This window comes from Gigantopelta aegis, chromosome 10 (genome assembly GCF_016097555.1).
Source record: "Gigantopelta aegis isolate Gae_Host chromosome 10, Gae_host_genome, whole genome shotgun sequence".
In the NCBI taxonomy this organism is placed as follows: Eukaryota; Metazoa; Mollusca; class Gastropoda; order Neomphalida; family Peltospiridae; genus Gigantopelta; species Gigantopelta aegis.
In genome coordinates, this window is record NC_054708.1 from 59,414,409 (window position 1) to 59,475,356 (window position 60,948).

Consider the following 60,948-nt stretch of genomic DNA (forward strand, 5'->3'; position numbering starts at 1 on the left):
TTTTATTATTGTCATAACTGGTAGGGACGGATGCAGTATTTTTAAGGTATTGGTTTTACTCTTAATCTACAGAATTCAAAAGTAAACTAGCATCTATTATCTGAATAGTATTCAGAGCTGAACATTATAAACACGTTCCCCGCTAAAAACGAAAGAAACGCTGTATGTTTTGCTAGAATCGAATTTTGGACGGGTGAACCCATCCAACACCCTCCTCGTGGATCCTCGTTTGCAGTCCTTGGAGAGCAGTTCTTATGCTTAAATTGGTGCAGCAAACTGAAATGAACTGAAATGATTTAACCTAATCTGAATTGAACCGAATTAAACTAATATGTATAGGTGTATCCGGGGGCTATGGGGGTAATGGCCACATCTGTTATATGTACCTGTCGCCCCATACACGACTCATTGACAGTATGGGTTACGCCTCTCAATGTGGGTGCCCCCCACCCCCAGTATAAAATACTGGCTACCCCCAATGCTTATGCACCCCACCTCCTACTCCATCGGTCCTGATAAAGAAACAGTTAAACAAACAAACAAACAAATAGATAAACAAACAATCGCTTACCTCTATTGATATGTCCACTCAACATTTGCAGGAAATATCGGAACAGAACAGCACAGAAGTTGGATGTCATCATTAGGTAGTATTAGATCCACGCACAGATATTTTATATTTATAGGCTACACATTTAAAATAAATATGATTATAAATGTCAAACAGCGATCTTTTCGCACATTTCTGAAGTCAAACTATATTCAGACGAATGTGTGTAGTATCGCTTTGATATCAATACGCATATTAAAACGCCAAGCATTGTTGACGTCACGTCAAAGGAACGTTTTTATGGTAACGTCTTCGGCATTTTCGTAACTTAAGATGAAATGTCGAAATACCATTGGCGTACGAGACAACTCCCCCCTCCCCACCGTGCTGGAAAAAAATCATCAAATTCGTGCAAAAACGATAGATAAATTCGGTCAAAATTAACTCACTTGAACCATTCTCAGCATATATTGCCATCACGTTACCCACAATATTGGTTGTAATCCATGTAAAATGTGTAGCGATTCGTTTGAAAGCCTTTTTAGCTGTTTGGCAGTATTGTTAACACAAATAAATCTTGTTATTCGGGCATTCTCGTTGAATTCGGGCAAAAATCGGCCTGTCCCCCTACAAAAATGGGAGCCCGTACGCCTGTGGTGGAAATACCATTGAAATGTGTACCTCATCACCCACCCGCTGGATCCGCGCCTGACAGGGAATAAAAGTAGCGCAGAACAGTTACTATATACAGTAATAACCCATTGTCCATCACAGGAAGGACTGCTGATGCAAAAAATTGTTAAGTACATAAAAAGTATTCTTGCACTGAAATATGAGCCAGTTCTTTTGTCACTTTCAAAATATATCTTCACGTCAGTCATCCTTATTGGATGTTTTAATAATAAAAAAGAGTAAATAAATTTATTTTTATTTTGGGGTGGGATAGGGTTATTTAACTGAAGGTTAAATCGTTACATTTCACAAGAAAAAATAATATTTTGGTTATTATGCAGCTCTAAGTGACTGTATCTTAAAGCTGCAATATCGGGGTTTATATATTATTTAACCATTTAGAACAGACCAAGCTTTTAGTCTACATCAACGAGTGAATGAATGAATGTTTAACGACACCCCAGCACGAAAAATATATCGGCTATTGGGTGTCAAACTATGGTAATGCAAACAAATAAGGTGATGATCAACATCACTATAAAAATTCAAGATTTAAACAAAAACAGTGTAAAGAACTGTGCAAAAATATAAATATCACCTAGATAGATACTGACTTTTACTAAAAATTTCAATTTGTGCTGTATTGGCCATTCTCAAAGAGAATGTTACACCCACCACGGTGAGGTTACAGCACGCGCTGAGGAAATCGACGAGAGTCTGTGATTTGTTATAGAATATACAAGGGAAAAACGTAAATTCAGCATAATTTTAAGGGAATTCCTAATTTAGGAGTTTGTTCTATTTGTTGATCTTTGAATAACGTGTATTTGTTTTAATGCAATATAATATGTAGTTACTGCACAACATGAATGAAAAATATTTAGGGGTTACAGCAGGCTTGTGACCCTAAACTTTCTCCAAAGAAGGGGTCACGGAACCTCTGTGAACCCCCTTGGATCGGTACCGGTCTTAAGTCATAAGCATATTGGCCAACATATACATGTTATGATTTTAAATGTATGTGTTATGCCGTTATGCCTTATGTGTTATGCCTTTACACACTTTAAGAATATACTATGATATATACATGATATCGTTTAAATAGAGAATAATACGTGAGTGGCCGTTAGATACCATTTATCTCACAACGAGTTAAGTGATATCTAACGGACATGAATGTATTATTCTATTTCTTACATATCCTCAAAAACCAGGTTTTAAGCAAATTTTAACATCTTTTTCGACTACATGTTATTTACAGCCGTTGCACTTGTAGCTGGCTTACGCGTCAGAGACACATGATTGTCAGGTTAACTATACATCACAGTGTAGTCGATTTCCATCGTGTAGTTTTTCATTGGTCAGTCGTATGTCTTGAAATTGTTAACACACGTACACGTGTAAACAACTGTGTTATCAAAAATAACGTATGATGTTCTCACCAATGGGTGTGTAAGAAAATGTAATAATTTGTTTCACAGTTAAGGGCGTTACTATGAAACATTCATGAGATCGTTGGGTCAACAAGCGCGAATGCTGCCGAGCCCTGCTGTAACCTTTCTTATTCTTACTCGTGGTTTCTCGGAAACTTTCATTTCATAGTTCTCAAGTTAATGGAGCTGACAGGTTTTCAAGTGAACATAGGAAAACAATTGACGAAACATTTATAGGTCAAATGGTCGGGCGACCATATTGGATTTTTTTTTTAAATTGGTAATGGATGAATAGTTAAATTTGTTTTGTTTAACAACACCACTAAAGCACGTTGATTTATTAATTATCGGCTACTGGATGTAAAATATTCTGACATATAGTGTTAGAGGAAAACCACAATATTTCCCCATTTGCAGCGAGGGATCCTTTATATATGCACTTTCCTGCATACAAAAATATCACATACCATGGCCTTTCATATGCCAGTCGTGGGACATGCAACACTGATTGGTATGGGTAAAAGCAATCAGATAATATAATGGGACCACTATGTGGGTTCGATCCTGCGATCCAAGCATCTCAGGTGAGAACTATACCACCTGAGCTAGATCAAAAGTTAAAGTTTGTTCTGTTTAACGACAACCCTAGAGCACATTGATTTATTAATAATCGGCTACTGGATGTCAAACATTTGGTAATTTTGATATATAGTCATAGAGAGGAAACCCGCTATATTTTTCCTTTAGTAGCAAGGGATCATCTATATGCACCATGCCACATACCAGTCGTGGTGCACTGGCTGGAACGAGAAATAGCCCAAATGGACCCACTGACGGGGATCGATTCTATCCCATAAGCGTACGAGCAAATCCTCAAATTCTGATAAAAACATAGAGGTGTTCGAACAAAATGAGCTGGTCTGAAGCCTTATCACCATGTATTTCCATCATTGTACCTACAATATTAGTTGTAATCCAATTCTTGTATTAGCAACCCTCTATAGACTCCCCACCACCCTACAAACATGGGAGCCAGGGCCCGTATTTTCGAAGACGTCTTAGCTACGATATGTCGTAAATCCGTCGTAAGTGACTGCGGCAAATGTTGTAGCGTATTTTTGAAATTGTAATGGCGTCTTACTTTTTATTTCATAACAATGACGAAGATACAGCTTCTCAGTTTTGTAAACTCGAAATATTTTGCCGTCAAAACTTTAAAGCAGTGTATTCCAACCGTAACCATTGACTGTTACGCCACCTATTTCAGAAATTTACCAATCGATATAATGAGGATTGATCAGGGTTGTTGAAGAAGACACAAGTGAGCCTGTTCAGTGTGAAATACACCTAAATAATGTATTGGAAAATCAAATAAAAGAATTACTGAAATTAACCAAATTGACAAAATTTCACTACTTACAGTAATAAAAAATAGACATGAAACTTTTCCAAAATTAATATTTGGAATGTCTTACTGGTAGGCCTACGTGAAAAATGTAATTAATTTTTTCTTAAATAAAATATTATTTTAATAAATAATATTTATACTGCATTATTAAGATAGTAAAATATGTTGTGTCACAACCTTGGGGCCATTCAAATATTACGTAACGCTTGAGGGGGTGGGTGGATGTATATCCAAACGTTATGCTGCGTTACATGGAATGGTTGGGGGTACTGAACAGCATTACGTAACGCACTATTTATTACTAAAATATATATATATATATTTTTTTAATTTCTCATAAACACTGTCACGGCGGTGTTTAACGTATGTAGTTATAGTTATAATTCTTCCCACAGGGAACGCCTTTTTTATACTATGAAATTTACTACAGATGATTTATTTATAAGCGATTGTTTTCTAAACTGCATACGAAATAGTAAAAAAAAAAAAAAAAAAAAAAATTAACAATTAAAAAAAAAAAAAAAACACCATTAAAGGATGCCTGGGGCCTACAAGCTACACGATCTATCCCGCTTACGTGCATGAAACAGTGGGCAAACCTGGCACTGGTATGTATGTATGTATGTATGTATGTATTGATGTATGAATATCTATATATTGTATGTATGTCGAGGTTGACTATTACATACATAGATATTAACGCACTGGCGCAGGGGATAATTAAATCCTTTCTGGCCTCACAAATTGTCCCATGCCGTTGCTGGGACTCGAACCTGTGGCACCGATTCGCCCGCAAATTGCAAGACTAACCACGATACGCTCTGAGCTATCGAAGCTTATGTATGTATGTATGTATGTATGTATGTATGTATGTATGTATGTATGTATGTATGTATGTATGTATGTATGTATGTATGTATGTATGATTTTATAAAATGTTATAGTTTTAAAAAAGGAATGATTGGGGGGCCGTACGCCATCGATCTGCGCTTTCCCAAATCGCAAAACAAACCAAATCAAATCAAGTTTATTGAAATGGGGGCGGGGTCTCCAAGCTTCACCTAATAAAAAAAAAAGTGTGTGGGATGAATGGTTTAGCGTTACAGGGGGAGGGAGGGTGTCTAATTTGTACAAAAATATTTGAAGTGCCTCTTAGGCTGTATCCATATTCCTTCATGGATTTGTGATTTGTTTTTGTTTTTAAAGTATAAAGTTAAAGTTGGTGTTGTTTAACGACACTACTAGAGCACATTGATTTATTAATCATCGGTTATTGGATGTCAAACATTTGGTAATTTCGACATATAGTCTTAGTGAGAAACCCGCTATATTTTTCCATCAGTAGCAAGAGATTTTGTAAATGCATCACCCACAGGCAGGATAACACATATTACGACCTTTGATATACCAATCGTGGTGCACTGGCTGGGATGAGAAATAGCCCAATGGGCCCACCGACGGGGATCGATCCCAGACCGACCGCGCATCACGCGAGGGCTTTACCACTGGTCTAAAATATTTAAAATAAAAGAAGAAAAGATTTATGTATATATATATATATAGAATGTTTTATTCTTGGAATAATGTAGCCTAATCACTGTTAACCAGCCGAAAGAAGAGAAAAGAATGTGTGGAACATTAGTTTCCCTTACGGGGCTTCTTTGACGCTGGTTCGGACTCTTGCGTAGTGTCCATTCTGGCAAGTCAGCTGTACCGAGATGACGTCACCGAGAAATACTCCCCATCTTTTCTATCTCCACTTAATGAGAGTTCCCATTTTTGTTTACGACAAATGTCGTAAATCATGACACACTAAGAGAACTTTACGATACCTTCGAAAATAAATCTGTCGTATCGTAAATCTACGACATTTGTATTTCGCTCTTAACTAGTTACGATATGTCGTAGCTAAGATGGCTTCGAAAATACGGGCCCTGTAGGGTGTATACTACCAAATTAAATCCCATAGACGACAATAGTAACATATGTGGCTAAAACTCCTACCTGCAGCATATCAATCAACATAAACGCCACGGATATAAATACTACCACCCCTCACACTTAATGTGAATCAGAAAAAATTGGAGGTCAAGCTGCTCGTTTCTGAGATAACGGGTAGTGTCTATGACTACTATAGTTCCGCACAAAATTCGAGTACTTTTTTTTTACAGGTTCCCCATACATGTTTCAAGCACAAGGCTAATTGACACATTGGTACTAGATGAAATAAAATTGCATATTTTTTTTTGACCCAGAAGAAACTATTATTTTTTACAACCAACACACTCACATTTATAACCAATCACAGGACCTATGGTGTTCACTTCTCTATCGAACTTTGACCCAGCCGGAAGTTATTTGGTTTAGTACTACCTGTAAGCCTATGGTCATTGGTATTTGGGATTTGTATCTCAAACTAAACCATTAACCTATCTTCGAGGCAATCACTTTAGTCACCTGAGTTTGTGTGTTCAGTACAGCCTTCTTGAACTTTTATAAACAGGATAACAATTCCAGATGTCCGAGGTAACATTCAGAAACTCTTAAATCATCGAAGATGTTTCCAATTAATCGAAAGACAATTTCCGTGTTTCTTTGATTTTCGTAAATCAATTTCCGTTGGTGCTAACAACACAGCTAACATTAATTATTACAGTGAAATCCCGCCTAACGACCATCACGGTTCTAAGACTGGAATATTTCCAAATTATTTTATAATTAAAAAAAACCTCCGTTATTAAAGGCATATTGTCACAGACCATTGACTTATTAAATGGCCTAACAAAGTATTACCTAAAAATATATAAATTTGATTTGTCCCTAAATGTACTTTATTCAACCATCATATTAATGATATTTCATAAAAATAATTGAAATATGGCAATGGTCTACAATTCAAAAACTAATATTGTCAACAGGGTTGACATGGATTTCATTCCATCGTGGTTCAGTAGCTAGATTTGCTTTCCAAATATTAATGTAATTTTCATTTATTATCCATTTTTGGAGAAATAAGGTTCTCAAAATCTGTGACAGTATGCCTTTAAGACCACCCCGCTACTATGGATTACGCCCAGTAAACTCAGACCCAATAGTCGTTTTCAGTACATTTGTAACCCCCCCCCCCTCCCCCCCAAAAAAAAAATAAATAAATAAATAAATAATAATAATAATAATAATAATAATAATAAATAAATAATGTGATCACAGAATGTAACACAGCGACAAATAAACAATAAATAATGTGGTAAAATATTTTCTAGTTATCCTCGCCATTGTGTTAAAATTAATGTGTTTCCCAAACAATAGACGAACAATAGACTAATGTTTATGTAGCTAAAAAGACAGATATGTTTGTACAAGCAAACAATTGATCTACAAATTAGCACGTCATGGTACATTTGTAGACTATGACACAAACGTCGCGCGTTTTTATTATTTTTGGGGCAGTGGATACCCTATCAAGTCGGGAGGGTGTTATTTATCCAGACAACTGTTAATCTCCTTTGTGTAATAATTAAGAAAAAATAACGCACCCAAAGTTATAAATAACTCAAGTAGGCTTGACACTTGATTATTCTTGCAGTTCAATGCAAATGCCAATACACCTATTTATTTTATCAGCTGAGAAATTGTTGACGACATTCGGGAAGAAGGGTGGGACGTAAAATGCACAATCAGTATATTTACCAACAATCATCATTCTGAATATTTGTAATTCGGTATAATCTTTTATCAGTGCCATATTATTTAGCATGTTATTTGTTATCATATTTTATTTATAAACATTGATAAAGATAGGAGGTTTTTTTCTACAGCATCTGATTCACTTTATCTTAGGTCAGGTCAGATCATAGGTTTTAACGTGCACATTCAGAACAAGATGTTGTAGCACATGCCTGTCATTGGCGCAAGTGTAGACTTTCGCCGGTTCCTCTGTCCAGGACAGGAACTTTATCTTAATTTGTCAAGTTTTATATATTCACCTCGACGACTATAATAATACTGCAGGCGTAGTATTGCTACACCAAACGTCTGTTTTGAGGTATAGTCCGTTTTCGTCAAAAGTGAACCGAATAGGCTCATAATTCCATAAGGAATAAAGTTGAAATTCATATAAAAACTATATTAGGTCTATTCTGTTTTAAACCCATACCAACTCAAATTTAAAAATAAATAAAATGAAAAGGTAAATCATTGGAAATAAAAAGGGTTTTTTTACAAATTATCATCAATATTAACTTCTTTGATACAGTTATGAAGACAACTGATGGAACAGCCAAGGAAAACAACGTGCAGTTCTACCTTTAGACTCTTTATACTGCATTATCGTTTAACTGGCTGTTCTAACATTTTACGTCACCCCTGTATTAAAATGAGATTTAATCTATATAATTTTATGGTAATTTGTTAAGAAACTTTTTATTTATTTATATAGAAATTTCTACTAAAAATTGTTATTTGAGTTGTTATTGGTTTAAAACTACACAATATGTTGTAATATTATGTTTAACATTATTCATTATAGAGTTAAACATGTATATGCCAATTCATTGGTTCCATTATGGCACAAACGGGCTTATAGTGTGGTCTTTTCCGAAATTTCCAGCCGGTAATTGCGAATTAACTGAAGATGGAAAGTTTCAGCTGACTTAAATGTAGACACCAATGATCTATTGCTCGTCGCACTACAACACCAGGCCAGAATGACCACATCATTAATAAAACTGACCTTTACGGACAAAGACTATTTATAGAAGTTAAAATAAACGCATTCGTATATATATGAAGTGATCGGTGCGATTTTCCATCGGTTTGAACCACACCGGTAGGATTAATCATGGGTTATTAAATATCTTATGCAGTGGCGTCTGTAGCCCAAATAGGGAATACTTTAAGGGCTGGGGGGCCATTTGATCGATCATTCGGTTAATTTATTTTGGCAAGATTCATGACGCACACAGTGTAAGATGAGACGTCGGCTTTAGTCTTGAACTAAAGGACTGATTTTTAAAATCCCGTTTCACTAAATATCTAAAAGGGCTGGCTATTTCATATTAGTAAAATAAAATTTGTTTTGTTTAACAACACCACTTGAGCACATTGATTAATTAATCATCGGCTATTGGATGTTAAATATACGGTAGTTTTCACATGTAGTCTTAGAGAGGAAACTCGCTACATTTTTCCATTAATAACAAAGGATGTTTTATATGCACCGTCCCAGAGACAGAATAGCACATACCACGGCCTCTGATATACCAGTTGTGGTGCACTGGCTGGAACGAGAAATAGCCCAATGGGCCCACCGACGGGGATCGATCCCAGACCGACCGCGCATCGAGCGAGCGCTTTACTATTGGGCTACGTGCCATCTCGGCGAGATGAGTTACACAGTGTGAGCTGAGACGTCTGCTTTAGTCTTTAACTAAATGACTGATGTTTTAAAATCCTGTTTGACTAAATATCTAAAAGGGCTGGCTGTTTCATATAAGAGTCTCATCACACACTCTTTTTATTTATAATTATTTTAAAACTGAATCCTTAGGCACGGGGGGGGGGGGGGGGGGTGGTTGGGAGATGGGGGTGATGTGCAAAAGTATATGGGGTTTATTCTTACTCTGTACAATTAAAGATAATGAAAAAAAAAGGTTTGTGCACCCGAGGTTGTGACCCCTCCCATTGCAGATTGTGCCCCCGCCCCATTCCAGATTTCGGTCCTAAACCCAATGCTGTACATATACATTTGTTTTGGCGGATTTTTGGGGTGGTTTTTGTGGGGGTTTTGTTGTTTTTTGTGTTGTTGTTTTTGTTTGGGGTGTTTTGGGGGTTTTTTGTCTCAATAAACTGAGTGTTCCGGACTGAGAGGAGACATGTATTCTCGACGTTGCGAGTGTCATATTTGACTGTTTTTGCATAAATAACTACAAATTAAAAATCGATCCCACACACAAACTCTACATAAATAAATCGAGAATATGGAAACTATAACGTGATTGCAGTTGTACGACATCTAAACAGAGTTGCGTTCATTACGACTATAGTTCGTCCCACAAAGAATGCCTTTTTTATATTATGGAATTTACTACAAGCTATTTATTTTTGAGCCGATTGTTTTTTAAATTGCACATTAAAAAAAAAGTATTTTGTTGTTATTTCCAAAACACGTTAACTTTTCTTCTTACTTCAAACCAAACTGAAATTATTTACAAAAAACAAAATTGTAGGCGGATTGGATTCGTGTTTTATCGCCTAACAAATCTAATGAAAACGACGAATCAAATAAATTTGGTAGAGTGACGAGCTGCACAAAGAGCAAAAATGGCAATAACACCCTACTGACAATATTAGTGTTCGACTCAATAAAAACAAAACATTTCTGTTAGTAAATTGAATTATGTAGCTGTAATTTTTATGAGCATATAGATTAGGGTATAATTATCGTTATACTTCTAAGTAAAGGTTAATAAATGATTTTGGCTGAAAGAAGCCAATGTACCTTTAACGTTAACCATTGCCTTTCAAGTTAATTGTATTACCGTATCGTACTAAAAGTGTCGTTTATCTTAATCTAGGACTGTTGTCTGCATGATAAACAATAGGCCTAGCATATAAAATTACAGTATACACAAGGTGGTCTATTTGATCTGTTTATGCTAATCCCAGATGAAGGCTTTACATACCCCAGGGTTCCTGCCAGAGGGTAAAATGGGTATGGCGCTATACCCAAATTGTTTGGCAGATTTTATTATCTTTAAGTTGACCTTTTGACAAAATCAATGACTCTTTTCATTACTGTGTGATTTTCTTTACCCAAACTCTACACCTAACCCATAATCTTTCTGCCCCCCCCCCCCCCCCCCCCCCACCCAACCGCGGTTGCATTCAGCACACACATTGTAAATATTCAATTTCATGGTGCCATACCCAAAAAATTCTTTCTGGTAGAAACACTGGCCATTTCCGAATCGGCGTCTGGTGCTTCATTGGTAAAACTCATGGACCAACACTTGAAACGTCAACGCAGTAAACATGATATTTAAAAACACAAAGTCTTAGGCCGGAAACACACCGAGTCTGGGTCTGGATCTGGGTCTGGCGAGTATGGCACAGACGCCATGTCTGGTGTATTTTGACGTCTGTTACTGTAACGTGTTATCAATATAATTATATTAATGCGTTTATATATTTAGATAAATTTACTTCTATAAACATCAACAGCAAGTATGAGAAATCAACATTGATTAATATATACCTTTCCTGTTGGTTATTAAGAAAAAAATAACGAGTAAGGTTCGAACATTGTGCAGCTGCCAGTCTGGCAGTGTGAAAATATAGCGTATGTTCTGTGACGTCTGTTGCCAGATCTGTAATTGACGTCGACACAGACGCGGTGTGTTTTGTCACATTCCATTCAATGCGGGGTTTTGTGGGGTTTTTTTTGACTGGCACCATACTCGCCAGATCCAGACCCAAACCCGGTGTGTTTTGGGCCTTAATTGGCAATTGCTATCAAGTTCTTTAAACAAGCCTTGGAATAAAGTACTTAAAATATAGCCAACTATAAAGTCTGTGGTATCAGACATTTTGTGTTATTTAAAATTAGATTACCACTTGATGACCGTATGGTTTTCGAAAATTTAACATTTTTAACACGCAGCACGTTGTCCCCCTGAGGGTAACGCTGATGCTATGACGCGACGTCTGTCACTTCCTGTATATAAGTGTCAGTCGGGTAGTACAATCAATGTGATTCAAACTGCGATGTTAACGTAATTGTGGCACGTATTATTTACTAGAGTGTCTGCTGGCCGCAAGGAATGAACTAATGGACAGTAACCTGCCAAACCTATGCGCTAAATGGTCAGGGCCATTTGAGACAAGATTCTACCGCTCCGAGTGATATTGGCCAACATCCGGTGACGGAACTATTTCTGATATCCGACTGGTAATCAGACCTTGTAACTATCGTAATTTTGAAAATACATACATATTAAAGCTTCACGTGAAATGGTTTATTGTTGATGGGAAGGAGAAGTGACGGGGTATAGGTGATAAATTTTCCAAAGGGACAAAATGTAACTTTACCCAACGCCACTCATGTCCCCCAATTTCTGGGTGTTTATATAATGCATATATCATTGCTGATTACATATCAGGACGCTGCACCAAATGTTGACCCTGTGGATGTACTTATTTGGGGTCATATCCAATATGGCCGCCAAAACTGTCCAGTTTTGTACACATTATTGTCCCACATTACTAATTAAGACACGATTTAAGTACAAATTGTTTCACAATACGTTTAAGGAGATTGTCCTTCCAATAACATAATATGAGATGTCCTAAATATTTATTTTTAAAATAATAATTTATTTGAATAATAAATATGACAAAATAACATAAATCGAAGTTTTTTCACACATTTTCTTTTTTAAGTAGGACAACATAGGCCTATCATAAAAGAAAGGATATTATCTCATAAACAAAATGAAAGGGTTATACTTCCACAAAGTTGTCATGATTGCAGGATGAAAATATAATCCATTGTTTTGAATTTTAAATGTAGTGTCTCACGGCGGTTGATATGCTAAATTTCGTGAATTAAGCGATTTGTAAACAATATATCCAGGGTTTCTGCCAGAGGGTAAAACGGGTATGGCGTCATACCCAAATTCGTTTTGCATATTTTTTGTTTTAAGTTAATCTTTTGACAAAATCAATTACTCTTATCATTACTGTATGATTTTCCTAACCCTAACTCTAAACTTATTCCCACCCCCATACCCCCTGTTGACTGTGGTTGCATTCAGCTACACAGGGGGCGGGACGTAGCCCAGTGGTAAAGCGCTCGCTCGATGCGCGGTCGTTCTGGGATCGATCCCCGTCGGTGGACCCATTGGGCTATTTCTCGTTCCAGCCAGTGCACCACGACTGGTATATCAAAGGCCGTAGTACGTACTACCCGATGGTGCATATAAAAGATCCCTCGCTGCTAGTCGAAAAGAGTAGCCCATGAAGTGGCGACAGCGGGTTTCCTTTCAATATGTGTTCCTTAACCATATAACCGGAAATAAAATGTGTTGAGTGCGTCGTTAAATAAAACATTTCCTTCCTTCTTCCTTCAATTACACAGCGCCATATCCAAAAATTTCTTTCCGGCAGAAACCTCTTTAGTTAACACTCATTACCATAAGCCGTTCAACAACGCATAAACGAAAAATAAATCTTACTTTTGCAGGTGCAGATCCAAAGGCGAGTCACAGGGGTTCAGTGTCACGGGTCACAAGCCTACTGTGACCACTAAATTGTTTTCATTCATGTTGCACAGTATCTACATAATATTATAAACTCCTAAATTAGGAATTCCGTTAAAATTATGTTATATTCTATAATAAAGCATAGACTGTCGTCGATGTAGACGAAAAGCGTGGTTCACAATGCAACAAAGATTTTATTATGTTGACATTTTTGCATTTTCCATTCATTTTTGTTAGATTAAGCGTACATTTGACATTAATTTGTACTGTATGTCAGGTTTTAGAAAAATATTCCACATTCTTGAAATTCGAAGCACCGAATATTCCAGTACCTTTTAGGAGCTGATGCTTTCTAGAATGTGTTGGTACATTCAATGATACAAATACATTTCCAACATGTTTCCACATCTGTCAAAAGCAAAAATCGAAGGTGGTATTTTCACCGGATCAGTTGTTCGCAAGATGCTTCAGTCACAAGAATTTGAAGGAAAAAATTGACATCAAAGGAACGAAACGCCTGGAGGTCGTTTAGAGAAGTGGTTGGAAAAATTCCTTGGGAATAACAAAAGTGGGAATTACGAACAGTTAATAGAAAAGTTGATAAAGACTTGGATGCCGGATGTCTTTGAAATTGCATTTCCTTCATTCTCACCTAAATTTCTTCAGTGAAAATATGGATGACATCAGTGAAGAACACGGCGAAAGATTTCACCAAGATATATCAACTATGGAAAGAAGATATCAAGGGAAATGAGACTGCAACATGATGGGTGACTGTCTGTGTGTGTGGGGGGGGGGGGGGGGGGTAGTACGTGATGACTCATCATGTCATCGATGAAAAGTACGAAAAACTGTTCATTTGTGATTTGTAATCTTTGTTGTTGATTTATACCTGTATAGTAGGACATGCAGAATATCTACTGTATGTAATATTTGTGTTAATAAATGCCATTAAAAAATCTATCAATATAGTGTTCTGTATATGTCTTTGGAGCGAAAACTCGTAAATTCGTAAAACATTTCCTAAAAATAGTGAAAGTGAGATTCTGTGACTAAAACTAACACTCTAGAAGAAGTAGTGACGTTTTTGTAATCAGCACACTTTAACTAAACATAATCAACACAAACATTGACATAACTATGAACTTTGAAAATTTCTGTTACATTGTATGTATAAACCCCGACATTTCAGCTTTAAGATACAGTCACTTTGAGTTGTATAATGACCAAAATATAAATTTTTCTTGTGAAATGTAACGATTTATTATACATTGAATTAAATACCCCTATCCAACGCCAAAATAAAAATACATCCAAATAATTTTATTTACTACTTTTTTTATTAAAACATCTGATAAGGATAACCATCATGATGTTACATTATGAAAGTGACAAAGAACTGGCTCATATTTTAGTGCACGAATATTTTTTATGTACTTAATATTTGTTTGCATCATGAATCCTTCCTGTGACGGGCAGTGGATTATTACTGTACATAGTTCTGCGCTACTTGTATGCCCTGTCAGACGCGGATCCAGCGGATGGGTGCTGGAGGTGCGCATTTCAATGGTATTTCGACATTTCATCTTAAGTTACGGAAATTGCCGAACACGTTACCATAAAAATGTTTTTTACGTTTTAATATGGTTATTGATGTCAAAGCGATACTATGCACATTCGTCTGAATCTAGTTTAACTTCTGAAATATGCAAAAAATATCGCGGTTTGACATTTATAATCATATTTATGTTAAATGTATATCCTAGAAATATAAAATATATGTGCATGGATCTAATACTACCTAATGATGACATGTAACTTCTGTGCTGTTCTGTTCCAATATTTTCTGCAAATGTTGAGTGGATATATCAATAGAGGTAAGTGATTGTTTGTTGTTGGGTATTTTTATTTTTTTGGGGTTTGTTTTTTTTAGGGGGGGGGGGGGGGGTTGTTGTTGTTGTGGGGGTATTTTTTTGGGGGGTTTGGGGGGTTGTTTGTTTGTTAATTTATCAAGACCGATGAAGTATGAGGTGGGGTGCATAAGCATTTGGGGTAGTCAGTAATTTATACTGTTTGGTGGGGGGGGGGGGGGGATACCCATATTGGTAGAAGAAAACCACATTGTCAATGAGTCGGGTATTGGGCGACAGGTACATATAAAATACGTTCGAAGAGAAAAGAGGGGTACTTGGCAGCCATTGCCCCCCCCCCCCCCCCCCCACACACACACACACACACACACACACACACACCGCTCCGGCTACACGTATACATATTAATAAAGGTTAATTCAGTTCTGTTCAATTCAAATTAGGTTAATTTATTTGAGTTCAGTTCAATTTAGTTTGTTGCACAAATGTAAGCATAAGAACTGCTCCCGACTGACTGCAATCGTGGATCCAAGTGGATGGTGTTGGAGTGGCACCCCCACACCCCCACCCCTCTCCGAAATTCAAGTGTTCCGAAACATACAGCGTTTAGCAGCTGGAAATAATGTATTTATTAGTTTTTAGCGGGGAACATGTTTACAATGTTCAGCTTAGTATTTCTGTGGATGATTACTATACAGATAATAGATGTTAGTTTACTTTTGAATAGTGTAGATGCCCCATTTAAGAGTTGTATCAATACGTTAAAAATACTGCATCCGTCCCTGCCAGTTATGACAATAATAAAAAAAAAAATTAACATCCCCCACCTCCCTTCTCCATTCTCAGCTTATTCATTTCAAAATGATCGCAACCCGGCGCTTACTGGAGACCCAGCCTTTATTTTGGAGACGGGAAGTGATAAAAAGGTACCCGTCATTTTAAATAAGTTTATTATTTATTTATTTTAATTATGCCAGGCAGTAATCAGTTTTCGGCTGTCTTACCCGGCGCTTATTGGGAGGCCCGGCGTTTATTAGAGGAAATACGGTATGCAGCATTAATTCAATGTTATGCCAAAACAAGTTGTGCAAACTATAGCTATATAATGTATTTTTCTTGACAAATGTATACATACATGTATTTGTTTTGAAGCAATATTTTGAAGTGTTTGGTAGCTCTACTGCAGTGTTTTCGTATCATATAATATCAGGAATCTAATGTCCCAAGTGGTGAAGTTTTATATTTACTATCCCAGTAAACACATTAGATACATGGTGCAGACATCCTTCAAACATTAGTGGTATATGAGCATGTTAAACCAATTCAAATCAGATCAGCAAACTGTAATGTAAAGTTGATCGGCTGGTGTCAACCGATTATAACCGATGATCGATGAGCAAATTTCAACCATTTCCCAACACTACGTCGTCGACATCGTCCCATTAACCATGCAGCAGCCTTTGCGAACAGTCCACGAACATCACGCTGGCGTTGAACATTATAGAAAGTCAAGTTTGTTTTGTTTAACTACACCACTAGAGCACGCTGATTTATTCATCATCGGCGTCTGGATGTTAAATATTTGGTAATTTTAACATAACCCTCTACATTGTTTTCCATTAGTAGCAAGGGATCTTTTATATGCACCATCCCACAGACAGGACAGCACATACCACGGCATTTGATAAACCAGTCGTGGTGCACCGGCTGGAACGATAAATAGCCCAATGGGCCCACCTATGGGGATCGATCCTAGACCGATCGAGCATCAAGCGAGTGTTTTACCACTGGACTACGTCCTGACCCTGAAATTTAAAAATTTGTGGAATAGGAACTATAGGTATAAAATGATTAAATAGGGTGTTTTTCCAGGTTGTTAGTAAAAGTCTGCATATGGTTGCAAATTAATGTTATGTGCAAAACATTGTAGTTATGTGATCCATGACAGACTACTTTTGATTAAAACATGTTGAACGTGTGACACACTGGTACATTGTGATTGGTAAAGGGTGTTCCTTTCAATTTAAATGGCATTGCAGTATTGAAAGATACAGACGACTTTACACCATCTTTAATTTATATTATCATACTTTATTAATGTGAAGTTTCTATTTTGATGCAGTATAGTTTTGTATATATTATCAACATAAAGACTATATTCGCAATGGATTTTATGTATTTGTAATATTGTTTATTCCAGAAGCGTTTTCCACTTTTAAGTTCGTCTAACAATGGGGAAATATTCGGAATTACTGCTTTTAGTAATTTGTAAAGATTTTGCGTCGTTCAATTGTAAATTAAGCATGTTTTTTGTTATTTATATTACCGGTAATGACGTATTTTCTTTCAATAAATATTTCTTGTATAATTTTCTTGTTTGTTTGATGCACTATTATACGCTGATTGTTTTTCTTGCTGCGTGGTATTTACCTCCAGAAACGAGTTGAGCGCCAAACAGCGACCGCCTGGTTGTGGTCGAATGTTCTGAGTTCATCAGTCGGCGGATGAATACAGTGGCTAAGTCTTCCGGTTGTCTTCCTGTAACATGGATATCGTGAAAGAAAGTTGAACCTTGCAACTCGAGGTTATTGTCAAGACGACTGAATAAAAGAACCATACTAAATGACAAACAATGCCAAAGTCTTAATAATAACTTTTCTTCTGAAATGGTTTGTGATCAGTCAACAGTTTTTATTTTTGTTTATTTATTTTATTATTATTATTTTATTTGGGGGGGGGGGGGGGGAAGGAGTGGTATGACATGGACAATCTACCATCTGATGAATATGACATTGATTTTGCTTGCAAAGACACGATAACGTTTCCGTTGACCACGACATCTACTGACTGTTGTGACAGTAATAGAAATAACCATAACAGGCCCGTTGGAACCCCAACTTGTGAGCCTATTTTATCACAGTAATGTTTGCCATTGTAACCAACATCTGATATAGAGTTTGCACACAATCCGTCAATGCCCCCCCCCCCCCCCCCCCCCCCTCCACACACACACACACAAAGTCGTTCCTACGGGCATGATAAATAGTTGAGGAGCAGCCCACTCAAGATTCGCGATTGCATCTAACCAGGGCCGTAGCTAGCGGAAAGCATTATAGAAAAGAAAATTCTCTTCTTAACTGTTTAAGGAGTTTTAGACTATTACCTACTCAGTTGCCCACTCCCCACTCCACACAAAAAATCCTAGCTACGGCCCTGCTAACGCATATTTAATACAGGGGTATTGTTAAAGTCAAAATTTCGTTTTGTTTAACGATACCATTGAAGAACATTGATGTATTAATCCTCGGCTATTGGATGTCAAACATTTGGTAATTTGAATCGTAGTCTGTAGAGAAAACCCGCAACATTTTTCCATTAGCAGCAAGGGATCTTTTATATGCACTTTCCCAGACAAGACATCAAATGCCACAAGCCATTGGCATTGTATGTCATTTAGTATAGTTCTTTTATTCAGTCGTCTTGACAATAACCTCGAGTTACTAGGTTCAACTTTCTTTCGCGATATCCATGTTACAGGAAGACAACCGGAAGACTTAGCCACTGTATTCATCCGCCGACTGATGAACTCAGAACATTCGACCACAACCAGGCGGTCGCTGTTTGGCGCTCATCTCATTTCTGGAGGTAAATACCACGCATGGGACGAGAAAAAGCCCATGGGCCCATCGACGGGGATCGATCTTAGAATAACTGAGTTAAAAAGATTAATGTTGATCATCTACTCTAAATGGTAAAGTAATTAAAATATAATCAAGATAGCATCTTTAATCATGGTTCCTTTATTGCTTTACGAATACATGTACAATGAGAAAAATGTTTATTAAAAGTCAAAACATACAATCAATAATAGATGTGGGTATATATGATTTATTACATAGCCATGTGTCTGCGTGTGTGCGTGTGTGCGTGCGCGCGCCCTTGTGTGTATGTGTGTAACACGTTATATTATGGTGTATATGCACTATATACTATACAGAAAGAAAGAGAGAGAGCGACAGAGAGAGGGGGAGGGGGATTAACTTTCAAAAATGTTATATGAACAGAGCGATATGGACATATTTAGAGGTCTTGGCTAAAATGCTAAAATACTTTAATAAATGCCAGTCTTAGAATACAAAACAAACAAGATATATTTCTTTCTTGCTACATAGTTTAGTTCTTGTTGTCACAGTCTACTATCAACATGCTACAAAAGACCTGTGGCCCATTTCACAAAACATCGTAAGTTTACGTCTGCAACCAGCAGTTGTACCGGTCATACATTTACACGTTTGACATCTATTTCACGAAGAAAAGTACATCATTTCTGAAGATGGAGCATTTTAAGGACAAAAGAAAATGTAATATGTGTACTTCAAACTATATTAGTGTACTGTTAGTAGTAATAAGAATGGTGGTTTAGTCATAGATTTGCGTTTACGTACAAAACAAAGCTTACGATGTTTTGTGAAGTTGGGCCCAGATCTTACTTTGAATGTGTATAATAAATATCCGACTCGCCTTCCAGCTGCTACAACCGTACATGTTGGCAAGATTATTATTTATTTAAGTTTTTAATGTTGTTATATCTTCATGCTGGAACACTGACATAGTGGGAACTAACAAACACAATATATAATTTTTAGATCCTGAGAAAATAACATAATATCAAATAGTATTGTACATTTTACTACAAAATAAGGACAAACATAGCACTAAGAATACATATTTAAGTTATATAAATGAAAAATTACAGCATTTTGGTTATTGAATTAAAAACATTTCAATATGAAATGATTTTAACTTTAACCAGTCTATTATAAATACTGACTGTCCAATCAAACTATGAGCCACTGAGAAGTGAACTGTCAAAATTAAATTTGTATGGTTACATAGTTTCCTAAACAAAACCTCTATAATCAGTTTAATATCAATGTCTGTACCAACAAAGGCAGACGAAATGTGTCACTCATGACAAAGTTAGACAGAGCATCTGGGACGTGTGTATATCCTGTTATCAATTCACCTCATGCTTAATTGCATAGACTAGAATCAATTGTAACAATTATTTTCGCCATGCCATATAAAAATACAAAAATCTAATTTAAATTACTGTGTATTTAATCACTGTGATTTCTTAGACTTAGTTGCTATGATCTAAACAGCTGTGATTTCGTAAACATAGTTACTATGTATTAAATGTGATTTTTTTTTACACTTAGTTACTATGTAATAAATCACTGTCATTTCTTATACTCAGTTACTATTTATTAAATCACTGTGATTTCTTACACTCAGTTACTATGTACTAAATCTCTGCCATTTCTTATACTCAGTTACTATGTAATAAATCACTGTGGTTTCTTATACTCAGTTACTATTTATTAAATCACTGCCATTTCTTATACTCAGTTACTATTTATTAAATCACTGTGATTTCTTATACTCAGTTACTATGTACTAAATCACTGCCATTTCTTATACTCAGTTACTATGTAATAAATCACTGTGGTTTCTTATACTCAGTTACTATTTATTAAATCACTGCCATTTCTTATACTCAGTTACTATTTACTAAATCACTGCCATTTCTTATACTCAGTTACTATGTAATAAATCACTGTGGTTTCTTATACTCAGTTACTATGTACTAAATCACTGCCATTTCTTATACTCAGTTACTATTTACTAAATCACTGCCATTTCTTATACTCAGTTACTATGTACTAAATCACTGCCATTTCTTATACTCAGTTACTATGTACTAAATCACTGTGGTTTCTTATACTCAGTTACTATTTACTAAATCACTGTGATTTCTTATACTCAGTTACTATGTACTAAATCACTGTGGTTTCTTATACTCAGTTACTATTTACTAAATCACTGCCATTTCTTATACTCAGTTACTATGTACTAAATCACTGTGGTTTCTTATACTCAGTTACTATTTACTAAATCAATGAGATTTCTTATACTCAGTTACTATGTACTAAATCACTGTGGTTTCTTATACTCAGTTACTATTTACTAAATCACTGTGATTTCTTACACTCAGTTACTATGTACTAAATCACTGTGGTTTCTTACACTCAGTTACTATTTACTAAATCACTGCCATTTCTTATACTCAGTTACTATGTACTAAATCACTGTGGTTTCTTATACTCAGTTACTATGTACTAAATCACTGCCATTTCTTATACTCAGTTACTATTTACTAAATCACTGTGGTTTCCTATACTCAGTTACTATTTACTAAATCACTGAGATTTCTTATACTCAGTTACTATTTACTAAATCACTGTGGTTTCTTATACTCAGTTACTATTTACTAAATCACTGCCATTTCTTATACTCAGTTACTATGTACTAAATCACTGTCATTTCTTATACTTAGTTACTATTTACTAAATCACTGTGGTTTCTTATACTCAGTTACTATTTACTAAATCACTGTGGTTTCTTATACTCAGTTACTATGTACTAAATCACTGCCATTTCTTATACTCAGTTACTATTTACTAAATCACTGTGGTTTCTTATACTCAGTTACTATTTACTAAATCACTGCCATTTCTTATACTCAGTTACTATTTACTAAATCACTGTGGTTTCTTATACTCAGTTACTATTTACTAAATCACTGTGGTTTCTTATACTCAGTTACTATGTACTAAATCACTGCCATTTCTTATACTCAGTTACTATTTACTAAATCGCTGTGATTTCTAATACTCAGTTACTATTTACTAAATCGCTGCCATTTCTTATACTCGGTTACTATTTACTAAATCACTGCCATTTCTTATACTCGGTTACTATTTACTAAATCGCTGTGACTTATTACACACTTAATCACTGTGACTTCGAACACTTTGTTACATTGTACTAAATCACAGTAATTTCTTACTTAGAATACTTAGAATTTCTTACAGTCATTTTTATAATTAATATTATAACACTGATTTCATAAGTTAACATGTCAAAATAAAAATAAAAGAATTAAGAAAAATAACATAGAGAATAGTTTGCACCTATACAGTCCCGAGTCAGACCCCCGATCCTATCTGAGGTCGGACTCGGATAGGCGTGTTCGAAACCCTAGTGGTATATGGACACGTTAAACCAGTTACTAAGCCAAGCACCTATACAAAGTAACACCGACTCTTTATGTATATAGTCATTGCATTAGAATACCTATTGCTCATACATAGTCATGTAAAAATAAAAATAATGAATTATAATACAGAATACTGTTGGAATTTTTTGTACTTAGCTGTACTAAGCACTAGAACACTTCGGTGTATTACTGTGCAGTTTTGACCAGAAGATGAAGACCCAAACTATCTTTCAAACTTATTAATATATGTTGGAGAAAACAATCCCTACTACCTTCGAAATGTAGAGGATGGAAATCTATTAATTCTAAAAACTAAAATGTCTCTATTTAAACATGCTTTCAGTTACTCTGGACCAGTACTTTGGAATCAATTACGGTACCTAAAGCTATCGCCAAATACTGCTGTTTTTAAAATATAGACTCAAGAAATATTTTCTAAAATAATATCATTTGTACATATGTTTATTGCCATATATGTATTTTCTGTTTGTACATAAATGTATGTATTGTAATTCTGTATTGTTTGTACCTGAGGGCCTCAGTGAAGATTAGCTTTTGCTAACTGTGTTACCCTCACTAAATAAGGAATTTTGTATACAGAGGGTAAAATGAACTACCCTAAAATCTAGGCAGTTATATCAGTGGATATATAGTCTGTGTGACATTGTAATTTTCGATAGATCACTGTTCAAATTGCGTCATGGTATATATTATAAATTACTGGGTCACATTCAAAAACATTTCAAACCCACACCCACCTATAGTCCGTCCCATCATTCTATAAACATGTTTTTTGTCAATAATTTCAGTTTGGTTTGACGTAAGAAGAAAAACAAAAGTGTTTTGGAAATAAAAAAATATATACTATTTTTGTGTGCAATTTACAAATCAGTCGGCTCAGAAATAAATAACTTGTAGTAAATTTCATAGTATAAAAAAGGCATTCCCTGTGGGACGGACTATAGTAAGGACACTTTTGGTCTGGGGTTTTTTCTTATTACGTACCCTCAAATTTATTTTCTGGTAGAAAGCCTGCTATGTATTAGAATACTGTGATTCTTTTTGTACTTTTTATTACATGTACTAGAACACTGCATGGTTTTACTTCATTAACAAACATAAGATAACTGTGCCGCATTATACACTCAGTTACAATGGACTAAATTCACTAAAAAAGTCTTGCAGTTTCATTTTCATTCACTAGACTACTTTAAATGAGCACCTTGAGAAGCGTATAAGTTATACAACGAATCATTAAAAACTAACCAGTATGATATTCAAATATGTACAAACTTGTCATGTGATAAATGATTAGACCAATGAGAGATAGCAGTGAGTTGTTGTTCATTGCCAGCTGGAGCTTGGTTTATCCGTATTCAAGACAAAAGAGACTGTCCCGTCTACAGGTACAGATCTAGGGGATGGCTGCTAGGGGTATACAGGTACATCCCAAAAAACACCTGTTATATATATATATATATAAATCTGAGGTGCCCCAAAACATCCAGTGTTTAGCAGATGACTATAATGAATTTGTATTGCTTTTTAATTTGAGATGTGTAATATCTTGGTCAGCTTGCTATTATATACTCATGGGAAAAGGTTCCTGTGTATGGATTGTTATATGTTTGACAGTAATGAGAGAAAAATTATATCATTGTCAAGAAAATATTTATTGGTTATCAATAAACATTATGAGACAATTTGTACAAATACAAGTAGATGTTATCATCTTGAAGTTTACAAACTTTGGAGATGGTTTGGGACCATTGTATTTGGTGCACACGTAACATTTATTTCCCATGAATACATATATATCATGCTGGTGGGCTGGTTTGTGTGTAATTGTGAATACTGAAGGTGCCCTTTTTGAAAGGTCAAACCCCCTCCCTAGAAATATCCTGCATAAGCTCCTTTGCTGCTATTGTAAGATACATGTATTTCTGACTAACACAACATTTTTAACAACTACAAGTACATATGAAGAGTTTTGGCACAAAACGCGATATATATTCATTTTTCATTTTCAGTAAAAGTCATTTTTTAAATTGGCGTATTTCGCGTTTTGAAAAAAAAACCCGGGATTTACCCAATACAATTCCATAAGGATCAATCACATTTTGCAGCAAAAGAGCGGGCCTACGATTAGCCCTTACTGACATACAATATAATGTCTTTAACTAAAAACTAGAAAGAAAATGGTTTATATAAAGTTTTGCGCCTGAACTCTTCATATGAAATTCATTTTCTTGTTTAGAACATCAGCTTCTATATATTCAGTGTTTCTGGTCAACCTAATGTTAGTAGTAGCCCAAACTGGATTTTATCTCCCAATAATTTTATAATGAAAAAAAAAAGATATAATTTTCATTATGACATAAAAATTAAATTTTAGCTACTACAAATATTAGTAGAATCAGAAACACACTGAAAAAAGAAGAAGTTTGTTTTGTTTAATGACACCACTAAAGCACATTGATTGTGCACTGGCTGGGACAAGAAATAGCCCAATGAAACAACACTGAATACAGAAATACCATTAAGTTGAACAAGAAAATGCATTATGTACGTAATTTTAGTCCGTAAAAAGATTTTGTTGGTTGAAAACATGTTAATACTGGTAGCAAACTTAGGACAGTCTCTTTATAACAATCCCCCCCCCCCCCCCCCCCACAGCGGTATTATCCACCCACAGCATTCAACTCATTTTGTTAAGATGTGGCACGGAACTCAATCAAAGGGAGGTAACTCACACATCTTGTGGTGGCACTGACCAAGACCAAAGGGATGGAACTCACTGCTATCTCTCAAGGTCTAAATAAATATTTTCAAATACACCACGAAAACACTAGTCTACTATAAATAAGTGACAACATTATCAGCTATAACATACATGTATATACACAGGTCAGCCTTTAAAATAATACACAATATACACAGATCTGTCAAAATTATATTTTCACGTAATCATCAGGGGACAATTTCAGCTTCATAATAATGCAAAAAAAAGAGAGAACATTATACACTCCACATTTTAATTTGGATCAGCACATCTCAGTGAGGACAAAGATATAATATGTATTTTAGTGAGGATCAAAGTAAGGTCTACAGTCAGAATCTACAGATTCAACCATGATCCACAGGTTTCAGTTATGTCTTAAATAACTGTAGTAATGATTTGTAGCTGTAAGTCACAATCAATAAATTGTAGTCATGGCCTGTTAATTTTAAACTGGAGTTACATATTTCAGTGAAGACTCAAGTATCTTAATCAGGAATTGTAGTTTCAGTCAGAACCTATACAAAGGTATTAATTAAGATATATAGCGTTCAATTTTCATCAATAGATTTAAGTCAGGACCTGAACATTTGAGTCAAGATATGAAGATGTCAGCCATCACATGAAGATTTAAGTCATCACGTGAAGATTTCAGCCATCACGTGAAGATTTCAGCCATCACATGAAGATTTAAGTCATCACGTGAAGATTTCAGCCATCACATGAAGATTTCAGTCATCATATGAAGATTTTAGCCATTATATGAAGATTTCAGTCATCACATGACGATTTCAGCCATCGCGTGAAGATTTCAGTCATCACTTGATGATTTCATATACAACGGTATTAATTAAGATATATAGCGTTTAATTTTCACCAATAGATTTAAGTCAGGATCTGAACATTTGAGTCAAGATATGAAGATGTCAGCCATCACGTGAAGATTTAAGTCATCACGTGAAGATTTCAGTCATCACATGAAGATTTTAGTCATCACGTGACGATTTCACCCATCACGTGAAGATTTCAGTCATCACGTGACGATTTCAGCCATCACGTGACGATTTCAGTCATCACAAGAAGATTTCAGCCACCACATGAAGATTTCAGCCATAACCTTACGATTTCAGTCATCACATGACAATTTCAGTCATCACTATGAAGTTTTCAGTCATCACATGACAATTTCAGTCATCACTATGAAGATTTCAGTCATCACATGACAATTTCAGTCATCACATGACAATTTCAGTCATCACTATGAAGATTTCAGTCATCACATGACAATTTCAGTCATCACATGACGATTTCAGCCATCATGTGAAGATTTCAGTCATCACATAACGATTTCAGTCATCACGTGAAGATTTCAGCCATCATGTGAAGATTTCAGTCATCACGTGAAGATTTCAGTCATCACATGACATCTGATTAGTTCAGATCTATACCAATTTTAGATTACTGGTGCTGCTGAATTGGTTAAAATGAATCCCTGATTTTTAGTTACAGTGCAAAACATACATTTAGCTTATATATATAATATAAACTACTTAACAAACACCAATAACAGTAAAATGCAGAAAAACTGCCAGTTAACAAATGTGTACAAAAGAATACCAGTATCAAAGATTGCTTTTTATTAGTATCAAGATCTGTTAATGGTTTTCAGCAGTTAACTATTTATGTATACTGTACAATCATACATTCAGTGTACCACAAAGTAATTCTTTAAATATTTTAAAACAAATATTTAAAGATGTGTAATGGCTAAATGATTGTGTAGGCTCTAGGCACTTACATAATTTTTACATATCTAAAACAAAAACTTTATTAATGGCAGACCTCAGCTGTGGGCAGCCCCATATTAAATGCTGATATATATTTCATAGAGTCCCCAAATTCTATAAATCCAAGGCACTGTGCCTACTCTAGTCCCAAGTTCATCATATTTTAAAAAATCATTCTTGGTTTTAATACCAAATGTATATGTATCACTAAACAAATTAATAAAACAGGGTCTGGTTGTCTAAAGCATAGTTAAATTAACCATAGATTAGTCCAATATTTTCCTTTTAATTATACATGTATCTGCACAAATACAAAATACACTTTTTTCTCTCATCCTCAGGTATATGGAACAGAGCTATCCCATGAAAGAAAGCCACGTAATAAATTTCTATCTTACATGGGATATCACGCGCTTGCGTTTAACATGACATTGGTTTTAATATATGATGTCATATTAATATGAGGTGGTGACGTGAGGTCATTAGACAGAGTTTAAAATTAATATTTTGTTATTAAAACCTTCATTTTAAAAGCTATCTTGTTAATTTGTAGTGTTAAATATTATTTAACACATGAAACAAACACGGTAAATACGATAGTGCAGTTTATTTATGATAAAATGGTCAAATAAAAAAGTTAATTGTTCAGCCATCTTTGTCTGTTCGTGTAAAATAATCGTTTATTTACCGAATGAATGAGAGAAAAAGACTCCATCATATGTGGTCATGTGGGATAGAAAAAGTACACCCTCGGTGGTGACAATTTCGACCATGGGACTCGGCAAGCCTCGTCCCAGGTCGAAATTGTCACCACCTCGGGTGTACTTTTTCTATCCCACAAGCCTCATCCCAGGTCGAAATTGTCACCACCGAGGGTGTACTTTTTCTATCCCACATGACCGCATATGATGGAGTCTTATAACCTTTAACTGATACTTTAGTTGTTCCAAATGAAGTTTCAACATTATGTCTTCAATGATTATTTGTATTGTTCAGTCCTCAGTTTGGAACATTTCTGTTAACCACTGGTTCAGGTTAACTAACATTTGAACAACCAGCACCAAGTATTCAGTTATTGTACAAAGAGTGATCAGAGCAATCTTGAGCAAATTTCAAGCTGACTAGATCCACTAAGCCATTAGAAATTGTATGATGGCAGAAATAAGGGACAATAGTTCCTATTACATTTCTAATCAAAATGCAGGGCAAGACAATGGACAAGTCCATATTTTATGGTAAGAAAAAAAGTAAAGTAAAGTTTGTTTTATTTAACAACGCCACTAGAGCACATTGATTTTTTATCTTATCATCAGCTATTGGACGTCAAACATATGGGCATTCTGACACTGTTTTTTTTTTAGAAAAACCGCTGTCGCCAAATAGGCTACTCTTTTACGACAGGAATCAAGGGATCTTTTATTTGCACTTCCCACAGGCAGGATAGCACAAACCATGGCCTATGTTGAACCAGTTATGGATCACTGGTCGGTGCAAGTGGTTTACACCAACCCATTGAGCCTTGCGGAGCACTCACTCAGGGTTTGGAGTCGGTATCTGGATTAAAAATCCCATGCCTCGACTGGGATCCGAACCCAGTACCTACCAGCCTGTAGACCGATGGCCTAATGATGATGCCACCGAGGCCGGTTGTATGGTAAGAAGAACTACACGTGTCTCATGGACAAAGCATGCAACATCTGTGTGGCAATGGTAGTGACCAACAACAGACTATATTTAATTTTTAAGTCAACGACAAATCAAAACGCAAAGGACAATGAATCCTATTATGTGTGTATGTTCAAAACATGGGAAACGATGAGGGACAGTGAACCCTATTGTATGTATCAGTCAAAACCAAGGGTACAGGATACTATTATATTTGTATACAAGGGCAAAGATTAGACACAATAGACCTTATTATATTTGTAGGTAAAAAACAAGGGTATGGGGTAAACATTTGTATATCAGTATCAAAGACAATGATTAGGGCCAATATGAACCCTATTACATCTGCAAGTCAAAAACAAGGAAACCCATTATGTTAGTATGCCACTGACAAGGGATAAAGAACAATTATACTAAGGTTTCTATGAAACTGATGAAACCAGTGAACAATTTAACACTACTAGATCACTTTACCAAGACTTGGCTTCATCTTAGACATAAGCATACCTAAATGTGATGTTGACCAATTCTAGAAAAAAACCCTGATCAACATAAATAGCATTTGTAAATGTATTAAATTTGTCACCTTACACAGGAATACAATAATGATAATTACGTAATACTGATCACTGTCCTGAATACTTCATGATATAAAGGTTAACAATTTACAAATATCACAAAGTACTAATAAACCACTCAGAAGATACTTTAAACTCCGTGTTTTATTCACAATCATCAAATGTATCAAGGAATATATATATACACGTGTACATATTATGCACTTTTTAACTTGTAAAACAACATGCTAATATGAACAAGGAACCAGCCTGTTCATATTAAGGAATACTTTGGTGTGAGGTCAAAGGTTTTATTCTGCAATCACAATTTGTTTTTAAATAAAACAATTTAATTTATTTTATTTAACGACACACTAGAGTACACTGATTTTATTAATCATTGGCTATATTGGATATCAAACTTTTGGTAATTTTGACTCGTAGTCTTTAGAATAAACACACTACTTTTGTTCGTAAGTAGCTAGGGATCTTTTATATATATGCACTTTCCACAGACAGGACAGCACATACCACAGCATTGTGATATACCAGTCATGGAACACTGGTTGGGACAGGGGAAAAAAACAATCAAAGAATAGGTCTATTGAGGGGGTTCGATCCTGCGAGGAAAGCACTTCAAGAAAGTGCTTTTCAAACTGAACTAGATTCTGCCTTTTCTGCAATCACAAGTAATACATGTACAATAATATATCTCAGATATTGGTCGTTTGCTTGCCAAAAGAATAAGATGGACTGTTGTGTTATTGTTGATCAAACTACATGTAATGATGCTGTTTGACAGTGAACAGACTACGGCTATACCTAGCCTAAAATAAATATGGTTAGTGGAGGGTGGGGGTGGGGGAAGGGAAGATAGTGAAAAAAAAAAACGAATCAGGATACAGCTAGACAAAAATGGTACTTTTAAACTAAAAAGAGTGCTTTTGAAAAAGTTTTCATTCCGAACTGCCAAAATGATTGGTATGGCTTTGGAGACACAGATCTGCCAGCAGCAACACTCTAACTGGATGGAACAGCCACAAATCTGCCATCAGCCTCACTGTGGCCAAGTAGAACAGCCACAGATCTGACGTCTGACTCACCGTGGCCAAGTAGAACAGCCAGAAATCTGACGTCTGCCTCACCGTGGCCAAGTAGAACAGCCAGAAATCTGACGTCTGCCAAGTGGAACAGCCCTGAGGTTCTACAGTAGATTGATGAATGGATTTCTTTAACATGTCAACAATGAAATGTGGTTGAGACATGTCTGTCTTGGGCACAAATTCTAACTTGAACCAAAGATTCCACCCAGGGCACACAACAGTAGTATGATCAAAAATTGCTGGTACATATTTAAATCACCTTATGGTACAAGTTTTAAATAAACTTCCATTTAACCCACAGCGATAGTTTTCAACTAAATCATGCAAAACTAAAACATTATTAAACTTTTATACAAACAGAAAAGTGTAAACATTTGTTCTAAGGCTATTAAGGATACCCTTTCAGTGTGGCAGCAGTATTTAGAATTACTAAAATTGCACCAACATTTGTGCAGTATGGAAATTCACTTTATATGTAAGAAAAATGTTCATCGTACAGCTTGGCTTTCAGAACTACTGAACATTTCATACACATTCCATTCTACAAGATATTTTCATCATGACAGTAATTTACAATTACCAAACAGTCTGCAGTATAAGACAAGACTCCAAAACTTACAATCTCAAAATCTACACTAATGACTGCATCATACTAATATATTGTAGACTATAATAGGACTATGTATAATACATGTCACATAATAAAGCACTTCTAGAGATTTTAAGTCTTCTCAGTACTGCCCAGACCTACCAAACCTTGCATACAGAGCTTTAGTGCCAAAGATTTCAAGTGCAGCAACTGAACTTTATGCTTAACAAAACAACTATCCTAACTATCAGTCAGCAAATCGTCGTATTAAAACTCATTATTGCTCAGTATTGCTCAAGCTAACATTCAAAAGGGCTAAGCACATTGTTCTATTAGTACTGAGTTATATGTCCGATCATTATATTAACACTGGCAGGTGTTTTTCAGCTATCCAAATGGATTACATGTATATATATCATATCATTACATTAGCATTGGTAGATAGTTTTAGCTATTCAAATGAGTTATATAATAGATCATCGCATTAGCAATGGTAGCTGGTTTAGCAATTCAAATGAGTTATATAATAGATTACATTAGCACTGATAGACGTTTTCTAACTATTCATATGGACTGTATTAACATTGGTAGATGTTTTTCAGCTATTTAAACAGGCTACACATCAGTTAGCAAACCATTATCTTAACTACCACACTCCAGACTAAATCAGGGCTGTGGTTTAATGGTTTATCCCTCTACTGGATTTTTCAAACACCACTGGTAGGAGTCACTCAAAGCTATTCAAACGGATTACATATAAGATTACATTTGCACGTATCGATGGTTGTCACTGTTAACAGGCTAAATCAACTAACAGATCATTTTATTAGCATTCAGATGAATTCAAAGCTCTTCAAATGGGTTAAGCATGCATCCACATATTGGTGTTTTCCAAGGCTATTCAAATAGGCTAAATAAAAATCAACATACTGTTCTATTATGTAGTTTTGATAGATCTTTTCCAAGTCCTTCAGATGGGTTTAGCATATCATTACATTTGCACATACGGATGTTATTCAAGGCTATGCAAACAGGTTAAATAACATCTAGAAGACTATTCCCCATTACTGCTAGTGGGTGTTTTCCAAACTATTCAAATGGGTTACTTATATCAGATCATCCCATTAACAATGGTAAATCATTTTCCTAAGCTCTTCAAACATGCTAAATACCAACTAACAAACCATTATATTAGCATACAACTCTCTTGACTAAATCTACGGGAATGGTTTGTCACTCTCCAGGACTTTTCACACATGATAAACTGAATTGGCATATTACAGTGACTATACCACACATCACTCAATATATTCAAAATGGGTTAAGCACATCGTAATATTTGCACATACTGATGTCTTCATTGTCTTCAAAGGCTATGCAAACAGGCTAACAAATATAAGTTAGCAGATCATTCCGTCATACAGACTTGACAGATCTCTCCAAAAGCTCTTCAAATATCTTTATACTTGAACATACCAGCTGCTTTTCAAGGCTATGCAAACAGGCTAAATACCAATCAGTAGATCATTTTATGTTTGACATCTTGGTGGATGTTATCCCAGCCTTCATATGGGCATCTCGATGGACTCGTCACGGTTGAATCGTGCTCGCCCGCGCCGACTGAAGCACAAACAGCCAGCTGAACAGCGGAGCCAGCGGTTGAAGTCCTGGACCTGTCTCTGTTCACAGCGCGACAAGTGCTGCGACACACGCTCGTAGTGGTCGAGATCCTTCAGATACCTGTCAAAATAAACAACGTGTCACATTTCTCTGGCAATATGACAGAAAATAATCATAAACTGCAGTGATCAGTTATGTGAAATACACTACTAGTGGTCGAGATCCTTCAGATACCTATCAAAATAAACAACGTGTCACATTTCTCTGGCAATATGACAGAAAATAATCATAAACTGCAGTGATCAGTTATGTGAAATACACTACTAGTAGTCGAGATCCTTCAGATACCTATCAAAATAAACAACGTGTCACATTTCTCTGGCAATATGACAGAAAATAATCATAAACTGCAGTGATCAGTTATGTGAAATACACTACTAGTAGTCAAGATCCTTCAGATACCTATCAAAATAAACAACGTGTCACATTTCTCTAGCAATATGACAGAAAATAATCATAAACTGCAGTGATCAGTTATGTGAAATACACTACTAGTAGTCAAGATCCTTCAGGTACCTGTCAAAATAAACAACGTGTCACATTTCTCTGGCAATATGACAGAAAATAATCATAAACTGCAGTGATCAGTTATGTGAAATACACTACTAGTAGTCAAGATCCTTCAGATACCTATCAAAATAAACAACGTGTCACATTTCTCTAGCAATATGACAGAAAATAATCATAAACTGCAGTGATCAGTTATGTGAAATACACTACTAGTAGTCAAGATCCTTCAGGTACCTGTCAAAATAAACAACGTGTCACATTTCTCTGGCAATATGACAAAAAAATAATCATAAACTGCAGTGATCAGTTATGTGAAATACACTACTAGTAGTCAAGATCCTTCAGGTACCTATCAAAATAAACAACGTGTCACATTTCTCTAGCAATATGACAGAAAATAATCATAAACTGCAGTGATCAGTTATGTGAAATACACTACTAGTAGTCAAGATCCTTCAGGTACCTGTCAAAATAAACAACGTGTCACATTTCTCTGGCAATATGACAAAAAAATAATCATAAACTGCAGTGATCAGTTATGTGAAATACACTACTAGTAGTCAAGATCCTTCAGGTACCTATCAAAATAAACAACGTGTCACATTTCTCTAGCAATATGACAGAAAATAATCATAAACTGCAGTGATCAGTTATGTGAAATACACTACTAGTAGTCAAGATCCTTCAGGTACCTGTCAAAATAAACAACGTGTCACATTTCTCTAGCAATATGACAGAAAATAATCATAAACTGCAGTGATCAGTTATGTGAAATACACTACTAGTAGTCAAGATCCTTCAGGTACCTATCAAAATAAACAACGTGTCACATTTCTCTAGCAATATGACAGAAAATAATCATAAACTGCAGTGATCAGTTATGTGAAATACACTACTAGTAGTCAAGATCCTCAGGTACCTGGTCAAAATAAATAACGTGTCACATTTCTCTGGCAATATGACAGAAAATAATCATAAACTGCAGTGATCAGTTATGTGAAATACACTACTAGTAGTCAAGATCCTTCAGGTACCTATCAAAATAAACAACGTGTCACATTTCTCTAGCAATATGACAGAAAATAATCATAAACTGCAGTGATCAGTTATGTGAAATACACTACTAGTAGTCAAGATCCTTCAGGTACCTGTCAAAATAAACAACGTGTCACATTTCTCTAGCAATATGACAGAAAATAATCATAAACTGCAGTGATCAGTTATGTGAAATACACTACTAGTAGTCAAGATCCTTCAGGTACCTATCAAAATAAACAACGTGTCACATTTCTCTAGCAATATGACAGAAAATAATCATAAACTGCAGTGATCAGTTATGTGAAATACACTACTAGTAGTCAAGATCCTCAGGTACCTGGTCAAAATAAATAACGTGTCACATTTCTCTGGCAATATGACAGAAAATAATCATAAACTGCAGTGATCAGTTATGTGAAATACACTACTAGTAGTCAAGATCCTTCAGGTACCTATCAAAATAAACAACGTGTCACATTTCTCTAGCAATATGACAGAAAATAATCATAAACTGCAGTGATCAGTTATGTGAAATACACTACTAGTAGTCAAGATCCTTCAGGTACCTGTCAAAATAAACGTGTCACATTTCTCTAGCAATATGACAGAAAATAATCATAAACTGCAGTGATCAGTTATGTGAAATACACTACTAGTAGTCAAGATCCTCAGGTACCTGGTCAAAATAAATAACGTGTCACATTTCTCTGGCAATATGACAGAAAATAATCATAAACTGCAGTGATCAGTTATGTGAAATACACTACTAGTAGTCAAGATCCTTCAGGTACCTGTCAAAATAAACAACGTGTCACATTTCTCTAGCAATATGACAGAAAATAATCATAAACTGCAGTGATCAGTTATGTGAAATACACTACTAGTAGTCAAGATCCTTCAGGTACCTGGTCAAAATAAACAACGTGTCACATTTCTCTAGCAATATGACAGAAAATAATCATAAACTGCAGTGATCAGTTATGTGAAATACACTACTAGTAGTCAAGATCCTTCAGGTACCTGTCAAAATAAACAACGTGTCACATTTCTCTGGCAATATGACAGAAAATAATCATAAACTGCAGTGATCAGTTATGTGAAATACACTACTAGTAGTCAAGATCCTTCAGGTACCTGTCAAAATAAACAACGTGTCACATTTCTCTAGCAATATGACAGAAAATAATCATAAACTGCAGTGATCAGTTATGTGAAATACACTACTAGTAGTCAAGATCCTTCAGGTACCTGTCAAAATAAACAACGTGTCACATTTCTCTAGCAATATGACAGAAAATAATCATAAACTGCAGTGATCAGTTATGTGAAATACACTACTAGTAGTCAAGATCCTTCAGGTACCTGTCAAAATAAACAACGTGTCACATTTCTCTGGCAATATGACAGAAAATAATCATAAACTGCAGTGATCAGTTATGTGAAATACACTACTAGTAGTCAAGATCCTTCAGGTACCTGGTCAAAATAAACAACGTGTCACATTTCTCTGGCAATATGACAGAAAATAATCATAAACTGCAGTGATCAGTTATGTGAAATACACTACTAGTAGTCAAGATCCTTCAGGTACCTGGTCAAAATAAATAACGTGTCACATTTCTCTGGCAATATGACAGAAAATAATCATAAACTGCAGTGATCAGTTATGTGAAATACACTACTAGTAGTCAAGATCCTTCAGGTACCTGTCAAAATAAACAACGTGTCACATTTCTCTGGCAATATGACAGAAAATAATCATAAACTGCAGTGATCAGTTATGTGAAATACACTACTAGTAGTCAAGATCCTTCAGGTACCTGTCAAAATAAACAACGTGTCACATTTCTCTGGCAATATGACAGAAAATAATCATAAACTGCAGTGATCAGTTATGTGAAATACACTACTAGTAGTCAAGATCCTTCAGGTACCTGTCAAAATAAACAACGTGTCACATTTCTCTGGCAATATGACAGAAAATAATCATAAACTGCAGTGATCAGTTATGTGAAATACACTACTAGTAGTCAAGATCCTTCAGGTACCTGGTCAAAATAAATAACGTGTCACATTTCTCTGGCAATATGACAGAAAATAATCATAAACTGCAGTGATCAGTTATGTGAAATACACTACTAGTAGTCAAGATCCTTCAGGTACCTGTCAAAATAAACAACGTGTCACATTTCTCTGGCAATATGACAGAAAATAATCATAAACTGCAGTGATCAGTTATGTGAAATACACTACTAGTAGTCAAGATCCTTCAGGTACCTGGTCAAAATAAATAACGTGTCACATTTCTCTGGCAATATGACAGAAAATAATCATAAACTGCAGTGATCAGTTATGTGAAATACACTACTAGTAGTCAAGATCCTTCAGGTACCTGTCAAAATAAACAACGTGTCACATTTCTCTGGCAATATGACAGAAAATAATCATAAACTGCAGTGATCAGTTATGTGAAATACACTACTAGTAGTCAAGATCCTTCAGGTACCTGTCAAAATAAACAACGTGTCACATTTCTCTGGCAATATGACAGAAAATAATCATAAACTGCAGTGATCAGTTATGTGAAATACACTACTAGTAGTCAAGATCCTTCAGGTACCTGTCAAAATAAACAACGTGTCACATTTCTCTGGCAATATGACAGAAAATAATCATAAACTGCAGTGATCAGTTATGTGAAATACACTACTAGTAGTCAAGATCCTTCAGGTACCTGTCAAAATAAACAACGTGTCACATTTCTCTGGCAATATGACAGAAAATAATCATAAACTGCAGTGATCAGTTATGTGAAATACACTACTAGTAGTCAAGATCCTTCAGGTACCTGTCAAAATAAATAACGTGTCACATTTCTCTGGCAATATGACAGAAAATAATCATAAACTGCAGTGATCAGTTATGTGAAATACACTACTAGTAGTCAAGATCCTTCAGGTACCTGTCAAAATAAACAACGTGTCACATTTCTCTAGCAATATGACAGAAAATAATCATAAACTGCAGTGATCAGTTATGTGAAATACACTACTAGTAGTCAAGATCCTTCAGGTACCTGTCAAAATAAACAACGTGTCACATTTCTCTAGCAATATGACAGAAAATAATCATAAACTGCAGTGATCAGTTATGTGAAATACACTACTAGTAGTCAAGATCCTTCAGGTACCTGTCAAAATAAATAACGTGTCACATTTCTCTGGCAATATGACAGAAAATAATCATAAACTGCAGTGATCAGTTATGTGAAATACACTACTAGTAGTCAAGATCCTTCAGGTACCTGTCAAAATAAACAACGTGTCACATTTCTCTGGCAATATGACAGAAAATAATCATAAACTGCAGTGATCAGTTATGTGAAATACACTACTAGTAGTCAAGATCCTTCAGGTACCTGTCAAAATAAATAACGTGTCACATTTCTCTGGCAATATGACAGAAAATAATCATAAACTGCAGTGATCAGTTATGTGAAATACACTACTAGTAGTCAAGATCCTTCAGGTACCTGTCAAAATAAACAACGTGTCACATTTCTCTAGCAATATGACAGAAAATAATCATAAACTGCAGTGATCAGTTATGTGAAATACACTACTAGTAGTCAAGATCCTTCAGGTACCTGTCAAAATAAACAACGTGTCACATTTCTCTAGCAATATGACAGAAAATAATCATAAACTGCAGTGATCAGTTATGTGAAATACACTACTAGTAGTCAAGATCCTTCAGGTACCTGTCAAAATAAACAACGTGTCACATTTCTCTGGCAATATGACAGAAAATAATCATAAACTGCAGTGATCAGTTATGTGAAATACACTACTAGTAGTCAAGATCCTTCAGGTACCTGTCAAAATAAACAACGTGTCACATTTCTCTAGCAATATGACAGAAAATAATCATAAACTGCAGTGATCAGTTATGTGAAATACACTACTAGTAGTCAAGATCCTTCAGGTACCTGTCAAAATAAACAACGTGTCACATTTCTCTGGCAATATGACAGAAAATAATCATAAACTGCAGTGATCAGTTATGTGAAATACACTACTAGTAGTCAAGATCCTTCAGGTACCTGTCAAAATAAATAACGTGTCACATTTCTCTGGCAATATGACAGAAAATAATCATAAACTGCAGTGATCAGTTATGTGAAATACACTACTAGTAGTCAAGATCCTTCAGGTACCTGTCAAAATAAACAACGTGTCACATTTCTCTGGCAATATGACAGAAAATAATCATAAACTGCAGTGATCAGTTATGTGAAATACACTACTAGTAGTCAAGATCCTTCAGGTACCTGTCAAAATAAATAACGTGTCACATTTCTCTGGCAATATGACAGAAAATAATCATAAACTGCAGTGATCAGTTATGTGAAATACACTACTAGTAGTCAAGATCCTTCAGGTACCTGTCAAAATAAACAACGTGTCACATTTCTCTAGCAATATGACAGAAAATAATCATAAACTGCAGTGATCAGTTATGTGAAATACACTACTAGTAGTCAAGATCCTTCAGGTACCTGTCAAAATAAACAACGTGTCACATTTCTCTAGCAATATGACAGAAAATAATCATAAACTGCAGTGATCAGTTATGTGAAATACACTACTAGTAGTCAAGATCCTTCAGGTACCTGTCAAAATAAATAACGTGTCACATTTCTCTGGCAATATGACAGAAAATAATCATAAACTGCAGTGATCAGTTATGTGAAATACACTACTAGTAGTCAAGATCCTTCAGGTACCTGTCAAAATAAACAACGTGTCACATTTCTCTGGCAATATGACAGAAAATAATCATAAACTGCAGTGATCAGTTATGTGAAATACACTACTAGTAGTCAAGATCCTTCAGGTACCTGTCAAAATAAATAACGTGTCACATTTCTCTGGCAATATGACAGAAAATAATCATAAACTGCAGTGATCAGTTATGTGAAATACACTACTAGTAGTCAAGATCCTTCAGGTACCTGTCAAAATAAACAACGTGTCACATTTCTCTAGCAATATGACAGAAAATAATCATAAACTGCAGTGATCAGTTATGTGAAATACACTACTAGTAGTCAAGATCCTTCAGGTACCTGTCAAAATAAACAACGTGTCACATTTCTCTAGCAATATGACAGAAAATAATCATAAACTGCAGTGATCAGTTATGTGAAATACACTACTAGTAGTCAAGATCCTTCAGGTACCTGTCAAAATAAACAACGTGTCACATTTCTCTGGCAATATGACAGAAAATAATCATAAACTGCAGTGATCAGTTATGTGAAATACACTACTAGTAGTCAAGATCCTTCAGGTACCTGTCAAAATAAACAACGTGTCACATTTCTCTGGCAATATGACAGAAAATAATCATAAACTGCAGTGATCAGTTATGTGAAATACACTACTAGTAGTCAAGATCCTTCAGGTACCTGTCAAAATAAATAACATTCTTATTCTTAATTTAATACCACATACATGTAGACTAAGGTTACTTTCGCAGGAGATCTTTCATTTGTGTTCTCCTACAGACAGGACAGCACAAACTATGGTCTTTTAAGGTTCACTTTATAATAAAGTAAAGTTAAAACACAGACAAAATTATGTTTTGACCAGTTACAGGAGATGAAATTACATGTTTCTATTTCCAATAAAGGCTATTTCAATTTTTAAAAATATATATTGAAATGCTGCATTAAAATTGCTTTTTGGCTGGAAAATTAAAAGTACCCAAAGTTAACTCTTTTGAATAGTTTGTATGTGGGGGGTTTTCTTAAATAGTGACATAATTTGTTTGATTTGTTGCACCTTGTTCGCACTGCAAACATTAAAACAATGAATAAGGCACATTTGTTTTCGGATAAAGTTTAGAATAGGAATTTTGTAAGACGCTCTGCAGCACTTTCATGAAAGCCAAAGTAGGAATACCACTTTTTACTTGTTATTGGGAAAGGAAAGGAAAGAAAATGTTTTATTTAAGGACGCACTCGACACATTTTATTTATGGTAATATGGCATCAGACATATAGTTAAGGACCACACAGGTATTGAGAAAGGAAATCCACTGTCGCCACTTCATGGGCTACTCTTTTCGATTAGCAAGGGATCTTTTATATGCACCATCCTACAGACAGGATAGTACATACCACGGCCTTTGTTACACAAATTGTAGAGCACTGGCTGGAACGAGAAATAGCCCAATGGGTCCACCAACGGGGGTCGATCCCAGACCGACCGTGCATCAAGCGAACGCTTTACCATTGAGAACACAAAATACACAGTAGAATAGATTTGAACTGTATAGCCCGCAGTTGATAATTATATTATAAAGTTAACCTTTAATGTACTAGTCACTGGGTACTGATCGGAATGGGAAAAGAAATGTGTTCACTGAGAATAATCAGTCCAATGACATATTGCACATTAAGATTAAATACTATTGTTTAGGAAATGTAAGTAACTGTACAACAAGAACAGCAGACAATACTTCAAGATGTTAGATAACCGTAAGTCCGTTCACGTAATTTTTACTCACTACAGGTAACCCATTGTTCAATTATCATATTTGTGTAACTGTTGATTTACCAAATTCTAACATGCTTGTACTAAACTGACATTCCAAATATATTTTAAACAGAATCATTTGCAATAAGGTAGAATGTTTTACTTTGAAATTTGAATATTGACGTACTGATCAGGAAATTTCCAAAAGTCATTAAAGAACATTTTTGTAAAATGTGAATTTTTGGAATATGTACACGAATTTCTCTGGTCCTGAAGTTTGAAATTTTGAGTTTTAAAACGTAATAGTTCACCACGAAACTGATTGGCAGTTCATGTAAAATTAAAGTTGCATAATTAATACGTGAATAGATTGATGGTTTACATGCATTATTGCACCTTGTAACAGACTGAAACCACTGTGTACATACCAGACGGGAGGCCACCGATTGTTCTCGATGAAATCCAGGTTTTCTTTATGTAGACCCTTCAGCAACTTGCCGTGTTTCTGATGGATCTCCTTGTAATGCAGAGCCAGGTAGCGCCGGCACCACTTGGCTAGCTGGGAGGCATTGTGCAGCTGAAACATATAGTAATGGGTCATGTACATGTAGGTTTGAAAATTAGAAAAACAAATCTACCATAGAACACTTGAGCCATTAATTTGCCAAAACATGACCAAGTGACTCTTTTGTGGTCATAATGTTTCTCACTTTTGTCATGACTTTTAAACTAAAACCCTGTACTTACCAATCCACCACAATAAAGGTGGGATGGATGAAACATTTTGTTTGTTTTTAATAATTATCTTAAATATGTTACTAAGGTACATCGTCATATTACATAAGAATTTATTATTATAATTAACCATTGCCTGTTATTTCTTTTACATTCATCGGGGTATGAACTAAAAACTCATCAGCAAACTGTGTGAATGGGTGAAGCAGCTCTCACACAAGTTTGCGGATGATTTTCTTTTTGTTCATACCCTGATGAACGTACAAGAAATAACAGACAATACTTATAGTTAAGTTTAAATCATACTTGCTAATAATAACACTAAAAGTACATACTTTATTTTGAATTATTTTGGGTCCATAAACAACAACGCTTAATAAGATAATTTGCACATATAAAATGACGTCATGAGATATGACATTCCCTGAGAAATTAATAAAGTCCTGTTGCTACATCTGGACCAATAGGATGACGTTATATTGTAATGAATGTAAGGGAACTTTTAATTATCTAAAGCCTACTGGTTAAAGCTTTTTTTAAAAAGATTATTTAATAATAAATAAATGTGCTTTAAATGTGCTTTATTACAACAAGGAAATGAAAAACTTGGCATTCATCTATATATATTTTTGTTATGTATTATGTATTTGCAGACATAAATATATTCTTGTATGTATAATGTATTTAAAGGCATAAATATATTCTTGAATGTGTAATGTATTTTACAAACATAACAGGGATACCTCTGCGGGTTCTGACCTAACTATATATTCTTGTAAGTATACTGTAATTTACAGACATAACTGGGATACCTCTGCTGGCTCCAAGATGAGCAGGATTTCCTCGAGGACATCCTCCTCCTCATCCTTCTCGGCCTTGAGCAGCTCCTTGACAATGAACAGTTCGGTGAGGCTGACGAGTCGTGGAAGACACAGTCGGTTGGCCACCTCGATGAGCTGGATGCAGTCTACGCCAGTCATGTCGCTCTGTTCTGCTGTATACAGATACTCCCTCAGAGCTCGGAATGTGTCACAGTTGATGCCTGGAAACGACACCTATAAACAGAAGTACATTATACTCATTAAGGCCTTTCTCAATGAGCCATCATCATTTTCAACACTGGCTCACTGCCGGTCACCAATCTTGGCCCAGATTCCTGTTTGCTCATCTGTTTGATGACAGTCTGCCATCAGATATTAATGTTGAAGGAAAAGATTGTTTTATGTAAGTTTTAGCTAATAAAACCACCCCTACAGACTTCATACACAGCAGGCATTATCACAAGCAACAACAGGGGTGGGATGTGGCTTTGTGGTAAAGCGCTCGCTTGATGCACGGTCGGTTTTGGATTGATCCCCATCAGTGGGCCCATTGGGTTATTTCTTGTTCCAGCCAGTGCACCATGACTGGTATATCAAAGGCTGTGGTATGTGCTATCCTGTCTGTTAAGATTATATGTCAAAATTACCAAATGTTTGACATCCAATAGCCGCTGATTAATAATCAATGTGCTCGAGTGGTGTCGTTAAACAAAACAATTTTTTTTATCACAAGTCACATGTGGCTCATTGGACTACAAGAAGCTCACGTCAGTAAACAAACATTAAACTACATTTAGGTACTTGTTGGAAGGTTTTGTTTAAAGATTCTCCCTAAGAGCTCTCAATCTGTCACAGTTGATGCCTGGAAACGGAACCATAAACAGAAGTAGGCAAGTTTTAATTAAAATTCATTGAAAAATTTGTCATTTACAAGTTTTAACGACTCATCAAGAACTATCTTTCAAGTATTTTGATGTTACCATTTCAGCTGATGACTCAACGAAGTCGCTGTTGAACATTGCAAACATCATTTCACACCGTGCCATCAAGAGAGGTTTGTGAGCAGACACCAGACCATCATCCAGTTTGAATGTTATATCTGTAGAACCAACACAATAAGTTAGCAAAGTATTTTTTAATGAAGACAGTAATATTTTTTTTTTTTTTTAATTTACAGATAACAAACCAGTCTGAATTTTTTTTTTTTAAACAAACAAACAACTGAAATATACTGAAATGCAGAGATTAATTGTGAATACTGCTTACTAAAATAAATCATGCTATTCACATTTTAATTACTAACACTATTCGAAAATCTGATAAATGTTATGTATCAATTTCAAAATGCATCTACAAACAAGCAAAGTTAATATGAATGAATGAATGTTTAACAAACACCCCAGCAGAAAAATACACATCGGCTATTGGGTGCCACAAAAGCTTTGTATATGAGAATATTAAATACATGCATTAAAGAAATTTTAGAACACCTCAAGATTAATTTTTAAAAGATTTTAATTATTTTATAATTTGGTTTGTAAGTAAAATAATGACAGATGCCTAACATAATATCTGGTTTTTTAACACTCAGTATAGATAGTGATATGAAAAAATTTTAATTTCAAAAACTCAAATTATTTCTTGCCGTAGTTTGTAAAAAAACAGAAGAAAAAATTTATGATAATATATTGACAGAGGTACAAAAGTTAAACTTTAAAAAAAAAAAGGATTTTTGGTTTTTTTCTGGTGGAGACAAAATCCTTGTTATACCTGTGAGAAGTTCCCTCTGTAACGCCAACCGCCTGAGTTTCACGCACCGCGCCTCATGGAACTCCCGCCGGAGAGCTTCGTTGAGGAACTCTTCATTAGATGTCATGTTGGACATCATCACCAGCATGTCTGTGATGTTGAGGAGCGAGGCGGCCACCCTCACCTCGTCCCAGGTGTCATAGTGCTCCTTCACGACCCCCGTGTACAGGAAGTCCAGGACGTGCTGGAACGCACTCGGTGTCACACCGTCGCACATTGTGACCACTGTCTGCAGCTGGTGTAGGGTCGGGTCAAACGGGTCCATGATGTATTTTATCTCCACCGACTTCACGGCCGGGTGAGAGTACGGAACAGTGACAGGGTAGGTCTCGTACGGTTCCGTCAGTTCAATGTCATTGACGTACACTGTTGGTCTCTCGCTGGCATCGCTGTCGGTCATGGTCACGGATTCCTGGTCGCTCTCCAGAAGCCGTTCCTCGTCGTGGTGACGGGGATCGCTTGGTGCACGTGTCCGTACTGGCTGTGTTACCTTCTTCTGTCTGTGCAAGATCGACAGCGGCTCCAGAGAGAAAAGTTCCTCGAAAAACTCTGACGCCACCATCAGACAGATTTTGTGAGCTCTGATGCACAAGGCATGGATCACGAATACAACATCACCTTCAGCCTGGTTATACAGCAACTGCGAGAGGTCATCGTGAAGCGTTGCCGGGGGAACGGTTACCTTGGGCAACGGGGGTCTCGGCATCATCATGGGCGGCTGGATGAGTGGGCGCTGCACTTTGCGTAGCTGCGCATTCCAGAATTTAATCTTGCGACTCTCGATGAGAAAGGCTCGGATGGAGTTGATGAAGACGTCTTCCACTCCATGATGGGTGAGGACACTGGTTTCGTAATATGGAGCTCCAATATCTTTAGCCACATCACGTCCCAATTCAGGTGTGATCACATCCTTCTCACCAATGGGTCTCAAATGAAGGAATTTATTAATTAATTAATTAATGACAAGAGTGAAAAAATGAGTGAGCAGACACCAGACCATCATGAATGGATGGATGGATGGATGGATGGATGGATGGATGAATGAATGAATGAATGAATGAATGAACGAACGAATGGGTGAACAAATGGGTGAATGAATGAATTGATTGATTAATTAATTAGGTGAGTGGGTGGATGGACGGAAAAACAATTGATTGATTGATTGATGGATGGATGGATGGATGGATGGATGGATGGATGGATGGATGGATGGATGGATGGATGGATGGATGGATGGATGGATGGATTGATGGAATGATTGATGGATGGATGCACTAACTGACATACAACTAGTGAATAGTCAGACTAACAGGACAAAACAACATAGGAGAAGAAATACTTCCGTGATACATCGAAGATTAAGAATGCATAATTGATTTAAAAGTAACATGTTATCAATAAATATACCTTCATTTGTTCTCCAACATGTAACATGTTGATAAACAGGTAAAAATATATAACATGTAAAAATAATTAAATTTCTGTTACTTTCATTACTACATTGTATATAATGTCATCCCAGTGGTCCAGCCATAGCAAATGGAGTGTGTTCATTTTCTCGATGAACGTAAAAATAACGTCAGTGACTGTCACATCAGATGATGTCACTTTATATTGGTATTTTGTCTTATTGAGCATTATTGTTTAAGAACAAAAACATTATTCAAAATCAAATATGAATTTTTAGTGTCATTATTAGTCAGAATGTTTTAAATTTAATTATTAGGATTATCTGTTATTTCTTTTATGTTCATCTGGATATGATAAACTGCAAACTTCTGCTTAAACGGCTTTACCGATTCACACAGTTGCAATGATTATTTTTTTTTCATTCCTTGTTGAACGTAAATGAAATAACAGACAATCCTTAATTATATCTCCATTTGGTCTCCAACCGACAGTAGGAAGGAAGGAATGTTTTATTTAACAACACACTCAACATATTTTATTGACGGTTATATGGCGACAGACATATGGTTACGAACCACAAAGATATTGAAAGAGGAAACCCACTGTCACCACTTCATGGGCTTCTTTTCGATGAGCAGCAAGGGATCTTTTAATGCACCATCCCACAGACAGGATAATACATACTACGGCCTTTGTTACACCAGTTGTGGAGCACTGGCTGAAACGAGAAATCGCCCAATGGATCCACCGACGAGGATCGATCCTAGACCAACCGCGCATCAAGTGAGAATGCTTTACCACTGGGCTACGTGTAACATGTAACATGTATATGTACATGTAGCATCTGCCATTTTTAAAAACTCACTTGTACAACAAGCCCTTCTGCATGCTCATATAGTCGTCATCCTTGTGTAAGAATCGCAGGTCCACCTGTGTTCCGACTAACACAATTGGGGTCGTCGGGCAGAAACGTCTGATCTCGGGGTACCAAATCTTCTTGATGTTCTGCAGGGAATTCGGTCGCACTGTACTGAAACAGATGGCAATCACGTCAGCTCTGTAGTATCCGTGAAAAAGAAAGAAACAAACAAACACTTGTTAAAGATGTCTAGGATTTACAGATGACTATACTACTATTTATAGCTATATTGCATAGTACTAATAATGATACAAGAGAAAAATAATTACAGTTTGACAAACACATTTAGCAGCAGAAAGAAAACAAGATACATTTTAATCAGATTCCACATTCATACAATTTAAACAACATATACATGTGTACATACCCATCAATACACACACTTAAAAACACATCCACACAGGCCATACACCAGCCCTCACAGATACACACCTGCACTAACACTCAGACACAACTGGCCCCTATGAAATAGTTGGTTCATGCAGTTACAGTAATTTGATTGATTTATTGGTTCTTTCACTAACCCTCTGTATGCAAATCTTCTGTCCTTATCATGGTATCCAAATGTGTCCCACAGCCTGAGCGACACCCTGACTCCATCCACCTCACACCAAGACCTGTCCAGCACCTACAATACACAACATGCACAGTGAAACATTGCCCAACAAAGCAGCCTTAAATATTTAAAACGAACAGTTTGGGCTGTGACATGTACATGTATATTGTGATATTAAAGTTAACAGACTGAATACATACAATTATTGTGTAACCTGTATTTAAAAGAAGGAAGGAAGGAAATGTTTTATTTAACGATACACTCAATACATATTATTTACAGTTATATAGCATCAGACATATGGTTAAGGACCATACAGATATTGAGAGGAAACCCGCTGTCGCCACTTCATGGGCTACTCTTTCTGATTAGCAGTAAGGGACCTTTTATATGCACCATCCTGCAGACAGGGTGGTACATACCACAGCCTTTGATATACCAGTCATGGTGCACTGGCTGGAATGAGAAATACCCCAATGGGCTCACTGACAGGGATCAATCCACACCAGACCGCACATCGAGCGAACGCTGTACCACTGGGCTACGTCCCGCCCTGTCATTTCATATTAAATGCCAAATCCAGTTCGTTATGTCGTGGAGCACTGGTACAAGCAGCAGTTGAATGTATAAGGCTGTGACATCATGGATGTATCCAGGCAAACAGTGAGTCCGAAGATAGGTCCCTTCTCATAATAAAATGTCACTGAATATTCCCAATTTCTATGCTGCTGTAATAAATTTATTATTTAACAGTGGTGTACTGCATCATACAGTGTCCTGAAAAAATATCCCGTGTATGATTTCCACGTGCTAATTTTCCCAATTCCATCAGACATGGTATTCTGGTAAAAAATCTGTGATAAATCTCTGGACATGTATATTATGATATTAAAGTTAACAGACTGAATACATACAATTATTGTGTGACCTGTATTCAAAAGAACATGATTTAATGCCATTCTAACATGTACAGAGAAACCTCTCAAAACCGGACCCTCTGTAAAGCGGAATTCCCTCAAAACCGGACGTTTTTCATAGTCCCTTTTTAAATATCTGTGCAGAAAAGAACCTCTCTAAACACAATACCTCTTAAAACCAGACTTTTTACTTGGTCCCGAGGGTGTCCGGTTTTGAGGGGTTTCACTGTGTCTCTAAAGTAGACAAAGACGAACTGCACAGACAGACAGACAAGATGGACAGACACATACAGACATATAGATGGGCGGGTGGACAAACACACCTACACAGACAAACACATACAGACACACATACAGAAAGAAAGACAGACACAAACACAGACAGGCAGGCAGGGTGGACAGCGGTCAAGAAGGTAAGACATACCTCTTTATCATATCTGTAGTGGTCTGTGGCCCACACAGTGGCAGCGTGCGATTTGACTAGACTCTTGAGGTCGTACTTGGCGTTGCAGGCCCACGCACAAACCAGACATGTTTTACCCACGCCGGAATCTCCAACCAGGACACATTTGATGATTTCATTCTGCCCCTGCTGTTGGTTAACCATTGTTCTTCAGTTAAGGCATCACTTTAATCTGAAACAAGCATGATGGTAAAGAGTCATACCAAGACTAAAATAATTTGATGGATTGGGGGGATGGGGGGGGGGGGGCTGTAAACATAGAAATCAGGATCTTCTCCAGCAAGAAAAAAAACAACTTCTAAACTGACAAAAAGGTGAGGGTTGTTTTGGGGGGTGGGTTTTTTTTTTTTTTGGGGGGGGGTTTTGTTGTTTTTTTTTTTTTTTTTTTTTTTTTTTTTTTTTTTTTTTTTTTTTTTTTTTTTTTTTTTTTTCTTTTTTTTTTTTTTTTTTTTTTTTTTTTTTTTTTTTTTTTTTTTTTTCCGGGGGGGGTTAGGTTATTAATAATATGATTCTTTACACAAAAGAATCTGACAACTAATGGATGTACTAAGCCTGAAGAAACAATATTTGGAGTGGGGTGTGGGGGGGTACAATCTCAAGTGGGGAATTAACTCAAGCCAATTTTTTTTTCTTTATTTAAATATGGAGTAGGACAAAAACATAAATTTCCATGCTAAAGAGTGTGTGTCTTGGGGAAGGGCATGGGGCCTCCTGGCTCCTCCGGTTCCTACAAGCTTAGTTACTGATGATGGATACCATCAATAGGGCAGAATATTACCCAGCTACCATCAACACTTATAGTCTCACCTAGAGCTGGGCGGTATTGAAATTTGAGGCTCGGTATCGATATTGGTACATTGTGTATATAAGGTATACCGCCCAGCTCTAGTATCATCACTGATCTGCCCCCCCCCCCCCCCCCCCCGGCATGCCAGAATCCGAATCCATGGTGGGCATGCCCGAACCGTAAGAATGTGGGCACGTTAATATAGTTCCCCTCTCCCTTCATTGATCCGTGACTGTATGCTGTCATGTCAATGTCCAGTTTGCACAGTTATCGTGGTCTGAACTGCAATACATGTGAAATGTTTCTTGATATACATTTTTTTATGGTGAACTTGTGATCTATAATGTGGTGTAAAGTTTATAAACGTGGAGTAATCATAAAGCCATCCTTTACAATAGCAGCTGCATGGCTTACTCTTTGTTCATTTATTTTTAATTGCCCTATATACTTACTAGTAACATTACTAATTGTTCTTATATTTGAATCTTTTTTCAAAATAAATGAATAACCTGGCAAAGTGCATATAAAAGATTCCATGTTCCTAATGGAGTAATGTAGTGGGGGTGGGATGTAGCCCAGTGGTAAAATGTTCGCTTGATGCGCGGTCGGTCTAGGATTGATCCCTGTCGGTGGGCCTATTGGGCTATTTCTCGCTCTAGTCAGTGCACCACAACTGGTATATCAAAGGCTGTGGTATGTGCTATCCTGTCTGTGAGATGGTGCATATAAAAGATCCCTTGCTACTAATGAAAAAATGTAGCGGCTTTCATCTCTATGACTGTGTCAAAATGATATGTTTGACATCCAATAGCCAATGATTAATAAATCAATGTGCTCTAGTGGTGTTGTTAAACAATACAAACAAAAAATGTAGTGGGTTAAAGCTTCCTCTAAAGACTATGTCAGAGTTATCCATTTTTCATTAATTAATCAATGTGCTCTAGTAGTGTTCTTAAACAAACCAAACTTTAACTTTTAATTTTAACATTGAAAATCAAAATATAAAAACTTGCAGTATGGTGAATATTCTGGTAATATACAGCCCTGCTACCATTTGCATTACACTGTACGTCCTCAGCCTTCTACAACTCGAATTACATCCTACCGAGAATAGGTATCTTCCTGATAGGAAATAGAAATATTGTGTTACTGCCATTGTATTCGAGATATTATGAACACAGAGTGGTGGCAGGCCCATTATTTTCATGAATAATTTCATCATTGATCAAACATTAAAAAAGGTTTTAAGAAAAATTCATAAAAAAAAAATTCAAGATAAAAGTTTGTTTTGTTTAATGACACCACTAGATCACATTGATTTATTAATCATTAGCTATTAGATGTCAACCATTTTGGTAATCTTTACATATAGTCTTAGAGAGGAACCTGCTAAATTTTTCCATTGGTAGCAAGGGGTCTTTTATATGCACCATCCCACAGACAGGACAGCACAGACCATGGCCTTTGATATACCAGTCATGGTGCACTGGCTGGAACAAGAAACATTTATCTAGAAGTTACCAGTTCATTATTATCAAATTTACATATATATATATATAGATATAGATACAGTAGCATCTCATTGGCTCGAACACTGTCGGTGCATCAAAGTCTGTTCGACCCATCGGGTAGTTCGAACCATGCATTCGTCCGTTGTCGGGTGCTTCTGTAACACAAAAACCAATCGGAATACCTCGCATATTTCCATAAAACTGGTTTGGGCGAGATGGTCTGATTGACTCGTGAGTAACGAAGTCGCCTTCAAATGTCGGATGAGATACATATTTGTAACAATTATTTATTACCGTTGAATAAACAAATAACAAACACACTGGTAGTCTGTATTTATAAATATTTATTAATTTAAAAAATCATTCTTTATTATGCTGTTGTAGAATCTTTTGCGACATATTGACAACGTTGAGAAAAGAATGAAAGTGCATGAAGCACAGGCGGAGGTCCTTTACCTTTTATTGTTTCAATCACTACATTACATTGATCTATCCTGTGTTTCAAGTTAAAAACAAAATATGCCGACGCTCATGCGTAGAGTAGCGATTAAAATGATTAAAGTAAACCGGCGAGGCCAAACTAGGCTCACCAATTGATTGGTGTTTCATGCAAGGTTCATTCAGCTCACGATTATCGTAGTACTATTATCTGTACTAGAAAGATAATTACCGATTGGTGCTAAATAAACAACATGAGAAGCCGGCATATGATCTAGGATTAATTCGTTCCACTTCCGAATTTATATTAACTTACTTTGTGACTGACGTGAAAGGGTCAATGAAAAATTCGTAAATAAATATAAAAAATTTTTTTTATTTCTTCGGATAGACTTAGTCGTTCGAGCTATATATGTTTAATTTTACAGTTCGGACTAATAAACTGGTTCGAGAGAAAGCTTCTGTTCGACCCTAGGGGTATTCGACCAATCAGCACCAAAATAAAAGGGTTTAATAGAGAGAAAAAAATCGGGACATTGTTCTTGGTTCGAGAATACCGGTAGGTTCGATCGTTGGGCGTTCGAGGCAATGAGATTCTACTGTATGTATATATATATATATATATATATATATATATATATATATATATATATATATATATATATATCAGACATGGGGTAATCGTAATCAGTAATCATAATCAATTACAATCGATTACATATTTTCATGTAATCGTAATCTGTTTGAGAATACCATGTAATCATAATCGTAATCAATTACATTGCTAATGTAATCGTAATTTATGATTACTTCCGTGATTACTAGACTAGGATTAAAGTTTCAAACTGTATGAACTTGCACTTTTTTATGATTATATATTAATCATTATTACAGCATCCTTCAATATACATGTATCTTTAAAGTAATAAAGTTATTACCTACTAGCAATGTAAACAAAGTATGTAAGTTAGGGAAATATTTATACAAAATAATAGGAAGGAGTTTTAAATAGAGTTCTGTACACATATTATTATAGTCTCCTTAACTGTTTTATACCAACACCTTCCATTATGTCTGTAGAATAATAGGAAGGAGTTTTAAATAGAGTTCTGTACACACATTATTATAGTCTCCTTAACTGTTTTATACCAACACCTTCCATTATGTCTGTAGAATAATAGGAAGGAGTTTTAAATAGAGTTCTGTACACACATTATTATAGTCTCCTTAACTGTTTTACCAACACCTTCCATTATGTCTGTAGAATAATAGGAAGGAGTTTTAAATAGAGTTCTGTACACATATTATTATAGTCTCCTTAACTGTTTTATACCAACACCTTCCATTATGTCTGTAGAATAATAGGAAGGAGTTTTAAATAGAGTTCTGTACACACATTATTATAGTCTCCTTAACTGTTTTATACCAACACCTTCCATTATGTCTGTAGAATAATAGGAAGGAGTTTTAAATAGAGTTCTGTACACATATTATTATAGTCTCCTTAACTGTTTTATACCAACACCTTCCATTATGTCTGTAGAATAATAGGAAGGAGTTTTAAATAGAGTTCTGTACACACATTATTATAGTCTCCTTAACTGTTTTATACCAACACCTTCCATTATGTCTGTAGAATAATAGGAAGGAGTTTTAAATAGAGTTCTGTACACATATTATTATAGTCTCCTTAACTGTTTTATACCAACACCTTCCATTATGTCTGTAGATGAGTATATTATGTTATAACGTACATAAGCTTATGAAAACATGCCTATTAACCAAACCTCTTTGATATGCTTGGTAACAACTCAAGTAACAGTGCTAGTAGTTGGATGCAGCACTGAGCAACAGGACTATCCGGAGTTTGTATCCTTTTAACATGTTTTTTTCTGGTGTCACCGGTAACAGTGACGTATGTCACGGCTCAAACTCGATCTATTGTTTTCTATATTTTCATTTCGGGCCAATGTTGCATTTCAAACCATTATTATAAGTAAATATTTTTTTAAACGTATCTATGTGTTCATCTATAATGTGTTTGGTGTTTGCTATGTTTTTTATTTAAATAAAACAACAACCAAACTAATATCAAAAGAAAATAGGAGTCAGTTACACATTGCCTAATATATTTTTTGTAATTAAAAGTTGTGATTTTTTTTTTCCTGTGACATTTTGTCCTGTGTTTGGGGTTTTTAACCTGTCAAGTGAATCAGTTAATTTACAAGTTGACTGAAATAATTGATTCTCGAGAAGTCACATGGCAAGAAAGTGCTGGAGCAAAATATTTTCTGAACTGGTAGAACACTAAAAAAATATCCTATTCTTTTAATCTTTCTTTTTTAATTTGTGGGTTATATTACTTTATATCAATGGTTACCTAAAATTGTAATGATTGTAGTGATGCTTTGGAGGGAGGGGTTATATATGTTAAATAACTTATTGCTGTGTGTGGATTTGGCTGCCCAGTCAAGCTTACAGACAAGAAATTAAGGTTGTGCGTTGTCCGTCTGCAGTCATTAAGACTAACAAAAGCAAAGAGTCTGCCACAGTCCAACTGATCGCATATATATATATATATATATATATATATATATATATATATATATATATATATATATATATATACACACACATGCACAAACACATGCACGCACACACACACACACATACATACATATATACATATATAAAAGAAATACTAACAAATCAGTTATTACATGTACATATATGTATACATGTACTTACTGTTACTCTGTTTTGTTTATCATGCATATTATCTAAGAGTTTCTGCACTAACAATGCAACGCTTAAGCTGCAAATCTGATCCCAATATGACAGGCAATAAAAGATAAGACAGTGTAAACCATGTAACTGTCACTTTGGTGCAGACAGATTAAAGAAGAATGTGACCTACTGCTGATAACAGCACACATACAGGACATCCTAAAAACAGACTATGGCCAAGTGGTGCCCCAGGGAACTGATTTATCTTAGTTTAGTCATGTATTCAGCTAACCTTTTTCTTTACTCCTTCTCAAGAGAGGGAGAGACCAGTGATCATAATATTGATGATTCACCACTGACAGACATCAACAAGACTTGCCATGGACATTGGGAGAAACAGTTGTCATCAGGTGTTTCTTGTGTTGTGCTGGCATATGTGCAAAGAATGATTATGGGAGTGGGGGTCTAAATTTTGATGGACATCTATGATATACATATGTACATGTAACAAAACAATTTGCCCTCAAGAGAGCGAATATACAATAAACATGCCACAGTTTGCTTTGTGGTCTCAACCCATGAAACTCATCCATTAATGCACACATGCCTGCCATAACCTATATATATGTATATATATATGTGTATATATATATATATATATATATATATATATATATATATATATATACACACATACACACACACATATATATATATATACTTACATACATACACATATACACACACACATATATATAGATATAGATATATATGTGTGTGTGTGTGTGTGTGTGTGTGTGTGTGTGTGTGTGTGTGTGTGTGTGTGTGTGTGTGTAGTAATTATTAAGATGCTAATGAGTGGAGGCCCATTATCTCCTTGGCCACCTACACAAATGTATAGCTGGAAGCATAATTTGAACACTGGTCAAAGAAAAATATTATCATATATTCATGGATATATATATTCAGAAGAGAAATAATACTCAGTTCAATGTAAAATTTGCATGTGTTTTTTTATATATATTTTAAAATAATTAAAGTAAGCAATTTATATTTTAACCAAGATGAAAATATTTGTTTTACTTCACCAGCATCAAAGTATGTTTAGTAAATGATCTAATAGGATCAGGTTTTGCATCATCATCCATGTGCAGCATTTTCTTGTGAATTTCCATCCCAGAGCAAAGCAATTAAGAGTCTTTAATTATTGTCTAATATTAGACGAAAATTCCACACCGGAGCAAAGCAAGAGCCCATAATTATTGTCTAATATATTAGACAATAATTCTATCCTGGAGCAAGCAAAAGCCCTTAATTATTGTCTAATATTAGAGCCCTTAATTATTGTCCAATATTAGAGCTCTTAATTATTGTCTAATATTAGAGCTCTTAATTATTGTCTAATATTAGAGCTCTTAATTATTGTCCAATATTAGAACCCTTAATTATTGTCCAATATTACAGCTCTTAATTATTGTCCAATATTACAGCTCTTAATTATTGTCTAATATTAGAGCTCTTAATTATTGTCTAATATTAGAGCTCTTAATTATTGTCCAATATTAGAGCCCTTAATTATTATCCAATATTAGAGCCCTTAATTAGAGCTCTTAATTATTGTCCAATATTAGAGCCCTTAATTATTGTCCAATATTAGAGCTCTTAATTATTGTCCAATATTAGAGCCCTTAATTATTGTCCAATATTAGAGCCCTTAATTATTGTCCAATATTAGAGGCCTTAATTATTGTCTAATATTAGAGCCCTTAATTATTGTCCAATATTAGAGCCCTTAATTATTGTCCAATATTAGAGCCCTTAATTATTGTCTAATATTAGAGCCCTTAATTATTGTCCAGTATTAGAGCCCTTAATTATTGTCTAATATTAGAGCTCTTAATTATTGTCCAATATTAGAGCCCTTAATTATAATAATTCCATCCTAGAGCAAAGCAAGAGCCCTTAATTATCGTCTAATATTATACAATAATTAAGGGCTCTAATATTATACAATAATTAAGGACTCTAATATTATACAATAATTAAGGGCTCTAATAATATACAATAATTAAGGGCTCTTGCTTTGCTCCTGGATGGAAATTCACAAGACAATGAGACATACATGTACATGTAACAAATTTTAAATTCATACTAAAATAATGTGTTACAGGGAACATTCTGTTCAGTATCGCATCACAATTTACTACGCACGTTTCTGAGATCGTTACACAATTTTAAAACATTAAACAGCAGGTGCTAATTATCAATTTTCAACTGACTAGAAATATCAAGATTTTGAAAACAAAATGTCCCCTGTGTTAACCGTCTGTTGAGTAAAAATTATGCATGATATATTGCATGTGCACTACTCAACAACTGTGCATTTCATGTTCATCAAATTAACCATCTACACAGAGAGTATAGTTGAATGTGTATTTGATACAAATTATGCAGTGTTTCTGCCAGAAATAAATTTTGGGGTATGAAGCTATATTGAATGCAACCACAGTCAACAGTGGGGTCTGGGGATCCTCATCCAGAAAGAAAATGGGTTAAGTTTAGGGTTAAAAGGGACATTCCTGAGTTTGTTGCAATGTTTAAGATGTTATCAACTAACAGAGACTTTTTAATGATTGTAATTACATATCAAATATATATTTCTGCATAAAATATTAGTGGCTGCATATTAAACATGTTTCTGATCATTCTAATATTTGTACTAGGTTAAATTTCATTTTATTTCCTAAAATGGTTTTTTCGTACATACGAAATTATTTGAAGACACAATTCAGTTTGGGCTTCTTAGAAATATTAAGACGACCAGAAACACATTGAATACACAGACACTGATATTCTAAACAAATAAACATATTTAATATGTACAGGTAAGTTTAATCGTAGAAATATTTTATTTAGTCCAAGCCTTGAAATAAGCGGCCGGTCACGGTCATTGTCCGGTACAAATTTGTAACTTGTCAGTAACAATGTCGATTTCGCCGGTCACCATGTCCGAAGCTCGCGTTGTAGTAAAAGCCGGCTGTTTTGGAGTCGAATACACTTAATGCACCGATTATATTTTTTTTTATTACAAATGAAAAAATACAAATGTGTACCAGTGGGATTCAAACCGGTTCGCAGGGCACTTGACAGTCCAACACGAAGTTCATCTACAGTCCGCGTACCTGTTTAGTAGGATTTTTTATAGTCTCGATTTTGCGGGAACTTACATTGTGAAAAGTGATGTCACGCATATTAGTAATTGACCTTTCGTACTTAGCGTATACTTCCTGTGGCGTTTTCATTTAAAGTTTGCAATTCAAATTGCCTCGTGGTTAACAATTAAAGGATGTTGAACAAAATAACTTCAGTCTTTGCTGTAAAAGAACAGACAGGTACCGATAATGACAAATCAACTGTCCCTGTTCCCAGTAATCGCTCATGTAGCTTGTGGCTGGTTAGGATACAGCTTGACCAGAATACATATATTAATGCATCATAGACTAGTAAGTATGTAACAATAATAAATGTCATCATTTGGTGACTATTGCCTTAATTGCTGCATTGGTTATTTAGTAATTAAATATCTCAATTATTAAACAACACAAAACCTAATTTATTTCATTTACAATGTTTTGTGACAGGTACAATTTCTTTCATGTCAGGCACAAATTGATTGGTGCAGGACATTGTGTCAGATACACTAAAATGTTTTATTTCAAGGCTTGTAAGTCAGAAACATCTTACAATGGAGCAAACTCAGGAATGTCCCTTTAAAAAAATAATACATTAATGATAAGAGTAATTAATTTTGTTAAAAGGTTACCTTAAAAAATACATTCTGCCAAAACATTTGGGTATGGCGCCATACCTGTTTAACACCATGGCAGAAACCCTGACATGGCACCATACCTGTTTTACCCTCTGGCAGAAACCCCGACATGGCACCATACCTGTTTAACCATCTGGCAGAAACCCTGACATGGCACCATACCTGTTTAACCCTCTGGCAGAAACCCAGACATGGCACCATACCTGTTTAACCCTCTGGCAGAAACCCAGACATGGCACCATACCTGTTTAACCCTCTGGCAGAAACCCAGACATGGCACCATACCTGTTTAACCCTCTGGCAGAAACCCAGACATGGCACCATACCTGTTTAACCCTCTGGCAGAAACCCTGACATGGCACCATACCTGTTTAACCCTCTGGCAGAAACCCAGACATGGCACCATACCTGTTTAACCCTCTGGCAGAAACCCTGACATGGCACCATACCTGTTTAACCCTCTGGCAGAAACCCTGACATGGCACCATACCTGTTTAACCCTCTGACAGAAACCCAGACATGGCACCATACCTGTTTAACCCTCTGGCAGAAACCCTGACATGGCACCATACCTGTTTAACCCTCTGGCAGAAACCCTGTTGGGGTATTTATTTTTTAATGTTACTTTTATCAGAACCATCAGTGTCACAAGAAATTAATGAATGTTTAATGACACCCCAGCACATAAATACACATTGGCTATTGGGTGTCACAATATCAGTGCCACAAATGCAGACATCAAGGATTGTTTATTTTGTTCACTTATTAGGCATAGGGTTAGATGTCACAACAGAGAAAATTGTATTGCATTCAGGATAATGGTAGTAAGGTGACATGCACTTGCAATTGCATATATATCTATATAAAATATATTTAATGACCGTAATTTGTTTTGAATACTATAGTACTACTAAAGGATTAAATATCAATTGTTTACTGATACAGCCAGAAGGGTTGGCTAGAGGGGGACATGCATGTAACCCTTTTCTAATCACACATTTTCTCTTTTTCCCCACCACCTTTTATATTTTTTGTCGCCCCACAATACAACTCATAGACAATGTAATTGCATGTCTCCCCAACCCCACTGCATGTGAGTGCCTCCAATATACAATCCTGGCTTCACCAATGCAAGTGCCTTTTTCTCTTCAAATGAACTGTTAAACATTATGTGCCAAAATTACTTCATGAAAATTGTGCAATCCTTTCGGTTTTTTATTTAAAGCCGCACACCCTAGTTCCATCCAGCGAAAATAAATTATAATTTGGTTAATCTACAAACCTGTAACACACTTAGATCACGTTTTTATCAAATGGAGTGAAAAAGCAGGTTTTATATCGATAAATACCATGGGAATCCCCATGTCCCAATTGCTTGAAAAAATTTGAAAGTTTGTATTCTGATGTCACCGGTAGATGTCGCTCGAAGCACAACAATGCCTACGTCACGACAAATGTCACAGACTTGGGGTGCGTTCTTTTCACCTCTCCTGGACATGTTCCAACTGTTCTGTCCTGGTTGTATCCCCTCTCCAGATATCGTAGGACTTAGCAAAATTATTGGTTTTAAGGGTTTGTAACGTTTTGTATTGAGATACTTACTTGTCTGAACTTTATTGTTACTGAAAATGTTCACGAACTGTGAAGAAAAATCTCACAAATGAACAACAACAAATCGGATGTTGATTGCGCGAACCGTGCACGAGAAAACAAACCGAACCAAAATGATAACGGTCACGAGGTATACCAACGTCTGTGACATTGAAATGGAAATATCCCGTCTAAAAATAGATTAGACCTTGTCTGCTCAACGGGTTTTTTTCAAACGTGCGTCCATTTTTCAGAAATACGAAAAAGGCATTTTGTGGTATTACAAACACCAGGATTACCAGGATTACCACAAAACACTTCAGGTGAATGGAAATGTATATTCTAAATAATAAACGGTAAGTAAAGTGCAATTTTATTTGTGAAAAAATGGGTTTAATAGCGAAAAACAACGCCGTAATGGTTAACAACTAGCCGTAACTAGGGTGTGTCCCTTTAATCCTACACGACATTCAAAATTCAATAGCACCAAAAATGTCCCCTCCCGCTCCACCTGCGGGGTGGGAAACCTGCGCCAATGACAGGCATGAGCTACAACAGCTTGCTCTGAATGTGCACGTTAATTCCCATGATCTGACCTGACATAATGCAAGATGAGAGCAATTAATCCCTTCCCCTCAAAATATTTTGCAAGGTTTGCTCCTTCTGAAAAGCAACAAGGGTTACTTTGGGCCTATTGTTCTTCTATAAATACTTTTCATGTTTTCATATGTTGGAGGTGTAATATAAATTTTTATATTTCAAATATTATGACAGAAATTCATTGGTAGTGCCTTCCCAATTTCAGGAATTTCTGGGAATTTCAATGGTTTGCTATTGTACAGTTGTTCAACTTGTTTAGGACTTTCCTTTGACACTGTCACTAACCCTAACTCTATTTATGATAAGTATTCATAATGTGCTTTATATGTGACAGTGCCAAAGGAAAGTCCTACCTTTGTTGTTGTTTGTGGTGGTGGTGGTGGTGCTGCTGCTAGTGGTAGTGTTGGAGGTGTGGTGCGTTGTTTTTGTGTGTGGGGGGGGGGGGGGTAGTTAGGGGGTAAAGAAGAGCTAAAAAAAAAATGTTGCCGAGTTCTCAGTGTTGTCATTCTTTAAAATATTAGCTGTGAGAGCCGAATTTTCCATTGTCTCCACGGCCACCGCCAGTAGCCTAACAATTTCATAACAATGGACAGTCACAATGTATTGTGTTTTTGCACCACTCGTGACAATGTCACTTCAGTGATAAATAATCTCTATATTGTATAGTGTCACTTTCTCGCGGGGTACGTACAAGTGACAAATACAGAAACAGATGTCATTAATTGGTCTACCTTCAGTGTCCTGTCTTCTCAGCTCTTCTTCAGACACGGTCCATTCACATATGAAATGTCAGTGAACCTCAGCTAATAAAAGCGTAATATGTCAACAATGTATGCTACTTCCGGTTGTGAAAATTATGGGGCGCCGTTTGTTACGTTTTGATTCAGTCTAACGAACTACAATGAATATCGAATTATTCGTCAAGCACGTGTGCAAATGGGAGAGGTCTCGGGGATATAACACACATACACACACACACACACACATACACACCAGGTCAGGTCATACTCATAGGGCTTTACGTGCACATTCAAGGCAAGCTGTTGTAGCGCACGCCTGTCATGGACAGGAAAGGTGGGGGTGGGTAGGAGGAGGGACCGCCTGCACTGACAAGTACAAGGGAGCACCAGCAGCCCGACCGTGGTCGGCAATTTTGAGCCTGCCTATGGCAGTTTTTTTTTAAAGTGACATTTGCAGCAAATAAACCTGACTGAAAGGCTAAGTATCTTGTTATATGTAGACATCTTTTAAATGTGCAAATGTTAAATA

The 60,948-nt window shown here is 35.8% G+C and overlaps 1 protein-coding gene across 1 annotated transcript; it reads right to left on the reverse strand.

Annotated features, from left to right (window-relative positions):
• Positions 1-28,441: 28,441 nt before the first annotated feature.
• Positions 28,442-60,513, reverse strand: LOC121384674 (rho-related BTB domain-containing protein 1-like). Its single transcript, XM_041515159.1, has 9 exons — positions 60,411-60,513; positions 48,159-48,369; positions 46,786-46,889; positions 46,208-46,399; positions 43,894-44,858; positions 43,104-43,222; positions 42,115-42,357; positions 40,996-41,144; positions 28,442-32,537 (listed from the first exon to the last, which is right to left on the reverse strand). Exons 2-9 carry the CDS (start codon positions 48,339-48,341, stop codon positions 32,363-32,365), a joined length of 2,130 nt encoding a protein of 709 aa, XP_041371093.1. The 5' UTR covers positions 48,342-48,369; positions 60,411-60,513; the 3' UTR covers positions 28,442-32,362.
• Between the last annotated feature and the right edge of the window lie 435 nt (positions 60,514-60,948).

Bases quoted from the DNA above. Each gene is read 5' to 3' on its own strand.
- LOC121384674 (XM_041515159.1), bottom strand. From the start codon at position 48,341: ATGGTTAACCAACAGCAGGGGCAGAATGAAATCATCAAATGTGTCCTG. The intron at 46,890-48,158 runs GTATGTCTTACC...TGTGTATTGTAG, and splicing joins ACTACAGATATGATAAAGAG to GTGCTGGACAGGTCTTGGTG. The intron at 43,223-43,893 runs GTATAACAAGGA...TTGGTTCTACAG, and splicing joins ACAGAGGGAACTTCTCACAG to ATATAACATTCAAACTGGAT.